Consider the following 72,089-nt stretch of genomic DNA (forward strand, 5'->3'; position numbering starts at 1 on the left):
GACAGCGTAATGAGGGACCACAGGCAGGATGGGATCAGGCAGAGGCTAACCAGCATAAGAGACCGTTCGGTACTTTTAGGGGTACTTGCTATACTTGTGGGGAGATTGGCCACACTTTCAAACAGTGTCCTAAACGTAGGAATACCGGGCTGTGATCGGTTGAGTCGATTACAATTATAAATCAACCTTCGCAATAGCATGAATCATTGTAAAATAGGGCTATTGGTCGGGTAAGTCGAACCACTAGGACTGCGCTAATCTATAGCAACCTAAATGTCTAGAGTCTTTTTAGAATTATAGAGGTGTTCATAGAGGATTTGTTAGTTGTTACTTAAGCTATAAAATTAAAGTGCATCAAATAAAAGCTTGCAAGAATTTAAAGGAGATGAAATACAAGTAAAGAGGACTAGGGAAGTGAATCCGCTTCCATCCCTATACACATGCTAGATTAGAGCTAAATTGGGGGGGAAAAAAACAATATATACTATGGTCATGATACATAGCAACACTTGGTTGCTATAATATCCTCAAGAAGTTCATTAAATCTGAAGCAAGCATAATCCATCAAAGGTTAACATGTTTAAACTACCTAACTAAGGTGTAGCTTAACCACATTTACTTGAATGAAAGACTATCAAGCCCTAGATAAAATGATGAAGCACATGAAGGTAAGAAATAAACATAAATCATCAAAGGTTTCACCTAAGCAATGACCTATCAAAGTCCTTATCAACATGCCATTAAACCATTTCATGATCTCACTACCATTGTCACCATGAGAGTGCAAGCAACATGATTAAAAGAATAAACCATCAAAGATAGATAATTGACTCAACATTAATCATTTAAATACATGAAGATCCATTACAAGAGGCAAGATGCTCTAGACCATGAAAAGACAAAAGATTATACATTGCAATCCCCAAAATAGAACTATACTAGGACATGCTTACAAGGGAGGGGCTTCATCACCTCCCTAGAAGGAGGTTTAGTTACCCATGGGAGCCTTAGAAGAAGGAAGAAGCTTGGTTGGAACCTCCATTTTCGAGCTCCCTTTCCTTGGCTTCAAGAACTCTATCTTCTCCTCCTCTTTCTCTCTCCAAAAATCTTGCAAATATGAGATATGATCTTGTTTGTGTGGTTCCCCTCCTTTGTAGACATCCTCTCCCACCAAACAAGGCTCAACTCTCCACCAAAAGACATCTCCAACCAACCCATAAAGATAGAAATCAGAAATGAGGGAAACAAGGTACAACTGGGCTGAAGTGATGGTTCCCGGAGAGTATTCTGCCCATAGTTCGAGCGCTCGAACTAAGCACTTCGAGCGCTCGAAGTCAACTTACTCAGCTTTGAGATGCTTTGGTAAAATGGCCATAACTTTCTGCTCCAAACTTCAAATGACAAACCGTTTAAAGATTTGGAAAGCTAATTCAAAGCTTTAAGTATGCCATGTTTTAATGGAAGTCCAGTTCTCAAGTTTGGTGGGTCTAAAATGAAGAGCAAAGTCGAACTTCACTGCTGCCAGGCTGTTCTGCGCACCTTTGGTAAAAATGACATAACTCTTTGCTCCAAACTCCAAATGAGGCAAACTTTATGTCTATGGAAATCTGACTCATAGCCCTTCATATTTTATGTTTTACTAAAGACCAAATTTTCATATACAAAGGGTCATAATTGGAGGCCAAAGTCTGATGGAAAATAAACCGGCGCCCGCGCTGTTACAGCCTTGCACCAATTTGCTACTTGCAACCTGAAATGATTTGGCTCGGCCCGAAGACGTAGCAATTCTTCCTAGAACTTTTTGTATAGAGCGTCATGAGTCCCATGGATCATTAATCTTGGCCAAAATGAAGGTCCCTGGCAACGGCGTGCTTTAATTCTTTAAGAACTCGTCAAAGCATCTCTTTTAACTCTATTTGGGGAACCAACCTGAAAATAAACAAAAGCATGCAAATGAAGCTAATCTATATAAAATAATCAAATAATGGACTTAACTAATGTAAATAAGGGCGCTTGAATATGCAATATTCGGCGCTTATCACACCTCCAAACTTACATTTTGCTAGTCCCTTAGCAAAACTAGAATGAAAACACTTAATGAAATGACAACAAATCTCCTATTTCGTGGGAGTGACGGTTGCATTTAGCATATGCAACAAGCCTTTTAAACCCCTAGGCATCCCTAGAGGACGAGTGAAGTCTCGTGAGGGTTTAACAGAAATGTTACCCACAATCATCAAACATGGTGCATAAAGTTGCACAAAGTTCATCTTCAAACTTGGAACATAGAGAACATTGGAGATGGAATCATTATGAAGACTACCGTGTGTATATGAGGCCTTGATATATAAAATGGAAAAACATCTTTCAATTCTCATGCATCAACATCATGGTCCATATAAATACTTCGATTGTCATATCTATAATAGAAATCAACTCTAACTTCAGTGAAAGTGAACCGGATTCCCAACATGTGGCTTTTACCTTCTTTTTCCAATTTCATAACACAAGTCTTCAAATCATTGAATTTCCCTTTTGAATGAAGTCTCTAAGGCATGAATTTATTCACCATATAACTTTTTGTTGCTTTTTTTTTTTTTTTTTATAGATGATACATATTATGGTCGTGCAATACCGAAGTCCCTTAAGCTTTCTAACCGACCCATGTAGCAAGTGTTAGGCCAGCAACTCCCAAATCTAATGGCTTTAGGGTGCTAAGTGTAAGGACACTCCAAGGGCTTAATAACTCGAGTTGGAAAGGCTACAGACTCCAACGAACCATATTTAATCATTTTTATTTTGTGAATGACCGTACAATGCCTAAGTCCTTTAAGCTTTCTAACTAACCCATGTAGCAAGTGTTAGGCCAACAACTCCCAAACTAGATGGCTTTAGGGTGCTAAGTGTAAAAACACTCCTAAGGCTTAATAACTCGAGTTAGCAAGGCTACAAACTTAAACTGGCCATTATCCTTATCTAACTATATATATATATATATATATATATTTCAATGCCAAAGATATCCATTCATTAGGGTCATCAATTCAAATCAACAAAGTCATGGTCATGGTAAATCGGGTTGTATGCCTCACAATTAAGTTTCCGGTATGCATATGTGAAGTGTGAAGCATAGAAGAGAGTGATACTCGAAGATAATCTAATTGAAGTATTTATACAAACCATTTTGAATCCACATGTTCATTTCAAATTTTCGTCATTTCATAACTATCATTTACCCCTATACACAAAGTATTCAACACATGCTTCAATCGCCAACAATTTCCAAGACTACAAAATCATTTCTTCCATTTTTTTTTAAAAATTTTCAGTTTTATACCAATCTATTTGAACAAAATAGCAAATGCAAACACTATACAATACACAATACCCTACACTATACCCCCAAACTTGAATGACACATTGTCCTCAATGTGTGAAGACAAAGATGTATAAATAAAGAGCATAGGGGGTGAGAGGAACAATAATACCAAGTGGAGTGACGAACGCAAAGGTTTCCATCTATGTGAATGCGCAACTGTTTCCCCCAAACTTGGACATGAAGACCTGTCAAAACACAACTAATATACACTTGTAAAAGCATAGGTCTTTTAAGAAAAACCAAAACAGAAATAATAACATTAACATGAATTCTATTGAAAGATAAAAATCCAAACAAAACACAAATATGCACACATTAGCCACAAGTTTAAAACGGATAACAAAATAATGCCCAAAAACAGTGCCATTTAGAGAGATAAAGTTGGTTCAAGAATTTTGTCGAGCAGTTGGTGTGCACTTTGCAAAAATTAGAGGCAAAGACATTGAATGGTTCTTGCAAACCCAAAAAATTTTACCTGCAATTGACAATATACAAGCCCTAAACACATACTACACCTCTACACAATCAATTCCATCCTCCATTTATACCAAAAAGGGGAAAGAGAAAGAGAAAGAAGAAACTCACCCAAAAATGGAGAACCAAAGGCCCCTTGTGCTTGGTGGTAAGTGGTGGTGATGTAGATGAGAGAGTGATGGAGATGGGAGAAGGTTGGAGATGAAGAAATGAGGAAAAGGAAGAGGTGATGGGTATTTATAGAGGTTTAGTGCATGAATGGGGTAGTGGGAAAGGTAGGGAAGTTATGGAGGGATATGATGGAGGGAGTTCGTGGGCTGATGGAGGGAGTGGTTGAAAGGACTGAAGCAAATGGGAGAGGGAAAGTCGAATTTAAATGGAAGGGGTTGAGTTTGAGCGCTCGAAGAAGGCTCTTCGAGAGCTCGAAGAATAGGCAGTAGGTTTCGAGCGCTCGAAAGTGACACTTCGAGCGCTCGAAGTTTGGACAGTGGGCATGGATGGGATTTCAAGCACTTGAAGGTTGTCTTCGAGCACTCAAACTTGAGGCAGTAGCTGGTTGAACGAAAAATAAAAGTTTCGAGCGCTCGAAGCTTGGACTTCGAGTGCTCGAAATTAGACCAGTGAGCAAAAGCCTGGGTGAAAATGATTGAAAGTGCAAAATTTATTTATTTATTTATTATTATTATTTTTTTAACATCTCTTCAATGCATGGATGGAAATTGAGGAATTATGATCCAACAATGCATTAAAAATGAGAGGTTACACACATGTGAAGCATTCCAAAGATCCGATAAAATTGCTGGAAAGAGATGGAAACATCCGGTAAAGAAAATGAGAGTTGAGATAGTCTAAGAACCCCGTCAAAAATTGTGGAATACAACCGAGAAGATTTCCAGAAAAATTAAACTTTTGGCTTTTCTAAACCGTTTTCCAAAACATTTCAAGGCATGAGCAATTTGAAAAGTAGAGAAGCCTGGAAATAGAAAGAATTGCTTCCCTTGCTTTGCTAAATTTAAAGTCGATAGCTAGACATACCAAGATCAGGTTAGTCCTCATTACCCTATACCATGTCTCTCAAGAGATTCATACTTTCCCAAAAAAGAAAGTTCCTTTAAAAGCAGAGGAAAAAGAGCTTGAAGAAAGAAATTGAAAAGGGGTAAAGGAAAGACCTCAACCCACTCTTTTTCCTCAATGAAGAACTTTGGATTATTTTGGGGCTGTTTTGGATGATGGAAAGGTGGATTAATTGAGGGCATATCAAGCAAAGACTTGTGAAGGATCATATTTAGTGCGGGAATGCTTGACAAATTATCCTTCAGACTTTCAACATTCTCCTCACACTTATCCGGCGGTTCGGGCTCAACAGCTTGAGATAACTCAAGTGAAGGAATGAGAGGAGGTGCAAGCTCCCAAGAGAGGGATACATTTGATGTTGCCCAAGGAAGAGAGTGAATGGGTGGAGGAATATCACGCAAAGAATTTACCTCCCAAATAGAATTGTCAACATCAAAATCCTCACAATTAAAATGAGCCAAGCAAGCTTTTAGAGGATCCTCCATTGAGGGAGGTGCATCAACTGAAGGATTCTTTAGGGGCTGTTGTGGAATTTCAAGGGAAACAATCTCTTTATCATTATTCTCCTCATTTTGAACCACAAATTCTTTAATTTTTTGTATGGCAACAATTTGTTCCTCAACCACAATTTCTTCTTTTTCACATATGGTAACCATTTGATCATTCTCATGATGAAGGTCACTAGGAGTAAGCTCATCATTCATAGAATTTTCTTTTGGATTGGCTATAAGTTTAATTGGAACTTCTTCTTCCTTTTCATGATTTAGAGCATTAACCATTTGTTAAATTTGGGCAATTTGGTCATCTAACTCAACTCTAGATTGGGAATGAGAATAGGTGGTGGATTGCATACTAACAATGTCATCCAACATTTGCTTGTTGGAATCCATCATTTGCTTGTTGATAGACTCCATCATTTGTTTGTTTGCAACAATGAACTCATCCAATTGAGATGGTGGAAAAAGAGAAGAGGGTTGGAAATAATGATCATTGGGTTGAAAGTTGGAGTGAAAATGTTGCCCATGAGATTGTGGGGCTGAATTTCCCATGTCATGCCATAAGAGGTTTTGATGATCTCCCCAACCCGAGTCATAACCATTAAAGTATGGATTATTACCCGGTTCAAAGAAATTTGCATTGGGTTGCTCTAGATAAAAATCTGAAAATTGTCCCGGTGGAGGACAATCTCTTGTATGATGTGTATGACTAGAGCAAAATGCACAAAACTCATGTGGTGTGTAGAATTGAGTTGGAAGATAATGACCCTCCATCTAGGACTAATTCAGCCACTTGTTTAGATACATTAAGATAAATTCACACAAAATATATGCAACACAAACAAGATACACAACAACCCTTCACCAAAACATCCACATACAATGATCCCTTTCTCCTCAATTGTCAAGACAGAATTTAAATGGCCACGACAAGGACCGATGCTTGTACCCGAAATTTAAACAAGAAAAAAGCCTCAACAAGGGCTTTAAAACTAAATTATCACTAAGGTTAACACATGCACAATATATTACAAATTCGAAACTAGAAGGTCAAGAAACTAACCTGGAGTCCCCTAGACTTATAAATTTGCTAGCATTCCTTCAGTGAGCCCCGAGTTCCTAGAATCTCACAAACACTCAAAACACAAAGATGGTCAAACTACACAAGAAATATTCACAATTCATGATATTAACAATCACACTCAAATTAACCCTAAAACTTCGGTTGCTAAACCATTTGCAGTCCCCGGCAACGGCGCCAAAAATTGATCGGTTGAGTCGATTACAATTATAAATCAACCTTCGCAATAGCACGAATCATTGTAAAATAGGGCTATTGGTCGGGTAAGTCGAACAACTGGGACTGCGCTAATCTATAGCAACCTAAATGTCTAGAGTCTTTTTAGAATGATAGAGGTGTTCATAGAGGATTTGGTAGTTGTCACTTAAGCTATTAAATTAAAGTGCATCAAATAAAAGCTTGCAAGAATTTAAAGGAGATGAAATACAAGTAAAGTGGACTAGGGAAGTGAATCCGCCTCCATCCCTATACACATGCTAGATTAGAGCTAAATTGGGGGAAAAAAAACAATATATACTATGGTCATGATACATAGCAACACTTGGTTGCTATAATATCCTCAAGAAGTTCATTAAATCTGAAGCAAGCATAATCTATCAAAGGTTAACATGTTTAGACTACCTAACTAAGGTGTAGCTTAACCACATTTACTTGAATGAAAGACTATCAAGCCCTAGATAAAATGATGAAGCACATGAAGGTAAGAAATAAGCATAAATCATCAAAGGTTTCACCTAAGCAATGATCTATCAATGTCCTTATCAACATGCCATTAAACCATTTCATGATCTCACTACCATTGTCACCATGAGAGTGCAAGCAACATGATTAAAAGAATAAACCATCAAAGATAGATAATTGACTCAACATTAATCATTTAAATACATGAAGATCCATTACAAGAGGCAAGATGCTCTAGACCATGAAAAGACCAAAGATTATACATTGCAATCCCCAAAATAGAACTATACTAGGACATGCTTACAAGGGAGGGGCTTCATCACCTCCCTAGAAGAAGGTTTAGTTACCCATGGGAGCCTTAGAAGAAGGAAGAAGCTTGGTTGGAACCTCCATTTTTGAGCTCCCTTTCCTTGGCTTCAAGAACTCTATCTTCTCCTCCTCTTTCTCTCTCCAAAAATCTTGCAAAGATGAGATATGATCTTGTTTGTGTGGTTCCCCTCCTTTGTAGACATCCTCTCCCACCAAACAAGGCTCAACTCTCTACCAAAAGACATCTCCAACCAACCCATAAAGATAGAAATCAGAAATGAGGGAAACAAGGTGCAAGTGGGCTGAAGTAATGGTTCCCGGAGAGTATTCTGCCCATAGTTCGAGCGCTCGAACTAAGCACTTCGAGCGCTCGAAGTCAACTTACTCAGCTTTGAGATGCTTTGGTAAAATGGCCATAACTTTCTGCTCCAAACTCTAAATGACAAACCGTTTAAAGATTTGGAAAGTTAATTCAAAGCTTTAAGTACGCCATGTTTTAATGGAAGTTTAGTTCTTAAGTTTGGTGGGTCTAAAATGAAGAGCAAAGTCGAACTTCACTGCTGCCAGGCTGTTCTGCGCACCTTTGGTAAAAATGACATAACTCTTTGCTCCAAACTCCAAATGAGGTAAACTTTATGTCTATGGAAAGCTGACTCATAGCCCTTCATATTTCATGTTTTACTAAAGACCAAATTTGCATATACAAAGGGTCATAATTGGAGGCCAAAGACTGATGGAAAATGAACCGGCGCCCGCGCTGTTACAGCCTTGCACCAATTTGCTACTTGCAACCTGAAATGATTTGGCTCGGCCCGAAGACGCAGCAATTCTTCCTAGAACTTTTTGTATAGAGCGTCATGAGTCCAATGGATCATTAATCTTGGCCAAAATGAAGGTCCCTGGCAACGGCGTGCTTTAATTCTTTAAGAACTCGTCAAAGCATCTCTTTTAACTCTCTTTGGGGAACCAACCTGAAAATAAACAAAAGCATGCAAATGAAGCTAATCTATATAAAATAATCAAATAATGGACTTAACTAATGTAAATAAGGGCGCTTGAATATGCAATATTTGGCGCTTATCAGGCTGTCCAAGGAGGAGAGTACCGAATCACAGGGAGGATGGTACTTTTAAGAGTAATATTAATTACTAGTAGCATTGGAGGGAGTAGTTAAAGTGTAGTACGAATTTAATCGCGTACATTAGTAGTTTTTAAAGAATATTTTAAGATTTTTCTTTTGGAAGTTTACGATTTATAGAAGTTTTTAATAAAGTAAATTATCAGTTTTGGCCATCTCTTTTGTGGTTTATGATGGTATTATTGGATTTATACACATATGTTTTTAAACTATAATGGAATGTATATTTTACAATAATAGATGACTATCACAGTGAAGTGTTTAGTTTGGATAAGAACTTGTGTACATTAATACAATAAGTTTGATAGTAACGAAAGAATTCTCAGGATAGAGTAATGTTTTAACTATGAGTTGACTTCGGAGTACTTTGTGTACCTTCTGTGTTTTGCTCTACAAAGTATTTAGTATTTTGGTTTGGATAGTTTAGTCGGGACACTAGATATTTGCAGGCTCAGATTCCTAGCCAATTTAGTAGTTCAGGACAGGTACACTTATACGGTGTTACTTGGGATGGATTGGTTATCATACTACCATACTCAAGTTAATGGTTGTGATCGGTTTGTTGCTTTCACCATACCTGGTCAGGTTATGTATGTTGTCGCTATGCCACGGTCTAACGTGGTCATTAGCACTTATTTGTTCCATGTGGAGGAGGAAACGGAGGAGGAGGTTACTGTATCTTTGGATCGTATACCAATTGTACAAGAATTTTTTTTTCGGATGTTTTTTAGGAGATTCCAGGGTTGCCGCCTAGTCGCGAGATTGACTTCGTGATTGACTTAGATCTAAGCACTACGCCTATTGCTAGAGCACTGTATAGGATGGCACCAGTTGAGATGCGAGGGCTGAGGGATCAGATTTAGCAATTACTTAGGCAGGGTTTTATTGGTAGGAGTACTTCACCCTTGGGAGCATCAGTTCTATTTGTGAAGAAGAAGGATGGTTTACTTGGGCTGTGTATAGATTTCAGGAAATTGAACAAGGTTTCTATTTGTAACAAGTATCCGTTACCCAGGATTGATGATCTTTTTGATCAGTTGAAGGGAACTACGTACTTCTCTAAGATTGATCTGCGGTCTGGGTATCATCAACTTCGGGTTCGGGAGCCGGATGTTCCGAGAACAACGTTTCTCACTAGAGATGGATCTTATGAGTTTCGTCTGATGTCGTTCGGTTTAACAAACGCACCAGCAGTGTTCATGGACTTAATGAACAGAGTTTTAAGGGCTTATTGGGATCAGTTTGTTATTATCTTTATTGATGATATCTTGATCGATTCTCGGTCGGAGGACGATCATGCGAGACATCTTCGTATATTATTGCAGACGCTATGTGAACATTAGTTATTTGTCAAGTTCGAGAAGTGTGAATTTTGGAAGCGGGAAGTGAAGTTTCTGGGTCACGTGGTGTCCGAAAGGGGGATAGCAGTAGTTCCAGCCAAAGTTTTAGCCGTGGTTGAGTGGGGACATCCTACTTTACCTACCGAGATTCAGAGTTTCCTCGGGTTGGCGGGATATTAACAGAGGTTCATCCAGGGGTTCTCTAAGATAGGTGGACCATTCATGTACCTAACTAAAAAGGGTGTACAGTTCGTGTAGGATGAACACTGTCAGCGAGCTTTTGATAAGCTGAAGACTACGTTGACTTCTGCACCGGTTTTGGCTACTCCACAAAGTGGGATAGAGTATCTAGTCTATATAGATGCTTCTTTGCATGGTCTTGGATGTGTTTTGATGCAGAAGGAGCGTTCGATTTTATATGGATCTCGAAAGCTTAAGCCTCATAAGCTTAATTATCCAACACATGATTTGGAATTGGCAGCTGTGGTCTTCGCCTTATGCATAGGTAGGCATTATCTGTTGGGTGAGTCCTTCAGATTATTCAATAATCACAAGAGTCTGCAGTATTTATTCATTCAGTGGGAGTTGAATGTGAGACAGTAGAGATGGTGGGAGTTTGTAAAAGACTATCACTTTTCTATACAGTATTATCTAGGAAAAGCGAATGTGGTGGCAGATGCGCTCAGTCGCCGACCTATTGGTAGCCTTTCTACTTTATTCACCACTAAGTGGAACGCTTTGAGGATTGTGGATGAGTTATCGGATGCTTTTATGGCTTGCTTAGTGGTTACACATTCTACCATTCGCAAGGTTTTACAAGCACAACTCACGGATCAGCAGTGTATTGACAAAATTGTAGGGATAACTTCTGGGGAGGTTCCAATTTACTATATTGGGGCTGACGGAGGCTTACGGTACAAAGGACGTTGGGTGTACCTTCTGCTGATACTTTGAGGAAGGATGTGATGACTGAGACTCACCACTCTAAGTTCTCTGTTCATCCAGGAGGCGATAAGATGTATTAAGATATGAAGTGGCAGTTTTGGTGGGCAGGTATGAAGAGGGACATTGCTCTTTTTGTTTCTCAGTGTAGTACTTGTCAGATGGTTAAGATTGATCATCAGAGGCCGCCAGGAGCTCTACAGCCACTACCAATTCCGGAGTGGAAATGGGAGAGCATTTCTATTGATTTTGTGGAAGGATTGCCAAATTCCTTCAAGGATGACAATTCCATTGGGTTATCATGGACAGACTGACGAAATCCGCTCATTTCTTACCTTTTTGCACTGACTTCACTTCGGAGCAGTGGCGAGACTTTGCATTTTAGAGGTTGTGAAGTTGCATGGCATTCCATTGTCTATTATATCGGACAGGGATTCGAGTTTTGTATCCGGATTCTGGAAGAGTTTTCAGCAGGCTTTGGGTTTTGAATTACACCTTGGTACTGCTTATCATCCTCAGACTGATGGACAGACTGAGAGGGTGAATCAGATAATGGAGGATACGCTTTGGTCATGTGTTCTTGATTTCAAGGGCCACTGGGAGGGTTACTTACCGCTGGTGGAGTTTGCTTATAACAATAGTTTTTAAAAGACTATTAGGGTGGCACCATTTAAGGCGTTATACGACCACCCGTGTTGATCGCCTGTTTGTTGGATGGAGGTTGGTGAGAGCAGATTCTTGGGTCCTGAGTCTATTAAGGATACTTCTGAGAAGATTGCTCTTATTCGAGACCGCATGCGTACTGCTCAAAGTAGGCAAAAGAGTTATGCCAATCGTCGTACTCGTGTTTTGGAGTTTAGGGTTGGAGATTAGGTTCTACTCAAAGTGTCATCTATGAAAGGTGTTATGCGCTTTGGGAAGAAAGAGAAGTTGTCACCGCGATTTGTCGGTCCATTCATGATTACGGATCGAGTTGGAGCTGTTGCTTATTGGTTGGCACTTCCGAATACTTTGGATCGTGTACACAATGTTTTCATGTTTCCATGTTGCAGAAATTTCTGCGCGACGAGGATAGGTATCAGCATATCGTTGTTGGAGAGATTGAGTTGCAGTCGGATGCAACTTATTTGGAGTCACCGTGTCGTTTTATCGCCCGTTGGGATCAAATCCTTCGTAACAAGGTTATCCCTTTGGTTCGTGTTCAGTGGAGTCATCACAATGAGGCTAAGTCTACTTGGGAACGGGAGGATGTCATTCGCTCGCAGTTTCCTAAATTTTGGGAAGAAGGTAAGAACGAATTCCGAGGACGGAATTCCTGTTGTTAGGGGGGAAGAATGTAATACCCCTAATTTAACAAGGATAGTTCTGGAATTTATTTAATTATTTAAATTGTGTTTTTATTTATTTAGTTGTGAATTTGTTGATTTCGTGTGACTTTATTTGTTTTTATTTGTTTCGTGGTGGTTTGTGAATTAATTAATTAGTTTTTATTTATTTAGTGGTGGTTTGTGAATTAATTAATTAGTTATTAAATTTTATTTTATTTTTTTTCTATTTTTCGTTAATTGAACTTAGGGTTTTGTTTTATTTTTCTTTAGCCGACTTAGTTGCCTGTCTAGTATTAGAACTAGAATTAGGGTAACCTTAATCCTATAAATATATACATTAAGGTTTACCTAGGGTTTTAGAACTTAAACACGTCGGTGGAGGCAGAGAGAGAGAACAGAGGAAGGCTTACAGTAGTCGTAATTCGCCGGAGAATTTAGGAAGCAACGGTGCAAGGTTTCAAACTGAGACCTAAAGGCAAGTTCTAATCCTCACTCCTTCCCATTGCCTCGTGTTCTTTGCATGTCTAACACAACTCCAGGGAACTGTTAAGGATTAAAATTAAACTGGATTTCTTGTACCTCTGTTGTTTTAAAACTGATTGTAATTGAAACGTGTGTATTGTTTGTTTTAATTTCTTCCCTGTGCAACCTCTGTTTAATTTGTGTAAACTGATGAGTAATGATTTTAATTAGTTCTATAACATGTTGGGAAGCACTAGAATTAATTTAGGTTGCAAGTTTGATTTGCTACAACAGTCGATGCTCCGGAATGCTTAAACTGCTCGTATTAAACTCTTGATGCAAAATTCATGTTTTAATTAATTTTAGTAACTGAACAATGAATTTAGTGGATTATGGTATAAGTTGGAACCTGATTTAAACACTTAGGAACCTTAGGTATGAAGGTCAGTTCATCAGAAACTCACCGGAATTGAAAACGATGAAGAACAGAGAGAGAGACGGCTTACTGTTTTAAAGAGCAGGCTCTACTTTTAAGTAGAGCCGGCTCCAAGATGGGAAGAGTAGGCTCTTCTTCTGGTGGAGCAGGCTCTTCCCTCGGGTGTGCGTTTTTTAATTTTTCTGCGACTGTGTGGGCTACAGAACTTAGATTTTGGGATTTTCAGTTTCTGTTGGAAGCTATACTGAGGTGTTTAGAGGTGGTCTAAGCTTGATTAAAATCCTTGAGAGAAGATTTATGCAAAATAAAACAACTTTGTTTTAATGCGACAGTGGACAGTGCTTAATTAATCAGTTTACTGGGTTTTTGTTATGAAAGGATGCAGAATTGCTTAACACTTAGAATAACAATTCTTAGCAATAAAATTCTCAATTAAACCTATCTCAATGTTATAAAATAAATGGGTGGATTTAAATGGTTTAGTATGCTTATTTGGGCCTAAGTTGGTTTACAGTTTAGATGGGAGGAACTGCAAGATGTTTAAGCTTTGGTATTAAAATTCTTAGTGATGATTTGCAGTTAGTCATGCTCCAGAATTACTAAAAATAAACCTGTGAACATTTATATTCTATTATGGTTGATTAGAATTAATTGGTTTACATGTATAAACTATAATATCAATTAGTGGACCTTGCAGAGTAGTATGGATTAAGCTTGTTAATTGACAATTATTTTATCATGCTTAATATGGAACAATTGATATTTGTACTTAGTGTTTTATTGTCAATTGTGGAATGTATGGATTGGTTGATAGTTATATTTTTATTTATTCTATTAACTACCGGATGGATTGGATTGTATGCACCGGTATGGGACGGTGACATACTAGGTTTGGATTTGGCTCAAAATTGCTATATCCTACGTATACGGAATAAGGGAATGGATTAAAAATAAATCCTACTTATATTTAGACTAAGTCAAAGAAGCTGCACAAGCTGAATGACTAGCTGGATTACTAGTTATCTATGTTAAGTCTGTGTAGTTGAATAAGCTGAACGACTTACTAGATTTATTATGGATTGTTATGAACGGATTTTAAATATATGTTTATGGTACCACGAGAGGAGCTTGAGTCTCAAACTCGTTGGTTAGGGTGCGTATATGCAGTGGATGCGTAGCTGGCTATAGTAGATTGAGGTGTACCCTGTCAGGTCTAGGTACTCATGCCCACCTTTGGGTGCGTTATCGTATGTTGCCTTCTATTCAGGTTGAGACCCCTACTGTAGTCCAGTGAATGTCCCTTAGTATGGATATATATATATATATATATATATATATATATATATATATATATATATACACGACTTATATAGTTATTATTGAGTTGGTTAGAGTGTATATGCGTATCGAGTCTCTGCTTAGATTGTAGTAGGTTAGAACTTGTTCGTGGGTCTGACCCACTCTTACTTTTTCCAGGTGTACGTCAGTTCCAGGCTTGAGCTTGTTCGTGCTGGGCAGAGAAGATCTTCCATTCTACCGACGATGTAGGACTTCTTTCCAGATTTTTGATTTGGATTTTATCTTCAGTTTACTTTCATTCAGTTTGGTTTTTAGGGGTCCACTGGAGATGGATTCCCGAGTTGTTAACTTATGGAGATTTTGGATTATTAGGATTTAAGTATATTTAATATTAAAGGTTTTTATATTTAGTTTTCTTCCAGCTTAAACTTTATTTATCAAATTCATTTTGTCATCTGTGTTCGTATTACATATTAATTGTTTGATATTTCCCTCGGGTTTGGGCTTGGGCCTGATCAACCCGTGTCTCGGATCTGAGGGGTATCACACATAGACATGCATAAACTTCACTAAATCTAGAGAAAAGTACATGAATCATCCATTCTATCATACATAGACATATGGTTAGAAGTAGATAATCAATTAAAAGCATTAATCCATACACATCAAGTAAAAACTACAAGATATATTACAAGCAAATCTCCAAAAATATACAAAACACTAGGTCTATGAAGCAAACTTAGGGGCTATTCTAGCCCCAAGTAGATGTCTAGCCACTCATTGAAGTAGTAATCTAACCCTCAAGGGCTATCTCCATTGTAGGCATTACCTCCTTATTGATGAAAACCCTAGAAGAATGGAAGAACTCCCAAAGATGTGTAAAAGCTCTCTGGTCTTTAGCTTCCTATCCAAGATATGAGATATGAAATGTGTATTGAAGATATGTTCAATCTTCCAAAACTATGTGTAAAAATGGCTCAAAATCCTATATAGGAGGCTCAAGTGTCACACCCAATGGTCTGGATTCATGCAGTAGGGTCCTTGTAATGATTGCACTATGAGCCAACTTTTAATGAGCTGGAATTTATTTTTTTCGGACTTGAGGAGGTTCTGTGTTGAGATCGATCGAACATTGGTGAGATTCATTAAATGCTGTAGAGATCGATCCATCCTTGGCGGTGCCTTTTTGAATAAAGACAAATCTCTGAGATATTTTGGGAAAGAGACAAGAGTGGTAGATAGGGTGGTAGGTGTGGATAAGATCAAATATTTTCGATTGATCGAAGAAAAGTTGGATCGATCGAGCATGGTGGAATCTTTTGAATAAGGATAAAGGTTTGGATCCATCTTGAAGTGTCCAGATCGATGTTGCTCTGATCGATCGAAGGAATGTTGAGATCGATCGAAGTTACTCTTTTTCCACACTTTGCTTCATTTTGCTTCCACTTTGCTCCTTTCTTCCATTCAGCTTGGGATTGCTTCTTTTAAGCTCTTATTTGGCTGAATTAACTTATTTTTGGGATAAGTAACTAAAAAGGGCAATAACATGAAATTAGTCTAAAACGGGAAAGTAAGATAGATAAAGGTCCTAGAATACCTAAGCTTAAGGGGTTTAATTGCGCACTTTTCAGCGCTCATCACATCATTCACAATGTCATTGAACGTCGTTTTAGAGTACTAAAGGATCGTTTTCCCATTTTAAAGCTTATGCCTTACTATAAGTTCGTTAGACAACGACTCATAATAACTGCTTATTGCACGATTCACAATTTCATTCGTCAAAATATATTAATGATCGTTTTTTTATGGAGTATGGGGAAAAAGATGTTAATATCACTGATGAGGGGAATGGTAACAGTAGTAATGTTAGTGTACTGAATGCACTTAATTTGTCTGATAATGGTGCAGCACAAATAGGAGCCCTTAGAACTCATCTGACAAATCAAATGTGGGCATCATTCAGAGGCAATGGTAGATGAAGTTATTTTTATAATTCTCCAATGTTTTGCTTTGATTACCTATTTGTGTAATTCTCTAATATTTTGTTTTGGTTATGTATAACTAAAACTAATGTTTGTACAACTAAAAGTGCATATGACACTTGAAGTAATTAATGTAACTCTTTTATTGTATTTCAATTTAGTCAAATTTTAATTAAACTTGATATATTATATTTGTGCAACTTTTATTAAGTATACTTGTTAAAATGAATTCACCTCCAACACTTATTTAAATATATATATATATATATATATATATATATATATATATATATACATTAATAGTTAATATCATAAATTAAAGAATAAAAGAGTGATGTACAATAATATTTTTATTTATTTTCTTAGTTCAGAAAACTATTTTAAAAAACTTTACAACCAAGTAGTTTTATGAGTTTTTGTTTTCCGGAAACTGTTTTGTAAATTCTCTTAACCAAGCAGGCTTGAAATCTGAAAAAAACTGTTCTCTGAAAATTGTTCTTGAGAACTGTTTTTGAGAACTGTTCTTTGAAATGCAATCCAAGCATGGCCTTAGTTTCCAAGCAAGCCTCTAAAATTGAACGGGGTTAGTTGAGTCTGTCCATCTTTTTTAGAATAGTCTCCATACTTTTCACTAGTACAATTGCTTAACCGGGATTTTTATTTTTTTACTTTTTTTTTTTTCTAAATTATAGATTGTCCAATGACATCTCTTCTACCTCTCGAAGTGAATAATGAAGGTTCGAGTTTCTAAAGGAGTGAAACGAATGTGTGAATGTGGTGTGTGTTAATTTCTTGCCCATAACAGAAAAAAAATATAAATAAATAAATAATTAGTGGTATACTCGTATAATTGATTGACATTTGGGCCTGGTTTTAGGTTGGGTTTGTTTTTGTTATTGAATGTGTATCATGATTTGATTTCCTTGAATTATATATGATTCACAAACACCATTTGAATCCTTCACCGGAGGCAATGAAGCTCTACAAAACAACCTCTACAAAACTACATCTTTTGATAAAAATTATTATTTCGCTATCCTTTCAAAACAAAACCACCATTTCATAATAAAACACTTCAATTCAACAAATTTAAAATATTTTTATATTTTCAAAGTTATAGGGATAATAAAATTGTGGCGTAACAACGAAAAAATAAAAAAATTCTTGAAATAAAAACTATGAATAAACAATTAAAATATAAAGTCACTCTACTTATAAGAGAAATCAATAATCAAGAATGTGGTGGAGGTAGAAGTCCTTCTCCGCAGAAGGAATAGGAATGTTTGTGTGTATATTTTTTTGTTTCTCTCCCTACCGTGTTTGACTTTTGAAAATGTTTTTTAAGGGTAATATAAATCTTTTTGTTTCAATATGAAGAAAACAAATATAAAAGCCTCTCTATTCAGAACCTTAATTTGATCCATCATATGATAAAGCCTCTCTACCCTGTGTCAAATAGAACACAAAGCCCTTCAATTCAACACATTAATATAAACAAAAATTAATTTAGGATATCAAATTTGAGAAAAATATATATATATATAATATTAAAAAATCTAATCAGTGAAAAAAACACATTAATATAAACAAAACTTTTCAATTTCACAAGTCTAAATCTTTTAACATTTCAAGGTGAAAGCAAAATTGAATTGTGAGAAGATGTTTCTTCAATTGAAACTCGGGCCTATTTTGAGCCTTAAGCCTTTCATTTGTTGTTTTGCTTCTATTGGGTTCCAAGTGGGCCTTTAAAACTGATCAGGGCTAGTTGGGCGTGTCCATATTTTCTATAATAGTGTCTATTTTTTCACTTGTACAATTGTTTAATGGGGATTTTTATTTTTTTAGATCGCCAATTGTTTTAAATTTATCCTGAGTGTAATTAGTAGTCAAGGATCTTGTGGCTCAATGTTTGTTTGTTTGTTTTTTTTTTTTTTTTTTTCCTCCTTAATTGGTACTCACACACACATACTTTCACCAAAACTCAAACCCTGACCTCTTTTTGAAAAGTAGGAGCCTGATACCACTAAATCACTGGCATGCTGCTGCTCAATGGTATATCCTCTATCTCCCAAAGTGGATGGTAAGGGTTCGAGTTTCTAAAAAAATAAAGTGAATATGTGAGTGTGGTGCATGTGAATTTCTTATCAATAAAAAAACAGTAATTAGTGCTCGCATATAAGTGTATAATTGATTGACTATTGGGCCTGGTTTTAGGTTCGATTTGTTTTTGTTATTGAATGTGAATCATGATTTGATTTCCTTGAATTATGTATGATTCATAAACACCAATTTTTTGTGTTCTTTTTTGCCAGGACTCTACTTTTATGGACAAATGATAAATTTTCAATAAATGGGTAGCAAAGAAAAAAAAAAAAAAATCAACGTCAAATCAATGACTCATTCCTTCTAATTAAGATGTATATATAAATATAGTCTAAACGTAGTTTTATTAATAGCATAATTATATTAGTAAGATTTTAAGATATATAGATTGATTTGCGAGTGTTATATGTGGGGCTTCAAATTATAATATTAAAGGGGGTATACATTTAAATTAATTTATACTAACAAGTATTCTTGTAAATTAAGTTGAAAACAAACTAAATTTACACCTTCGAGAAGAGCAAAAGATTAATTGGCACCAACCTAATGCCTCGAACAACCACAAGCTCTCACGAGAACAATACTGATTGATCTAATTAGATTTTTTTTCTTCTTCAAAATAAAAAACTTAGTTAACTTCTTAATTAATTTAAAAGTAAAATTGTCATGAGTGAATGTTGACGAAATAATTTGTGCGATTCACAAATAAAATATTTCTATTGATCACGTCTCATTTCTACGTTCTCGAGTATTTAAGTAGCATTACTCATGCTCTTAAGTCGGCAACATCTCAACAACAAGCTCTCTTCTGGTTATCATCTGGAAGCTAGCTCATCACTATATAAAATTAATTCACCAAACAATTTGAGACAGTAATTAACAACAACATGACTAGCACTGTAAACAATTTATTAAAGATGATATTTAGACTTAAATATATTACCTAGTTTCATAAATCCAAAAGGAATTGCGCCCTTTGGTAATTTGTACATTAGAAGTTTGAACATTTTATAATAAAATACTGAAAAAAAAGGCAAATATAACTTTAAATAAGAAACAGTACTCTAGGTTGATAATACAAACATACATATATATATATATATATATATATATATATATATATATATATATGGTAAGAGTTTGGACCAACTCAAAAGCCCTAAAGGGTAACTTAAAAGCTATATATACATATATATATATGGTAAGACTTTGGACCAACTCAAAAATCCTAAAGGGTTAACTTAAAAGCTATATATATATATATGGTAAGAGTTTGGACCAACTCAAAAATCCTAAAGGGTAACTTAAAAGCTATATTAGTAAAAAGACTAGGGTTCATACTATATAATTTAAACCATGTCCCATGTGGAAGCAGGAGAGAGAGCATCAATTGGCCAGAGTTAGGTCATTCATCTATCTGGTAATAGCTGAAATGCAGCTTGAGCTCCTTGCTATCCCACCTTTTTTCATAGAGTACTTAACCCTAATCCCTTTACCTTCCAACCTTGTGCTTTTCTTCAGGATCTCTCTCATGGCCTCAGCTTGGCAAAGAACAGGATAAGCCCTAAAAAGCTTATTAAACCTAACACATGCACTCAAATGAACACTCAAAGCTTCTTCGCTTTTCCCTCCATTCTTCTTCATCTCTTCCTTCACTGCCTCACCACACAACCCGCATATCCACTTCCCGGAGAACATGCCACGAACACGGTCAATGTACTCGGGAGTGCACTCTTCACTCATGCCACAGCACTCACACTTTGCATCTTCCACCTCTGATATTGGTGGAAGTTCAATAATATTTTCCATCATCTCTTTGCTCAGCTCTGATGAGATGTCAGACACTGTTCGGTGGAGGCCAGTACCGGTGGAGAGACGTGGTGGCTGCTTGTTGAAGCTGCTGGTCTGAGTGTAGGAGCTAGCAATAGACTCTCCATTTGGCGGTGCCATGGTGATAATATATGGGAAAAAAGAAGAAAAAAAAAGAAAGATGAATAAAAACTTAATTTGAAGCTAGGTGATTGAAACTTGGGATTTTCTCATTATGGGAAGAAGGCAAGTCCTAGACTCTTACTTATAATGGTTTTCATCCCTATCTTTGGATACCAAATTGTAGATTTTGTGGACCATTAGAGTTCTCATGTCACTATTAATGAGTGCAAATTGGCATATATAGTAATCAAAGTGTGATGGATTTTCAATGAACGGTTGAAAAGAAAAGTAATTTCTCTTTTAGGTGTGTAGGACAAGTACCATCTATCCAATTATGAGAGGGAGGAAATACATGGTTTGTAATGCATATCATACTATCAAAAAAATGTCCTTATCGATCAACATGCATGCAAATGAATGCAACGCAAAGAAGGAAAGCATGATTACCACTTCAGGCCAGATTGCTATATATTAGTATGCATGAAGTTTTTAGCATACATATATATATATATATAATGGGACTCGAACCTTCACTATCCGTCTTTGAAAAATAGAGAAAATACTACTATGCTACATAACCTTTGGTAGGTCATGCGATAGCATTTTAATTTATATTTTCTTTTAACATCTAGTATGTCAAGAATGAACATGTAACTCCTTAGAAAACTAACTACACATTTTCCTTACTTTCATGTGTACAAGCTAATTTACAGATGCAAATCATGAATCTCCATCAAATCAGAAATCAAATTATTAGTATTATTTTTCCTATCAGAAATCAAATTCAAAACCTCAAAATTGAGAGAGAGAGAGAGAGGTCGGTAGAAAAGGCATCAGAAGTAAATAACTATAAAGAAGGAACATATGTTTTCATGGAAAATCACAGAGATCTTCGGAACAAAGATAAAAAGGTGGCTTTAAATGTGACCTTTTGTGAACAGTTACCTAAAACCCTAACAACTACTGTCTTTAACAATGCCAATATAGTTGATAGGCTTGATCTTTATAATGTCATTGTCATTGGCTGTAATTGTACTCAGCTCTAAAGAATCATGTGACTGATGGCTACTCGAGGTTAAACTATCCTTAACATCCATCATCCAACTATCCAGGTGGAGGTTGGTCGGCTCGTTTTGAGAAATTGGGCTCCTCATAGACACATTTTATAACAGTGTGGGCTGAAATGGATTTGTTGAAATGTGTATTTGGTGGGCTATTTTTCATGACCAGCTCATTCAAATTTGGTGACAAATAAATACTTCTCTGAACTGTTCTTCACTTTTTAATTCAAGAGATGGGAATACATTTTGTACTTCAACTGCATTTTGCAAACCTTGGGCATTTCCTCACAAACACACACAGTACAAATGCATCATTTTGATGAGTCTATCCTTCTATAAGTGGAGGAGCAGAAAGTGGACCAGGCCATATTTGGGTCGGTCCACTGAGTCCAGAAGATTACTGGGCTGTTGATCCACTTTCAGAACAACCCGCCAGCGTTGCAGAAGGGATTTCCATTGACTACGGCCCAAAGGAGAGACCCACTAAAGATTGGCCCTGGTTTGAGAGTTTTGGGATAGGATTTAGGGCAAATGTACAATATAAATAGAAGTTAAAGAAATGGAAAGAGGCAGATTGTGTGAAGTGTAAGAGAATACTTTCTAAATACAGAGAACAATTCCTTGCATCTTCAATAAGCCTTGTTACAAATTTACAATACAATTTTCGAAACTGTGATTCAGTCTTCAAGTTTGTAATTTTTCAGTAAGATATGAACTACAACTTATTCTTATCCTGCCTAACATATCAAGTTCTTCACCAGATGGATTGAAGCAGAGCTCAATTCTGCAACTAGAATTTCAAAGCTGTGTTACCCATCACTTCTTTCACTGCCCTGAGAAGAATTTGCAAACTCTGCACTAAATATTTACCACTTGGATCATATGGTTTAGGCTGTCCAAAGTGTATCATAAGAAGTTGGATTTACAAGATTTAGGGCATCAGGTGGAACCCCGTTCTCATCATGAAAACCATAAAATCCTCTTTCATTGTCACTTTCTTCCCTGCCAGTGTCATGTTCTTCTTCCACTCTGTCTCCATTGCTCGGTGACTCTTCTTCTACCTCACCGCGCGTTAATTCCTCGTGTTTGTCTTCAAACTCCACTCCAGCGTCCTCCTTGGAGTCCCTATCTAAGTCCCTGCCGCCATATTCTCTGCCTTCACCGTCTTCCCATCCAATTCGATCTGAATCTGTCATAGCTCCATCTTGGAACCCCACGTTCTGTTTTGGTCCCATAACTGTGGTTGCATGTTCATTGCGCAGTTTTCTATGGGTATTCACACCATAACTGTGAGGATCATCGTGTGGATGATGATTGATCTGGTATACCAGCCAAAGGCAAACCACCAAAAGGAAAGCAACTTGAAGTGACTTACTAATCTTGGACCCTTTGGTTCTAAAATTTCGATAGATTGTTTGGTAAATCATCAAAATTTGTTCCATTAAATCCCTACAAACAAGACACTCAGAAATTAAGCCAATACCATGTAAATATTATATACAAACATATTAACAAGAACATATTTTTAGAGAACACACAATAAAAAGCACTTCCATACCAGATAATTACAAGAGAACTATATATGAAATTCAAGAGAAAAAATTATTGAATTTCTCATGCAACTTGTATTAAAGTGAGTAAAAGGAAACTAAAATCAGCTAAGCATGAATGGTTACAACAATTGATCAATCTAATGAAATGAAGAAAACAGCCAATGAAAACATTAAAATCGAAAAACATAACTTGATTAAGATAAGAGCTAGAATGGATTACCGTTAACGATGATCGGAAGAAAATTGAAGAAAGCTAGTGATATAGATCATGTGGAAGAAACCCCAATTTTATGTCAAATTCCAAATAGAGAACACTCAAAGATAAGGGAGTTGAAATGTGTAACAGAGTATGTAGTGTGGACCTGCCAAAAGTTGCAAAAGTTCAGTTTGCCTTTCTCTGTGGACTACGAAAAGTCGTTGGGGTTGAAGCGGTTAATTTATGTTATCTTGTTTCCGGAAAAATCCCTTGTTTTTTTCGAAATATACAATACTGTCCAGTGTAATTGAGAACACTTATTGAATGGTCTGTGGGGGGTATTTATGTGACAAAAAAATCATTTATTGAATGGCCGCCTTTGACCCGTTAAAATCGTTTTTTTGTTTTTTCAATCGCAACTTGTTTCCGGAAAAATCCCTTGTTTTTTTCGAAATATACAATACTGTCCAGTGTAATTGAGAACACTTATTGAATGGTCTGTGGGGGGTATTTATGTGACAAAAAAATCATTTATTGAATGGCCGCCTTTGACCCGTTAAAATCGTTTTTTTGTTTTTTCAATCGCAAAGTCTATGGTTCTTTATAGACGGCAATTTTGCAAATAAGGTCAAAAGACTCGAAAGTCTAAAATAATAATAATATTTTTCGTACGTTTTATTAATATTATGCAACATTCAATCCCATCCACCTAGCTTATACATTGTATTAAACCCATGTATTAATCTACTAGACCACAGATCAATTCCAAATATATAATACAAATTCAATGTCAATTCTTCTATAAACCATCATGATTATTAAAATAAAAATTAAATGATAAAATTACGTACATTTAATTCTCTTCAAATTTCCTAATGATAGAAATATTTTTTTTTTTTTTTTCCTTCCTGTTTAGATAGACCGAAATCGAAAAAGAGAGAATACCCAAAATCAAAACGAATTGTGCAGCTTCATCACTGCCCAAAAACTTACAACTGATATGGGTGATATATATAAATGAACGGAACAGAGAGTACGTACTGAATCGAGAGAAACATAAATAGAAATAAATAAACCGAAGAAGAAATACTGAGAGAGAATTGGGAGAGCTATATATTTATATATATATATATATATAGAGAGAGAGAGAGAGAGAGAGAATACTGCTTTACAGAGAGAGTATACTGTTTTTAGGATTTTTTTTAGGTATTGAAATTATTTCAGTTTTGAGCAGGTATTGGGTAATGGGTACTGAGTGCCCCGAACCAATGGGGAATTGTCATTTTCTATCACAAAGGGAAATATAGTAATTAGTTTGGGATAGTATATATATTCAAGGTGTTCCGGGGTTTTGAAAATTTTACGGTTTAATAAAAAGTTGACGTGGCTTCACCGCATGCCCATGGTAATGTTGAGTCTTTACCAATAATCATACCGAAAAAATTTCTGAAACAAATATAAGTAATAATATGAGACGATAAACTCATTTAATCCAAATTAAATAAGAATATCATTTGGTCAAATAGACAATCTAGAAAATGTTAAAATCACGAGATATAATAGTTTTTTAAAAAATTATTGTAAATCAAATATATGAAATTAATGAAAGAAGAAAAAGAGGTGTGTAGAAATTTAGGTAAGAAGAGATTTTAAGAGAAATAAATGATTCAATGATTTGATCAAAATTTGAGAGAAAGTAACTGTATCTACTCAGGTATTATAGTGAAAGTGTATTGAATCAGCAAGTATCTTTATTATGAGCACCTTATTATGTCTTTACTTATAAAGGACCAACGGACATGATTGTCATTGCAATAAAAAGAGTTTGCTCACTAGTAATTTATCATTTTTGAAGTAAAATGATAAGTGATCGACTGAAACTCTGAAATGACTCAATTATTATTTTTTAATCGAAATACCTAAGTAATAAGAAATAATTTAACTAATAAGAAATTCACTCTTGATATAAGTTTCTATAAAAATGAGAAATGCCCAGTCTATAATTGATCAATCTAAATGAATTGAGATATCTTAAAGCAGTCAATGGCACATTGCAAAGATTTAATCAGAAAACATAATGTGTTCAAGAGGATTAAATTATGCCCTTATTTTATACACACACACACACACACACATATATATATATATATTTGTTTTTCAGTAGTTTGAAGGACAGTTAGAATGTGACGAAGTAGTAGCTTATTTTCTTTTAAAAAGTGAAAGGGAAAAGAGTTGGAATTGAATTTTAGAAACGGCCCAAATTGGCAGAATATGTGCCTTATATTATCCCGACCTAGATCAGTAAGACTACTACAAAGAGAGGCCCAATAACCTGCAATCTTTAGCAGGCATAGGAAAGGCCCAACCTGCTGACAATGAAAAGATGATGATTTGAGGATCTGGTTTACAAACACAGCCCATTAGGTGGAAGGAGCCCAGTTAATGCAATCCTCTCTTTTATATATCTTCAGGTTGAGAAAGTTTAGGCCCGGAAACGTAGCAGAGAGTCTTCGCGGGCAAAAGAGGAAAGCAAAATTGTATTTTTATTTCTTCCCCAATTCCCAGTTCTAACAAGTTCGTCATCTCTTTTTGCATCCTCCAAGCTCAAGCTTTTCTCACTTTTTCTAAAGTTGAACCTTTTTTAGTTTTGACTAGTATTTTTCTTTGACTAGTGGTTCATAACGTGTCTCATGAGCCAATTATAAAAAATAAAAATTAAATGTACAAAACATAAATGACATATATATTTTTTAATTAACTCACTTAAAAATCTTTTTAAGCGATCAATTTACTTTGACAAGATGACATTACATATATTTTAGTATTAATTTAATAGAAATCACTTAGGAATCCTTATTTACTATAATGTAAACACTAAAAAATAAATTCATCAAAAAATATTTTTAGGCAAAAATAATTACAAATTTGTCAATTTTTATTATTCATGAATGCATGGAGACCAAATTATCCTTAACTACTTTTTAAAATTTATTAAACTAACCTTGCGTCTCTTTCCATCTCATCTCTCTGATTTACTCCTCTTTCTCAGAACTAGGATACACTTCAACTTTGCCCCTCTTTTGCTTGATAGCTCGGTTTTCTTTGAAGATGGAAAACCCAGATTTCAATTACTCTGCCAACGTCCTATACTGATAATGATCCATTTTTTGGCAACTAAAGTCTTCTTTCCACTAAAGAATGGAATAAGGGTGTTACAATGAACATCATCAGATGATTCCAAACCCAACCTTGAATCCTTTATCTTCTGCTCTGGCTCCGGAGGGCTTGCAGGAGGCAGTCATAGCTATTGAGTGGTGCCGGCGAAAACCAATGATCGTTGGCGTCCATGGTGCTTGTGTTGGCGGTGGTGTTGACAACTCATCATTACAGCCTATATATATATATATATATAATTGCAGAGTTCCGACGTGGGCGAGATGGAGGAAGAGGTAGCAATGGCGGCGGTCGTGATGGTGAATGAGGTAGTGTGGCTGCAGCTGCGACAAGTTCAGAAAAAAATCGGAACAATCAGATCTGAACAATTTAAACCCAAACCTAAAAAACTTGCTTGAAACTTCAAATTTCCGTAAATAGATTATGATTTACTTCTATTCTTGGAATTTCCTTACCTGTAATGATAACCATGGCTGAATAGAGACCTACAGTTTTTGCTAATGCGTTTCTTTTGGCAAATCCCACGTGATGAAACTCAATTCAAGAAGCATGTTCATGCAATACTTAAGTGCATTGAAGTTTTACTTTGTTTAAGTGTTAGTTTTACATTCTTAAGCGTAAGTCTTACATTGTTCAGCAAAGTTTTTAAATTACTGTAGTTATCGTTTTATTTTGCTTAAGTACAAGTTCTACAATATTCAGTAAAGATTTCACATTATTTAGTAAATGTTTTACGTTGCGGTTCTTAAAGGTAATTTAGTCTCCATATATTTTATGAACAGTGAAAAGTGACGTTTTGTAATTATTTTTGCCTAAACTGATTTTTGATGGGTTTATTTTTAAGTGTTTACACTATAGTAATTAAGGTTAAGGCTTCCAATGGGTGTTTTTTTATTTATTAAATTAACCCTATATTTTATTTTCTTTCAACAGGTACGATGAACTTTATTTGCAAGAAAAAAAAAAAAAAATATATATATATATATATATATATATAGAAATAAACAATAAAATCATGAATATTGTCACGGGCTTAAAGTTTCAGCAACACTCTAGTTACTCCTGTGCGGCACCAAGACATTACTTCTACTTTCACAAGTACTTGGTCAGCCTAACTCTAGTGCCCACCTTAGCCAACACACTCCCCTCGTGCACTTACTAGTGTTGTAGTGGCCCTCGCCTTCTCCTCACTTGGCTTGCATACTCACACACACTAAGGCACTTAAGTTGATAAAGAAATAACACTACTATTACTTCAAAGAATGTTTTATACAAGGCTAGCTCTCAAACTCTCTACAAGGCTTTCAAGACTCACTTTAGGACTTCTTGGCTACAAAATGAAGTCTTACTCCTATTTATAGGTATCTCCATCCCTAATGGATGGCTATGATGCATTCTCACCAACGGTAGAGATCGATTTTCTAAAATCTTCTCCCACCTTCTTCACACTTCCATACTTATCCACAAGTATCTACAATATCTAAAACTCTCCATACTGCTCCACACAATTCTGGAGAACTTTAGAATATACTACACATATCTAGAATCTTCCACACAACTCTAGACAACTCCGGAAGACTCAAGAAACTCCACTCACCATGCAGTTGCCATGCAGCGTCCTCCTCAGCGTCTGCGTGTCGCCTGCGTAGCACAACCTCCATAGGCGAGAAGTGACAATATGCTCTCTTAGAGCCTATTGTTATATAATTCTAGATATTTTTCTTGTAAAATAATTTTAAATTAAACAATACCAATAAAAATTGTTATATAATTCTAGATATTTTTCTTGCAAATATCATTTTACAAGAATGTATGACAAAAAATGCTTGAAACTTTTTTATTAAACATAAGTGAATAAATTAATATTATAGATATTATACATGTTTATATGTAAATAAATTAACAATGTATTCAATAACAATTATAATAATAATGAGCTTTTTCACAATATTTAAGTTTTTAGAAGTATAGATAAAATGGGTTTAAGCTAAACTTTTTAAAAATTTCAATTAGACACATACTAAATTTATATTCATTTCGCTTTCAATCTGAATCCAATATGAGACAAGTACTTCTTTATAAATTAGAAAAGAACAACAAACATAAATTAACCTTGCTATTCGGATTGTAATTGAACGAAATGATCACTGAATATGAAAATTTTCTTCTGAATGGCTCCCACTGTTGCAATTAGTACTAGTATTATTATTATTTTTTCCCCAGATTCTATGTGTTGTTTGTGTTTTGGGTTATTACTCTCCATGATGGTTCTCTTTGGGTCCTTTCTCTAGACCCAAACGGGAAAGTTGATTAAAAATAAATAAATAAATAAATAAAAAACCCAGTATAAAAGACTTTTGTTTGCTATACGTTGAACATCAAAATGGGGTAGCCTGTTTTCTTAAGGAGTAAGTAATTCACCAATTAGGCAACACGAGAAACGAGGAGGGTTCATGATTTTTTCATGACAAATGTTACAGCGGGGACACGTGCATGTCTTTTTCCCAACCAAATACTTAACCTTTTTCAAGGGAAGAAGTAACCTCTTCTTCGCCTCTTTCTGCCCGTCATTGTGCTATGGAACTTTCCGGACCACCTGGTGACAAATAAACGTGGATCTGCTTGAATTATTTTCTCAAAATTTAATTTTGCAATTCAATAAATAATAAACTTTTTGAATGTGAGATGTTTTGCTCTTCGATTTTAAATTTATGAGTTTGTTTTGATTATTGTAATATATATGTATATGTAGCATACATGAAAATGCTACTAATTTTTTTATCCTTATCTTTTTTCCCTTTCTTTTAATATTGTTTTATTGATATTTTTGTTACATCCATGCACATTCATATATCCATTTCTATCAACAACGCCTTTTAATGTTAATTTTTTAATAATATTTCAAAGAAGAAAAAATATCATTTGAAATATACTTGAGCACATTTTGAGAACTTTAATACTCTGTTTTCAACTTATTATTATTTTTTTTAAATAACTGTAGTGTTGGATTTCTTTTTAAAATGTGAATGTAAAAATGTACCATTACATTATAATCCTGTGTATAATAGAATATTAATTGCCTTCAGAGGCATAGTGGTACTGACAATGATTTAAAAGGTAAGTTTTTGAGGTCATACTTTTGAATCGCACTCCTGACTTAAATGGTGCGTATATTGTGGAACTAATACAGATAAGGAATAATAATACTAATAGAATATTAATCAGGTATAATCAAATCAATTGCATGGAACACGTTGTCGGCAATCATTTAATTTAATTAAATAATAAAAAATCAAATTAAAGTCACAATTGACAATTCCTTAATTTGAGCCAAAGTAGGTTGCTTCGAGCTCTTTCTAATGACACTTGACCATTAATAATTGAGCCAATAAAATATAGAGTAAAGTAACATGAAATATCTATGCACCAATTCCCACTTTACTTTTGAAGTACAAACTTGTGTGTCATCTTCCTCCTCCCCAGCTGCCTATATATATGCCGCGCTTTCTCTTGCTTCCAGTCGTCGAATCAAAAACCCTTCTCTTCTCTCTCTCATACTTTCTCTCTCTAAATCTCACTCCCTCTCCCCTTTTTCTCTAAACAGAAATTCTCTCTCTCTCTCTCTCTCAATACATATATTGTAGAAATGGAACCAAATGTACCAGTGGTAAGTAAAAGAGTATGGAACATAGTACGTGCCTTGTTCTTCATGCTGAGGAAGGGCATATCAAAGCGAAAGCTGATGGTCGATCTCAACATGATGATGAAACGTGGCAAGATCGCAGGGAAGGCCATTGTACACAACCTCATGTTCCACCACCACACCGGATCCACCTCCAACACCCGCTCACACGAACGACACGTGTCCTCCTCCGACCCCCGCGAGTACGAGTTCAGTTGCAGTAACAGCCCAGCATTATTCCCCTTCCAGGTCAGCAAGCTCAAGCACCACATCCTCCACCACTCTAGCTTCTTCGCCTGCGCTCACGCGCCGCAAACCGACGACAACGACGCCACCACCGTCAACGCCGTGATCAAGGCTTTGGAGGTGCTCAACAGCGAGGCGGCCTCGCCGGCGCTGCCGGGTTTCGGGAGGACCCCACTGGTGAGGCAACTGAGGATAACCGACTCGCCGTATCCGTTGCGTGACGGGGACGAGGATAGCCACGTGGACCAAGCTGCTGAGGAGTTCATAATGAAATTCTATAATAATTTGAGGAGACAGAATTTAATGGGTACTCCGATGACACGTTGAGAAGTTCCGGCATGTGTGTCAGATTCCGACTATCCTGAGTTTAATTATGTTTTTGCATGGGTAATATAAGTCTTATTATTGTTCATCAAGATAAGAATAAAGGTTGCATTGCTTTTGGTATCTTCAGAATGTACGTGTTGTGAAGATTAATTGAAATTTCAGTTTCAAGATTGTAAAAGGCTTTGTAAACAGATATTTTAAGGGAATAATTATTAGTTAGAAAAATGTAACATTGGTATACTTATAATTAAATGAGAGCTTATCTTTTATTTTGAGATTTTATAAATGTCAAAAATGCAATATTATTGGATATTATGAAATTTTCCATATACAAGTTATCTGTTGTGTATATGAGTGTCCTTATGGCTGCGGACAATCTATTAATTTATGAATATCTATTACTATTAAATTTTGTGAAGATATATGTATATATACATATAGAACACGTTTAAAGGAATTTATCTGCGAATTAAAATCTTGACGTTAAAATACTTCGGATCATTTTTTGTGTGGAGATTCTTCATCTAAAATGGTTTCATTTCAATACCGTGCAATCTAATACTGGATGGACAAAACTCAACATTTCAATGTGTGAGATCAGCATAGAATCCCCTTCCGCACACAAGGGATTCTGATTCCTTGAGTTTGTAGCATAATTTCTTTAATTTAGGCAGATTTCATAGAGTTGTGACCGCTTACTTTTAAAATTTGTAGTAAAGTTCTTGCATTTTGTTTTTATTATTTTATGGTAATTTGTACTAATTCTTAGTTGGAATTAAAATCTAGATGTGTGAAAAAACCTACTCGATATATACTAATTTAAAAGAAAAAAATTGTTCAAATAGCACATATTCTATTTACCATATTACCCCTGCTATTCATCAGTAGGACCAAACTAGGTTAATATTACTACCACTGATTGGACAAGAGCGACTTTTGATTCCACTAAGCTATGTTAAAAGTAAAATCTACCTTTTGCTTTTCTTTTTTCAATTGTTTCAAAACCACTTTACTTACTTTTACGTTGGTGAATTGGAAGCTGGCATTTGTGATTTGCCCAACACAACAACCAACACACTATACGTACAACTACTAATAAGCCAACCTATATATATATATATAACATACAACATTATATTTCGTGGTGCACCATTTCGCCACATTTTATTTTAAAATTTTATCATTTAAAATTGTGAAATTCACCACCAATTATAAATTTGAATTATAAAATTTCTTTTTGATAATGAGTAACCTTCACCTGACAGTGTTGCATACTATTAAATTTGCATAGCAAGATCAACACTGGTGCAGAGAGAATTTTGATCCATGGTGATTAGGCATATATATAATGGGATAAGTGCAAAAAAACTTTAAAAGTATACACTGTGTAGTATTTTTACTTTAAAAAAAAAAAAAGTGTGCAAAAAATATTTCTAATCTTTTCACATTGTGCAAAAATACTCCCTCTGACTTAAATTAGTATTGTAATACTCTTTTCGCCCTTTTACTCTTCTAAAAATACCTAAGGAGATATATATGCTACTAATATCATAGTATAAGGGTGTTATGTACACATTACCTTATATATGTATATTTTGAAACTTTTTTCTCCATATATATATATCTCTAAAAAATAAAAAAATTAAAAAAAATAAAAAAAATAAAAAACTTTTAAAATTTGTAGAACAAGGATTTGAATTTTTTGAGATTCTAGTTTACTCTTTTCTACTAATTTTTTTTTTCGTACCAACAATCTTAAATTAAAAAAAAAAAATCCCAATATCAGTGTGCACTGATTTTCAGAGTTTGAAAAAGTTTTGTTTTCTTTAATTTGCACTTTATTATTTTTTTTTTTCTATTTTTATCTTTACTTTTCTTTTATACTTTTATTTTTATCTCTTACTTGTCCATTACCGGCGTCCTCCAATAGTGTCATTTTTTGTCATTTTATAAAATTATTTATTTTTATATATTTTATAAAATGGTTCAGTAAAGGTAATTTAGTCAATTTAGAATTTAAATTTGTCAGAGGGACCTATTTGTATTAGATTGAAACTTTAAGGATATGTTTTTGCACGAGAGGGGCATCCTCCAATAATGTCATTTTCGGTCATTTTACAAAATTATTTATTTTTATATATTTTATAAAATTATTCAGGAAGGGTAATTTAGACAACTTAGAGTTAAAAATTGTCAAAAAGACATATTTGTACCAAATTAAAACTTTAAAAGTATTTTATACAAATGAGGAGCATGACATTGAAAGCATATTTTATGAGTGTTTTCTGCCTAAACCCTTATATATAATACATGACTAAATATGAAAATGTGTGGATATATATATAAACTACAATTAAGTATATCTTTTAAGAATCGACTACCAAGTTCAAACTAGTCTGCAAATTTGATATGACAAATATATTTAATTATATACCTTCTGTTAAAAAGTCAGTTTCTTTTGGAAGCACTACCTGCGATATAAAAATAAGAATTACAAAATTAAAAAAATAAGAAGGACAAAATTAAAAAGCATTTCAACTACTATTAATTACTACTAAAGATTTAGCACTAGAAATGTGACAAATAGGTCAAAAGCTGCATGGTATGATATCTACGTTTCCTAATTAAAAGGAAGGAGGAGTAAAAATTTTAAAAAATAAAAATAAACCCTACACGATACCACACCACCCTATTAGTAATAAATTCAGTGACAATTATACACACACACACAGTAAACTTGCTTAAATAGTCCCTCTCTTTCAATTTAATTATCCTACTTCGAAATTTTAATATATGTTTAATTTAATACATTGGGAAAAAAATAAAATAAAATTATAAATAAACCTAAAGTAATTCATGAGAAAATATGCAATATGTTTAGTTTGACTTATAGCTGGATATTGTTTCTTGTGGGCAAATCTTGGTAGTGTTAATTAAGCTTTTTATTTGGTACAAGTAATGGTGGTGGGAAGCAAAGAGACCCATTAAAGCCAAAAGTTTAGGTAATATATTCGGTGAAAGTATGAAAACGAGGTTATTGTGGGACACGTGTCAACTTTTTAACTTACCTTTGCCATGCTTGCCCTGTCATTTCCTAAAAGCTCCATATATAATAATTGCTCTCACTTTTGTGAAAGCAACCATTTCTTTTAATTTTAATCATACATTAAAGAAATATAATATGTAATATTAGCCATAATTTTGAACTCATGCAGTTAAGATAGCAGAACAATTCTCATTCAAAAATAGAGAAGGTGTAGAAGTATCTAAGGGTGGGCACGAATTGGATCAAATTAGTCGTGAAATTTATAAAACAAATATCTAGTTCCATCGTGACGTATGTGTATTAAAAGGCAAAAAGAAAAGGAGGGAATTAGTAAAGAAGTCCAATTCGATGGAGTTTGTGGGTAGATGCATGATTGCTTACAAGTTCAAAAACCATGAGCTTGGAATGGGAAGTTGTAGAAAGTGGGAAAAAGGAGGCTTCGATCGCTAAAAAGTTCCATTTCTTTCATGCCAAGTTTTCTCCAATGCTCACCAATTATATATACACATATGTATATATTTATATATATAATGCTGTCTTAATAGAAGAAACAAACAAAAGGTTCGACCTAACAAAGTAAATGGGCTCCATAATTTAAATTTATATGCTTTTACTTTGGAAAAGGAGGCGTGTGAGTTGTGATGTGCCTGCAATCATGCATGTGTTCAATGTTCATTGTTCATGGTCTTCACTTTCAATTTCAAGACAACAGATTTTATGTTGTCAAAAGCTTTTAGCAGTCAATTTGCACTGCTCAAAACTTGGCTTATTTTTGGAATTAAATTTGAACTTTGCCCATTTAGAGTTGTTAGGAATTATGTCTCAAATTTTCATTATTATTAGTTTATATTTTAGAATGTATTTTTATGATAATTTCTTATAGAAACGTGAATTGGGCTCTAAGAAATTGTAATCTTGTCTACAAAAGAATTGGGTATGTGATTCTATAAATAGATACTTAGGGTATTGTTGAGGGTTATGAGTTGAGAGAAATGTAATCTCATGAGGGAGTAAGTTGTTGGTAGGGGAGAGTTACGGGTTTAGTAAAGTGAATACTGATCGCGAGAGGGAGTCTCGTGGAATACACGGAGAACTTGGTCAAGAGTTTATGTGCATGGTCCGGTGTTAAAATTCTCTATTATTGTAATATCTTTACATATATAATGAATCTCTTCTCATCTGTGGATGTAACCCTGATTTTGGGTGAACCACATATATATCTTGTGTCGTGGGTTGAATTGTTGTTTTCTTTTTTTCTTTTGCTTCCGCTGTACCCCAACAACTGGTATCAGAGTCAAAGGTGAAGGAGATCCAAAAAAACACAAGAAGCCTCAACATGTGCTACAACGGGCTTCAGTTGTAGGTGGAATCAATCGGCTTGGTTACATAGCATGGAGCTTGAGTAATCAAAGTGGAGCCTTGGGGTTTTGACTGATTGAGCAATGTATAGTGGGGATAATCCGAGTTCTGCAATAAGATCGAGAAGATTGAAGGGGCAAAGAATTGTTCAGATTCAATTGCCATGAGAAGCGATGATTGACGTAATGGAATTTGAGTCAAGGTGGAGATTGTTAGAAATTATGTTTCAAATTCCCATTATTTTTAGTTTCTATTTTAGATTGTATTTTTTATGATAATTTCTTATAGAGACGTGAATTGGGCTCTAAAAAATTGTAATCTTTGTCCACAAAGGAATTGGGTATGTGACTCTATAAATAGACACTTAGACTATTGTTGAGAGTTATGAGTTGAAAGAGATGTAGACTCATGAGGGAGTACGTTGATGGTAGGGGTGAGTTATGGGTTTAAAAGAATAAACACTGATCGCGAGAAGGAATCTTGTAGAGTACACGGAGAACTCGGTCAAGAGTAACCCTGATTTTGGGTGAACCACATATATATATCTTGTGTTGTGTTTGAATTGTTGTTTTCTTTTTTTCTTTTGCTTCCACTGTGCCCCAACAAGAGCATCTCCAGCGGTCTGTTAAAAAATTCTTTTGTATAATCTCCAACGGTCTGTTAAGATACACTGCCACATCAGCAATGTGTAAAAAGATTGTGTATTTTACACAGCCTTTTTACACATCCATGTAAGCATATTTTCTCTCTCCTCTCATTTTCTTACTCGCGGTTCTCTTTCTTCTCTCTCATTCCTTTACGCCTCTTTGTTTTTCACTTTTAGAGCGCCATGGAGAAGAATCTACAACTAGCTGTTCGACCATCTTTTATTTTTCTTTTTTCTTTTTTAATAAAAATAGTTTGATTCATCACTTTCATTTTATCTTTTCTTCTGTAATCATCGATGTAGATTCTAGGGTTTTTTAAAATTTTTTATCTTTTTATATTCTATTCTAATGAGATAAATATGTACTGGCCAAATATTATATATATATATATATATATTAATCACGATTTTATATAATTGTTGTTTGATACAGTTATACAAATTATTATTATTTTTTCCTTTTTTGTGATTAATCAATTCAATAGCAATTGTTGTTGCATATTTTTTGTTTCTATAGAAAGTGAAATATAGAGGGAAATTATTATTTTTTTTTCTAATTGAGGAGAATTGAGACTTGAGACTTGAGGTTTAATCGCGAAAAAATAAATGAATTAAGTAAGTTTGTAAAAGTTATATAAGGTCTTTGGTATGACACATGCTTGGTTGTTATTGAGGAATATTTTTTTACACAAAAGATATAAAACAACCGTTGGACCTAAAAATAGGTAGTACAAAATTTTTGTGTAAATCTACTCTGACACATCAGATTTACACAAAAATATATACACAGCAGTTGGAGAGACTCTTAGGTTGGAAGGAATTTTATATTTTTTTGTTAAATAGCATACCAACTTAAACGTTTTTCAGATCTACCCCCAATAATAAATCATTATCACTAAGTTAGAGGGCGAAAATATTGAATATATACATGAACAACTAAATTAGAGTAACTTTTCATACAAGCGATTCTAATATCAAAAAATTATTGTGGTCTAGTAGTATCTTTTCCCTTCTTAAATTGAAAATTGAAGGATCGTCTTGTTAAGAGTATTATGAGAGATTAAAAATTCTGGCTTAATAACTCAATGTGTGGAGATTTATTTCAAAATATTGTAAGAAATAGATGATTCAAATAGTTTTTATGATCAGCAACTTACAAAGATAGATATGCATCATGCGTTTAGATTAAATTCTTTAATCTGCTTAAATTCTTTAAAATTAAAGATAAAATATAGAAAAAATTATTAAATGATCCTAAACCATAAATCACTTGATAATCTAAATCAATCAAAACTCATGTTTAGATTTATTTATAATATTTTATTAAACTTTCTTAACTAACTTTTCTTAATCAAAAAGCTTTGGCTGGAGTTTGAATTTGATGGTTCCTTTCATTGTACATGTTACTTCCACACATTGCCATTTTGGCATTCTTGTCATTCTCTATTTGGAAAGCAGCTCAAAATCATAAAATATCAGAAGTGTGATTGTTGAGCATTGACTATGAAATGATATTTGATAGAGTTAAACATTACTTTTAAATTCTGGACTCCACTTAAATTTTTTTAATAAAGAAAATAACTCAGTTTGTCTTTCAAAATTGACGGCTCAAGAGTTACTTTTAGGATATTTGTATAGTGTGTGACAGTAGTACATCTTTAAAAGACAATTATTTCATCTATTTTTCTTTATAATGAGCTGCTTAATTGTTTCTACTTATTAATCTTTTTCACTTTGGTACAATCTATTATGTGTTGATTGATTAACACAATAACATGTTCTTTGTAACATTGAGAGGACCAGTGTTGGGATATGTATATTTTTTTGTCATTAAAATAGAAAATTTGTTTCTTATATTTTCTATAAAGTTAGTTTATACTTTTGGTAGCACCGGCCCATCCCTCCCTTTTTTTTTTTTTTTTTACTATACTCAATTTTAAAACAGTCCAAAAAATATATATATATTACTAATATAAGTCCACTCAAAAAAATATTAGCTAACCCTATTAACAATTCTTGAATTCTTCCTGTTAGAAGTAAGTTGTAATTCTTTATTTGAACAAAAGGATTTGAGAAAACAAAATAAATTTAACATTTAGTACTTTATATAAGTTAAAATCAAATTAAGTTGTTATTCTTTATTTGAACAAAAGGATTTGAGAAAACAAAATAAGTTTAACATATAGTACTTTATATAAGTTAAAATTAAATTAAATTAAATGCAGTGTTTGGTTGCAAGATGCTGGACCTCTTTTTCTTTCTTCTCAAAGCTTTGAAGCCAAAAAAAACCATATACGAAAAGTGACAGAGGTTGAACATTGCCTTTTTGCTTTGTAAACATTTGAGCTTTAGTAACACAACCCTTTAGCTTAAGTGATGCATCTTTCATGAATTTTTTTTTTCTTTTTTTCTTCCTTTGAAAGATTTGAGTTTTCAAATGAATGTAGATTTGTGTGAGTTGTCGTTTTAAAAGAGTTTCTTGATACCTAGGTTAAAGTTTCTTGTTCAACATTGGATTCTAATAAAAAAAAAAATCTTGGACCCGTAAACGGATATTATTGGATTCAAAAACTTAAGTTATTAAATGATGTTGCCTTTATGAGCCCAATATACTCATGGTTTGCAGTATCAGTTAAGGTCACGGTGTAACGAACTCGGACAAAGTTAGCGTAAAGTGACTGATACGGACCGCGTATTAGACAATCATGCTGTCACCCTCTCCATTCAGATTCAAGACGGACCAAGAACTTCTAACATGTGGCATTTATTATTCTATAAAAAATTGATATACAGTGACCAATGACTATTGTTAGGTCATCTCAAAAGCAATAAAAGTGTCCAATGTTATATCATGTTAAAATTGCTATATATATATATACATATATATACATATCATGTTAAATGGACTTCAGTATCATGCTTCTTGGCCGTTCAGTCTGAGTGTTTTCTAATCCAAAGCTAAGCCCAAAAGTAGAATCTCTTTAGCCCTTGTACGAATAATAATATTGGGGGGGTCCTCTCTTATCACTATTGGGGATTCATGTGGATATCCACTTGAGTCTATATATTTAATAAATTACTTAAAAATCTATTGCTTTTCTTTTTAATATTTTCAGGAAATTTATGGACTGTGTTGTCATCCAATAATGTTAGTGAGCTGTAAGTCAACAACGCCATAAAAGCTAAACATAATTAATCTTTGTATTTCCTGATACATTTACCCTATTCTTCGTAGTTGTCTTCCACCTTTTCTGATCTTCTCAAACTTTTTTATGCTACCATGTTATATAGAATACACGATCCATGTAATACAAATATATATAACACAAAATGAAAATAACAAAGATTTAATGCAAACACACTACAAATTCCTAACAAACGAAGTTAAGTACAAATGAAAATATAGCAAGTTACTTCCCATTCACAGAATTTAGCATTTTCTGGAACTGAAATTCCTCCAAACACCATCTAATATCTACAATTGTTTGACATTTAGATTAGATTAGAACATCCACTACTAACAGTTTCATAGGTCTGACAGTTACTAAAGTACCCTTTAACTACTGTCTCTACCATTGTTAGACATTAGATTAGAACATCCACTCTATTAACAGCTTCATTAGTGTTCTCCACCTCTTCCAGAACTGCCTTTTTCACCATCGTCTGACATTAAAGCATCCATTTTCTTCACCATTTTGACATATTTCTCCGCCACATCATCGACAGACTCTCGGGTGCTCTTACCATCTCTTTTGTCGTCCCCACAAATCTCCTTGACAAAAGCCTCATCGGACAACTTGACACCGAGTTGTTCCTCTAACTTCTTCTTCATCTTGTCGAAATCCTTCGGATTGCAGAACACTTTTGCTTTTCCTGGCAACACTTCTTTACCTTCAACTATCTCCACTTTCATCTTCTGCAATTTCGTGTTGCCCAACCGGTCCCGTACCAAAGACGCAAGGGAAGACAGAGACTGCTCCCTCTGGATACAACAGTAATAGAAAGATATTGGTCTACTACAAATTAAGCGATTATAATAATTCTCTTCTCAAAATGATAGCACATACCTGCAACTTCAACCCCAATAACAAACGACCGAAATATGCAGCAGCAGTAGCACCATATCCCATCTGCTAGTATAGATTGGGATTTAACCAAATTAATGAAAAGAATATCATCAAATCACATATAAGCAAACATAAATTCATTAGTTATCTTCAGTATCGAAGAGGTGAATAGGGAATGCTTAATAGTATGCTAATAAACGTGTCCAATGCAATTTTAGTCCAGACTATTGCTTTTTCGCTTATTCTGGTAATAAGTTAGTTTTTCACTTCAAAAGGTATAAGGTAAAAGCTCTCTCCAGTATGCAAAAACAAAAGGCCTGAGTAGTAAAATTTTAGGGACATCAGGTAAAATTGACACAACTGAAAATGAACCCACTTACTACTACTCAATAACAAAAAAGAAATGCAATACCATTGTACTTGAGAAAAGAAAGAAAAGTTCAAAAATCAAAATTCTACTGGAAAAAGGCGAACATATATCATAACATACTACAATTTCAGTACCGCTATATCAAACCATAACACATTCCCATCACCAGCTATCAAACAACTCCAATTGAATTACATAAATAGAACTTCTTTTACTGGAACCAAAACAAAAAACTTGCATTAACCCACATAAGAAACCAGGAAACATAAAGAAGCACAAGATCAGATCAATACAAAAGCCAAGCAAAAAGAAGGCAGAGGCCTTAACACTGCAATGATACCGAAACAAAACGTCCAGAAATACTCTGATCATCTATTTTTGCAAATTGAAGCTTATGAACAGTGGTCTAATTTACTTTTAGTTCACTTAAGTTTTCAGTTTGTGTTTGAAAATTGTGAGGGTTTTTATATAAATTATGATATTCCAGAGCCATGTGCCTATTTTACATTTATCTTTTAGAAGTCACAGAAATGAGTAGGGAGATGAAAAAATCAAAATCAGGCCATCTTCTTTTACAAGACAGAAAGAAATTAACAAATCCAATGATGCTCCAAAAGGTTAACCTCCTTTATAAGTCATAAAATCAATTCTTCTGTACCAAAAAAGAGAAGAAAAAAAGAAATAGAAATGTGTGATAAATTCTTAACAAATATTGATATTATGTAGTTAATTGGATAAATTTGACAAAATTCTCATCATGTTCTGGTTGCAACAAGCCAAACAAACCCGCATAGTATATAGCAAACAGGAAAGCTATTCAACAGATAACAAGCAAACACTTGTTTACGAAGACTTAATTGTATTTACATAATGGACTGCAAACATAGTATGCATTAATTGAATAAAATAACAACTAAATCACAGCTGCGAAAAAGAATATGACCTCCCAAGACTCTCCACCTTTGAACCAACAGACAACTCCCGTACTAATTTTTAGCAGATTGCCACCCTGATTCCCTGGACTATCAAAAGTGTTCCATCAAGTTAACGTTAAAAAATAAACAGTTGAAGCATTTTGACTTTTTGAAAATCCCAAATTACCCTTTTATTGCATAACCCGCGAACTATAAGCAATTTGCATATTATCCATGTTTCAGGGGGTATTGTGTAATTGTATAGTTCTGGGGATCTTTGTGCAAAATAATCTTAAGGCCAATTTTGTAGTTTTCAGCACATATAATGTCCAACCTTAAGGCAGTTGGACAGTTGGCCCTTTTCCATAGTCCCAAGCTGGGGGTGGGGGTGGGGGGGCAGCCATTAGCCGAATGATATGGACAAGTGGGGAGAAGGCTGAAACGATTTGATGCCGTTGAAACAATAGGTCTGAAACTTTAAAACATCCATTTTATAGATTGAAGCTTAAGAACATTTGTCCAACTACTTTTTATTATTCAGTTTAGTTTCAGTTTGTGATTGAGAATTGAGAGGTACACGCAGAAGTGCCAATTTCGTCATGCTTTTAATGGATAAATCAATCAAAACGAGTAATTTAAATTACTCTTATGTCCATAGAATTTTAGCCCAAGGAGATGATCTGTAAGTTACATAAGTGCCCCGGCTTTTTCCTGAACCTAACTTCGTAAGCGTGGCTAATAGGATCTGAACTCTTCATGTCTCCCTATCAAAACAAATGAGTAGTTCCGCAACCTTTGGTTATCTTTACCATCAATCCTTATTATCTCACATACGTAAAGTTGCAACATTTTATAACAAGACAAGCCACATATCACATCAAACATAATGCAGTCATTCCTTAATAGAACATAAAGATGGATCAATATTTAACCATTTTCAATGGTGGAAATTAATAAGTTGGATCACCTCTCTCTCATCTTTTTATTTTATTTTTCGGAACACGTGAAGGAATTTTTATAAGCTAAAAAATATTTTGCAAACAGCATTCCTCACAAGAGGTTAAGATTACATTTAAAAACATTTTACAAACAATAGTTCTCACATGAGTTTAAGATACTATGATCTGGAGTTCTGGAGTTTAATTAGTTGGATATGCATTGACATTTAGTATCCTCTGACAGGTTCTCTAACACTAATGGCTACCTTACTGTCAATGCAAAAGAATGTTACTATGATAAAACTGTTCTTCACAAATATGAATCCATTCATCCATTTAATAGAAGAGAAATTTTTGAGAAAGTGATTGAAAGATGTGTTCCAGGTGACCAGCTAGCTGGTTTTCACCCAATAATTACCTGACTCTTTATTCAGCAATACTTTATTGTGTCTCAAATCCATTCAAAATCCCAGAATTTCATAGATAAAATATGAAACACATTGTTGTATGTTATTCAGTAAAACTGTTGGACCACATGCTGTAGACACAACAATTTAGTTTTAAATGGAAAATGTTCTAAAAAATTGTGTATTGTAAGGACGTGCATGACTCTAGCAAATGTATAAACACCTAGCTATATATTCCTGCAAATTACACTGCATACATGTTACATACAAACACCCAAATTTGAACAATCAGATTCAAGCACTTAACTAGATTCCAATAAAAGAACAGAGTAAAAGAAAGAGGTCATGCGCGAAATATAGCCAAAAAAGAGGTCAAGAGATAAATAATTGTAGTTAATTCAATCAACAAGTATTGCTGCAAAAAATAAAATTTTAACTCCAAAAAAAAATAAAAGAGAGAATGCAAATCCATTTCAACCCTTTTTCCATTATTTATGCTCTATCATATTAAAAATAAAAACACCAATAGGCACTAGCCTAGATGGTGGTGGGGACCAAATATGGGTGTGTGTGTGTGTTTGTGATTAACCATTGAAAAAAATAAAATAAAACACAGATTCAAAAAGAACTGTGTACAGAAAGCCAAAGATGATGAAACTCCTATGCTTTATCCATTCAACCGCACATTCACATCACATCATAACAATATATAAATATACATCGAAACAACAGAGAAAAGAAGGCTCTCGCTGCAACTATAAACTCTAATTCTGCAGAACAATCGACTATATCATACCAATATTCAAATAAAAAACCACAAAAAGTTGTGCTAAAGTACTTAAAATCCAAAATGTAAATCAATTTACTCAAACGTTGTCTATATATCCTGATAAAAGTCCTAATAAATGCTAAAAAATGATAAATCCCTAGAATCCAAATACATGCCTTCTCTGTAAAAAAGAAGCAGCAAGTAATGATTCAAAACACGAAATCAAGCAGGAAATGAATAAAGGAGAGAATCCATAAGAAACAAGCAGAATGCAAATCCCAGAAGAAGCAAAGGTATATAAATACATCTATATAGAAAATGTATATACATACATAGAGAGCAAGCATGAAGCTCACCTTGTTTTCGTTAGTGGAACCCTAGAAGGCACAGAGAAATGAGGGGGAGAGATTTTACAGTACCGTACTCAAAGCAAGGGTGACTGAAAATGCGGTGAGAAAAATTAGGGCTGCATGTTTTAAATCAAAACGTTGCGAAAAAAAAAAAAAAAAAAAGCCAATACGTCGTCGTTGTCCTAAACGATATAGACGATGTCGTATTGTTTTCAATTAGACACTTTAATTCTTTCACAATTATAATATGTACTTCCTCCGTTCCAATATTGGACGGAGGGAGCATTTAGCTTGTATGGGTTTTAAATGCACGAATAGTCGCATAGTGTATAATTAAAAAAAAAAAAATTTGTTCATTTAAGTATAAATGATATTAAATGCACAAAATACATCTTTAAACACCCCTCTTTAGTTGATCCCTCTCATGCCAAAATTAGTAAACGATTATATTACCCTTGTTATAAAAATAAATAAATATTAAACATATACAATTAGAATAAAGTCTCTGTACATTGTACAAACAATTCTAATATTCTTCGGAAAACAATTTTAATATCAAAAGATTATTGTGGTCTGCAGTCTCTCAAATTGAAAATTGAAAAATCAAGTCATGTTAAGAGTATTATGAGAGTTATTTGCTTATATTTATTAGAAACAAATTTTAGGAGATGGATTAGAAATTTTGGCTTAATAACTCAATCTGTAGAGATTTATTTCAAAAGATTGTAATAAAGAGATGATTCAAATGGTTCCTATCCACTTACAAAGATAGATATGTATGTCGGGTTTATAAGCACATGCGCAAGAGGAATAATCCAATCTACTTAAATATTTTTAAAATTGAAAATAAAGTGTATTAAATGATATTAATCCACAAGTCAAAAAACTTCTAACATTTAGCATATATTATTCTATAAATACATACATACATATAAATATATATATATATATATGAGTCTTGATTTCTTGCTCTCCGTAGAACAAGAAAATTAATCTACACTTTCTATATGAACCGTTGGATTAAATCTAACGATCATTTTTCAAACCCACCCATATCCTTTCCTTTTAATACAAAACAAATCTCACCCTATTTTTAGTTTTCGTATTTAATTTTACGATTACCACCTATGTAGCAATAAAAGGTAATTACCAGAATAAAAATAGAAAGCTTTGAAAGAAAGATAATACCCGTGTATATATTACTAAAATTTATTTTTCTTTAAATGTTTCTTTGAAAGAAAAATAATACCGGTAATCTATGTAGCAATAAAAGGTAATTACCAAAATAAAAATAGAAAGCTTTGAAAGAAAGAAAATAACCGTGTATATATTACTAAAATTTGTTTTTCTTTAAACGTTTCTTTGAAAAAAAAATAATACCTATTTATTACCTGTATCTTTTAATTTTGCAATCAAACTTAAGCAAAATGCAGTAGTATAATATTAGAGTGTTTTCCTAAGAAACATCTTGTAGCCATGCTTAATGTATATCTCAGTTTTTAATAGTATGGGGTCTTTTTTGCATGTGCACATACTAAAATTCAAATAAATATACTTGTCCGGTATAAGTAAATTTACGAACAAATATACTATAATGTTACATTTTGGAATATCGAATTGATACATTAAAATTGTAATTGGAGAAACTTTCATTTAAAGTTTAAACAAAATTTCTTTCTATTTCAATTTTAAGATGGCTCGGTGTTCTCAAACTAGGTCAACTAGATTTTGAGGAGTTGTGTTTGGCACAAATTCTCTTGTTGAATTTGCCGGCACATGTGTTCAAAGATATAAAATTTGGATAATGCAGTAGCAAAGATTTTTTTATTTTTATTTTGGTAATTACCTTTTATAGCTACAGTAGGCCGTAATGATAAAATTAAATATGCAAACTAAAAATAGTGATTTTGTGTTAAAAGGAAAGTGCATAGGTAGATTTGAAAAATAACTGTTAAACTAAAAATAGTGATTTTGTGTTAAAAGGAAAGTGCATAGGTAGATTTGAAAAATAACTGTTAAATTTAATATAACGGTCCATATAAAAAGTGTGGATTAATTTTTTTACTCCTGTAACCGATGTTAGTATCATATTAAAAGGACTTTAGTATCATGCTTGTGGACCGCTCAGTCCGAAAAGTTGTCTACTATTCCAAAGCTAAGCCCAACCGTAGAATCTCTTTAACCTTATACGAATAATAATATCTGGTGTCTCTCCCATCTTGGGGATTCATCATTCACGTGGATATCCTACGAGTCTATATATTTAATAAATTAGTTAAAAATCTGTTCCTTTTTTCTTTTTAATATTTTCGGGACATTTATGGACTGTGTAAATGTCCACCCATTAAAAATTTAAACTGTGTTGGCTATAGTTCAAAGGTTAACCCATTGTACAAACAAGGGCAATCCCATTATCCGACTCCTTTTGTTAAATGGGAAGCCCGTCCTATTAATTCTCAACTACAATTTTTTTTTTTTTTTTAATCTTTTTTTTTTCATTCACTTTTTACTATCATGAAATGAAGGATGCAATACAATTACATTAAAAATGCAACTTCGATATAAAGAGCATTGAGGAATTTCAGTTCCAGAAAATGCTCAATTCTGTGAATGGGAAGCAACTATATTCACTATTAACGTTTTCATACATTGTCACACATTAAAGAGCATTGTCTGACACTAAAGCTCCCTTTAAGTACTATCCCTACCATTGTTAGACATTATATTACAACATTCAGTCTATAAACAGATTCACCTGTCATCAACTCATCCTGAACTGCTTTTTTTCACCATTGTCCGACGTTGAAAGCATCCATTTTCTACACCATTTTGAAATAGGTGCTCTTACCATCTCTTTTGTCGTCCCTGTAAAGTTCCTTGATAAAAACCCTCACCGGACAACTTCACACCAACTTCATCTTCTAACTTCTTATTCAAATCCTCCAGATTGAAGAGTAGTGTTGCTCATCCTGCAAACATTGCATTACTTCCAAGTATCTTCACTTTCATCTTCAGTTCCGCCTTGCCCTAGCAAAGACCCAAGGGAAGACATAGAAGACTGCTTCCTCTTTTCAGGGCTTATACTAATTCTCTTTTCAAAATGATAGCACATACCACAACCTCAGCCCCCTTAACCATCAATCGAAAAATGCAGCACCATCACCATATCCCATCTGCTAGTAATCGGGATTTTAACCAAATTAAAGAAAAGAACTTAATCAACCCACATGAAAGCAACATAAATTCATTAAAAATATTTTTTTTTTGGAAAAAAAAATAATAAAAAACCCTTATTTTAATTTCTTTATTTACCAAAAGAAATCATAAAAGAAAAAGTAATGACAAGTATATATTGCACATTATCACAAAATCAGTATCTTGACCAGGGAAAAAAAGAAGAAGAAAACAAAACATAAAATTCCTCATAAGAGGAATAACAGCCACCCAACACCACAAAAACTTGACCCAAGTATTTGGGATGGCTGTAAAAATGGAACATTCTTCTCTGTCAAAGGAACTAACTAGGTTAAGCCACAAGATTAACATGTGATTGTTCAAATTGTCAAACTTGAATAAACAACATTTCAGTTGCAACTTAGTACTTGCAACGATATAAAACTCCAAGGCAATTATCTTCGGTATACCAATAAACGTGTCCTATGCAATTTCAGTCCAAACTATTGCTTTTTCGCTTATTCTGGTCACAAGTCAATTGTTTAGTCCAAAAATTAATTAAACTGACCTAATAAAAGCTATCAGTAAAAGGGATCCAGTCACAAAACAAGAGGCCCGAGTAGTAAAATTTTAGGACATCAGGTGAAAAATATATAGCTACAGAATAGTTGAGAATATAGGGATTTATGTGCACTCACCAAAGACGCTTGAGCGCTGTAGAGATATACTTCTTATGAAATTTTTAATTCTGGTTTTTTATAGTGCATATAAGATTTAGCTCTCTTTGAAATACAATTTGCGCCAAACAAAAAAAATCCACAAGACTAAATAAATGTCACATGCAACTACTAGTTAAATTAAAGCAGTTGCAAAAGTGTAATTAAATGATCAAGCTGTTAATAAGATCATAAAGACTACAAGCATAGGCATGTAGCATGTAACTGCTTTGATTCAAACACATAGACGTAGTAAACATCGGTGTGTTTTTCAAAGGAAACTTTTAATTCAAAGGACTGTTAATTAAATGACAAAGAATACGAATATAGGGCAAAAGATCAAGTTGGTATCACCATTTGAGATATATACAGCCAAGAAAGAATAATTCTAAAATAAAAGCAGTTGGCAAAAGACCAATAAAATGCAGACTACCAATAACAAAAAAGAAATGTGATACCAATGCACTTGAGAAAAGAGAGAAAAATTCAAAATTCGACTGGAAAAAGGTGAGCATATATCATAACATACTACAATTTCATTACCAATAAATCGAACCACACCGCATTCCCATCACCATCCATCAAACAAATCCAAATGAATTACATACATAGAGCTTCTTTTACTCAAAGGCATTAACCCACATCAAAAATCAGGAAACATAAAGAACCACAAGATCAGACCAATGCGAAAGCAGAAAGGAGAGGCCTAAACACTCTGATGATACCAAAACAAAATGTCCAGAAAAACTCTGATCATCTATATTTGCAAATTGAAGCTTAAGAATAGTGGTCTAATTGACTTTCAGTTCACTTAAGTTTTCAGTTTGTGTTAGGGAATTGTGAAGGTTTTTATATAAATTATGCTATTCCAGAGCCATGTGCCAATTTTACATTTATCTTTTATAAGTCACATAAATAAGTAAGCACATCAGAAAATTCAAATCAGGATATCTTTTTTTACAAACTAGGATATTATATAAAACATAAATGAGAAAAAGAGTAACAGGGAGTTAGTGGCACTGAGTTTTGCAATTGCAGATACCAACAAAAGTAAAATATTAATCTCAAATCTTGAAAGTCCACTTATATTCCATGCCCTTTGTTAGATGAAGAAGACAGAAAGAAATTAGCTATTCCAATGATACTCCAAAAAGTTTACCTCCTTTATGAGTCATAACATCAGTTCTTCCGTACCAGAAAAGAGAAAAAAGATTGAAATAGAAATTTGTGATTAACAGATATTGACATTATGTAGTTAATTGGAGAAAATTCTCATTGTGTTCTGTTTGCAACAAGCCAGACGAACCCCGCATGGTATAGCAAATAGGAAAGTCATTCAATAGATAACAAGCAAACACTTATATATGAAGAGTTAATTGCATTTACATAATGAACTACATACATAATCTGCAAGAATTGAATAAAATATCAACCAAATCGCAGCTGCCAAAAAGAATATGATCTCACAAAGTATCTTTAGCTTTCTCCACCTTTGAACCAATACACACCTTACAGGCCTAACCCTCACCATCAAGCAAGTTTATTAGAGAAAACAGATAACGTAGAGAGCGCATTGATAAATGTGTCAAACACATCCATGGACCAAAATTTTAGATAATTTTTAAAATCAGAACAACTATAAAGAAAAAAAAAAAAAAAAAAAGAATTAAAGGAAGTTAGAACTTGACAAAAAGAAATCAGAAAGGGGAGATATAGGCCAATACAGGAAATAAAAAATAAATAAATAGAGTATGACAGAAGATAAAGCTGAGCTTGACAAGAAAACAGAAAGTGAAGTGGACTTTAAAAGGCTGATTGCAAAAACCTCCAAACTATAACATAGTAGCATTTCACCCCATACTAAATTTTTAGCAGATTGCCACCCTGAACTATCAAAAGTTTTCCATCAAGTTAGCGTTCAGAAATAAACAGTTGGAAGCATTGCGATTTTTTGAAAATCCCAAAGTACCCTTATAGATTAATTGCTCAAAACCCAAGAACTATAAAATTTACAAAATACCCATGTTTCAGGGGGTAGTGTGTAAATTTCTTATAGTTCAACACATATAATGGCCACCTCAAGCCATTTAGATATAGGGGAGCTGGGATTAGAAACTGCTTCCAAACCCCTGTAACTATATTGTAGGGGACAATCCCGATCTTTACACATGAAGTAAATAGTGCCATCAATGGACATCGCATGCGACCAAAAATTTAGTGACAAAGGTAGCTTAATAGTTAAGGGCATGCTTCTTGGGTGAATTCAAGAGTTTAAAGTTATAAACTTCATACTTCACATAACAAACAATATCTTATAGCCCTCACAGTTTTCGATTTCCCATTCAATGTCATTCCCACGGTAACTCAGGCGTGGGAATCCTGGACTAGACCTTTACTGATGACCAAGTAAAAGGGTTACGTAAGAGGGTTGTAAACATGGAAGCTTGTACGGACAGTATCAGGAAAGCAGACAAGACTGTCAGTCGAAGCAACTAGCAAGACAATTAATTTCGTTGCAAAATGACACTTAATTGTCATTTGTCTTTGTTGCAAAATGACTAACAAATGCACTAATCTGTTAATCATTTTGCAACAAAGTCAATGGTCTTGCTAGTTGCTTCGGCTTGGAGGTCTTATCTGCTTTCTTGATACTGACATTCAAGCATCTATATTTGCAACCTCTCACTCAATCTTTCAGAGAGTTGACAGCTCGTCTTGTCACGAGTTGCCGTGGGAATGGACATTGAATGGGAAATCGGCAAGTGAGGGCTATAAAATCCTCTGGGTTGGTTGTGATGGAAAGTATGAACTTTATAATTTATTAAGTCAATCTTGGATTCGCCCAGGAAGCATGCCCTTAACCATTAAGCTACCCTTGTCACTAAATTTTGGGTGGCAAGTGAAGTCTATTGATGGCATAATTGTGTTCGGATCCAGATAGTATTGCGTCCTATAATATGGTTACTGGGGTTTGGATGCAGTTTCTAATACCAGTTCCCCTACATCCAAGTGACCATGCTTGCGGGGTTGCTGACAAATAATGCTGCCACATGGGTGTGCATTTGGGAGCTATAGATGATGACTCTCTTGTGAGATGAGGTTGCCAGAATGCCCAACATCTGGTGCTTGAAGTTTTAAGGAAGAAAAGTTAGGATGACTTGCTTGGGTAACAAGGTTTTACTAATGAAATAAAAGAAAGGTAGAGCTTGACAAAAAGAAATCAGAAAAGGGATATAGATGAATACAGAAAATAAAAATAAATAAATAGAGTATGATAAAAGAGAAAATTGAGCTTGACAAGAAAACAAAAAGTGAAGTGGACTTTAAAAGGTTAATTGCAAAAAAATAAAAATAAAAAAAATAAAAAACATCCGAACTATAACTATAGTTACATAGTTACCCCATACTAAATTTTTAGCAGATAGCCACCCCGAACTATCAAGTCTTCCATCAAGTTAACATTAAGAAATAAACAGTTGAAGCATTGCAACTTTTTGAAAATCCCAAATCCTTTTAGATTAATTGCACAAAACCCATGAACTATAAACCATTGACATATTACCCATGTTCAAGGGGGTAGTGTGTAAATTTCTTATAGTTCAGGGGATCTTTGTGCAAATAACCTTAACACTAATTTAGTGATTTTCAACACAAATAATGGCCACCTTAAGGCAGTTGGACAGTTGGACATCTTCCATAGTCTCGCGCTGCGGGGGTGCAATTAACCCTTCGTGTGTTTATAATCCAAGAACAAACTGAGATGAACCCAAATGACATGAAAGACAAGGAGGGAGAAGGCTGAAACACATTGCCAACATTGAAACAGAAGGTCTGAAACTTTAAAACATCTATTTTACAGATTGAAGTTTAAGAAAATTAGTCCAATTACTTTTAATTCAGTTTAGTTTTCCGTTTGTGACTGAGAATTGAGAGGTAAGCGCAGAAGTGCCAATTTTCACCATGTTTTTAAATTATAAATCAATCCAAATTCAAGCAATTTAAGATACTATTATGTCCATAGAATTTGAGCCCAAGGAGATGATCTGAAGTTACAGAAATGCCCAGGCCTTTCCTGAACCTAACTTCTTAAGCAAGGATAATAGGATTTGAACACTTACATCCCTTTCATAATAAATGAGTAGTTCCGCAACCTTCAGTTATCTTTACCATCAATTCTCATTATCTCACAAGCGTAAAGTTGCAAAATTTTAAACAAGACAAGTCACAAATCATGTCAAATATAACTGGTGAGATGCCAAATTTGAATAGAACTGGACTAATGCGTCTGAGAGTCTGAAGCCAAATATTTTACAACGCTCCTGTAGTTAAAGGTCAAAATGTAGTCATTCCTTAATTGAGAACATAAAGGTGGCTCAATATATAACCTTTTTCAATGGTGGCAATATGCATTAAAATGAGCGGATCTCTCTCTCTCTCAACATTTTTTTTTTCTTTCTCAGAACACCTGAAGGAATTTTCACCAGCTAAAAAATCTTTTGCAAACAACATTTCTCACATGAGGTTAAGATTACAGTTAAAAACATTTCACAAACAAGAGTTCTGACATGAGTTTAAGATTACAAATAACTATGATATGGAGTTCAGGAGTTTAGTTAGTTGGATATGCACTGGCATTTAACATCCTCTGACAGGTTCTCTAACACTAATGGCTACCTTACAGTCGATGCGACAATCCATTTAATACTAGAGAAATTTTTGAGAAAGTGATTGAAGGACACGTGCCAGGTAGCTGGTTTCCACCCGATAATTGCCTGTTCTTTATTCTATAAAATTCATTCACATTTTCCTAAATATCCTAGTTGAACTGGGGCTTAAAACAAATAGTCAGTAATACTTTGGTGTGTTTCAAATCCATTCAAAATCCCAGGATTTCATAGATAAAATATGAATCACGTGGTTGTATGATGTTCAGCAAAACTGCATGGGTACATGTAGACACTAACAAATTAATTTCAAACATAAGATATTCTAAAAAATTCAGTGTATAGTAAGGATATACAAGACGCTAACAAATTCAAACACCTAGCTATTCCTGCAAATTACATTGCAAACACATATTACATACAAACACCCAAATTTGAACTTTCAAATTCAAGCACTTTAACAGATTCCACCGAAAGGAGGAGTAAGAGAGGCCATACACGAAATATAGCCATAAAGAGGCCAAGAGATAAATAATTGCAGCTAATTCCATCAATAAGTATTGCTGCAAAAAATAAAATTTAAACTCCAAAAAAAGAGAAATAATGCAAATCCATTTCAACGCTTCTTCGGTATTTATGTACAAAATAAAGCCATTGTTCTCCATCAAACATATGAAAAAAAAGAAAGAAAGACACTCGAGTTCAAAGGCTTTCTCGTTGAGAGCAATGTTTCATAACATAATTCCACTAATGGCAAACAAAATATCACGAAACTCCGATGGTTTAACCATTCACGCAAACATTCATATCATAACTATATATAAATATACATGGAAACAACAGAGAAAAAGAAGGCTCTCAGTCCAGCTGCAACTATAAACTCTAATTCTGTAGAACAATCGACCATACCCTAGCAATATTTAAAATAAAAACTACAAAAAGTTGTGCTAAAGTACTTCAAATCCAAAATGTAAATCAATTTAATTACTCAAACATTGTTTATATGCTAAAATGATGAATTCCTAGAATCCAAATACATGCCTTCTCTGAAGGAAAGAAGCAGCAAGCACTGAATCAAAACAAGAAATCAACCAGGAAATAGAGAATCCATAAGAAAAAAACAGAACGCAATCCCAGAAGAAGCATATATATAAACAGTACATATAGTGGTATACATATACATCTATACAAAATGTGTATATATACACAGTTACACATAATATATAGAGTAAGAGAATGGAGCTCACCTTGTCGTCGGTAGTGCGCCATAGAAGGCACAGAGAAAGGATGGTGAGAGAGATTTTTCTTTTCCTTTTTCTTTTTTTCTTTGCGCCGTAATTTCAGTGAAAAACGGAAGCAGTGATTTTTTGTGTTGTCATTTCTGTCAAAAGAAGAACTCGTTTGGTAACATACATCAGTTGTTGAATTTTTTAAAGCAGAAAAGAGAACATGTTTGGTAACCAAAAATAATAAATAATAGTATGATCATTGACTAAAACATAAGAGACAAGAACCCATATACAGAATAGGATAACGCTAACATTACATGTTTGATCGTATACAAAACATGAAGATGTTCTAGTAAGTACCAAAATAATTAGATTATTTCATTGATGATACTTGTTCCTAAGTTGATTTTTGTCGTAAACCGTATCATTCCCGCCACTAGGTTTTCCAACCAGTGTTGGTAAATGTAATCGTATTTCTATTCCCATACATTATTTCATCCACAAGCAATAGGATGAAACTCTCTTCTTTAGAGGCATCCCATATTTTTTGGCCATCAACCCCAACCTCCACCACATCATTTTCTTCATCATTTGTATTTGTGGTCATTTGAGTCAATGATTAAACTTCTGTATCCATCTACCAATCAAACATGGCCTTAAAGATTTAAGAAAAATTAACTTGCTCAAAGAAAAGAATGAGAATGAACATTTATATCAAAATCGGAATGAACATTTATATAAAAGAATGAGGAACAACAATACAGTATACTCTACTATGTAATTAAGGACTCTTGGAATACAGCACATTTATAATAATTACAGTATCCACATCATGCTTACACCTGAAATTCCATCCATGCACCTGTGCCATTACATATACAAAAACCACAGAGCAATTTAGCTTCAAATAGCATGAATGACCAACTATTTTCTTTAGGAAACCAACGGGCAAAACAAAGTTGAATTTGAGATAAAGTTCAAAGCCCAACAAGAAAAGGAGAGTCTGGACTAAACTAGTTGGGGTTTGGACAGATTAACAAGAATAGGAGGGTCATGTTTCAACAAATTTTCTTCTACTTTTTTTGTCCTTTCCCCCACCCCCTCTGTGCAGTGAAAGAGAATATTAATACTCTGTTTTGTTATTATACTTTCTGACCAGCTTGGGTTTTAAAATAGTTTATTTGTTTTCACTTTGAGACATGAGAAGGATTATTGCAGCAAGATATACCATATGGTTATTAGCATGCATTTTAATTATTCATCTTTTCAAAATATTCTCGGTATATATATCAACTTCATCTTATCTTGACCATCATCATTATTATCAACTTTATTACATGAAGCACTAGAATCTCCTAAAAATCATTCATATTCAACATTTCAATCTTTGTTGTTTAATGAGTACTTAATATTTGCACTAAAATCAGGAAAATATTTTGTTTTTGTGAAAATTTTGATATCCATACAGTCGTGCCATATTGTGAGCCATGATGTGGTACCACTATAATCACAAATAAAATCATGCTCTCTTTGTTGTTACCATATGATGGAAAAAGGCAAAGAAAAGATGTCACACTCTTTCTTTATGGAAGTAAAGTAAATAAAGCACTGAGAACTATTTTACTTAGGCATGATCAGTGAATGTTTCTGTTAACTATTATTAAAGCACAATTTTTCTTTAAGAACATTGCACATCATGTATACATATTACCTTCCTAGTTGGTGACATGATTGACATAAAGGCAAGTTGATGGGTATTAATCAAATTTTTGGGCAATCCATCTTACTTAGGCATGGGGCTTCCACATAAACTGCCAATTTTCTTAATTCATAATCTAATGTGTATCTTGACATGGTTATGCATAAAAATAAATAAATAGTAAGACCACTTTCAGAAGCAAAAATAGATGAGTTCAAGAGATCTCCCATTAAAATAGTTTTTTTTTTTTTTTCCTCACATTAAAATATAGTTGAATTAACTCATGAAAACAAATACAAAATCAGAAATAAGCAGAAACAGGGAACACAGCTGAACAGGGGGAATCACCAGCGACGACAACCAGCCAAAATTTGCAAGAGTATTAAAAAAAAAAAAAAAAATGATTTGGAACTAGAAAAGCATGCTTAGATATGGCAAAACAGTAAGATCAAATTTTTCTTTTCTTTTTTTAAAAAAAAAAAACATTCGATCATAAAAAAATTAAAACACACAACCACCCAATTTTAGTGACACAGAATAATACTGAAATACTAAAACAGCAAACCCTATAAAACAATTGGTTTATACAGAAAATTAAAATCACCTGTAAATACAGGAAATTGGTTGCAACTGTAATGTTTCTTTGATCACCGAAAAAGCTAAAGAAAAGACGAACGAAATATAGATGTCATTAGTTTTCTGTTGTTCAGTCAAGAAAAGGCCAACGAAATAGAGATCCCAAGCATATATACACATATGTATGGAGAGGCTCAGATCTGAAACGAAGTTACCTTCAATGATGAAAAAAAAAACACACAACTAAGCCTTTAATCGGTTAAACAGATGAGTGAGAGTTGGGGAGAGATGAGTGAGATGAGAGCGAGTGTGAGAAAAATGCGGAAATAACACTTACTACTATACACACCACCATTTTCGAAGCTTTACGGCACGTGACCACGGTATGGGCATGCAATGAACCTGAACCCTCCAATTCTTAATTTGGCCAATCATGTCACTCTCAACTATACAATGATATATTTATCAAGGGACCAATTTCGTGTTTACATCAAAAGTTGTGCCACATCAGATTCGTTCCATGCCCTAACATTTGTCGTGTTATGACATGAGGCTTACAAGTCTACAACATGAATCGTCTGATCTTGATCGAACGGTCATTGTCACTTCTTTTATATATACAGGGTGAATGAGAATAAACATAAAATAATAATGCATTCATACATTGCAGTGGTAATACTATAAAACTATATGTGAACTTTCAAAAGTAAACAAATTAATTTAATATGGAGTACTAAAAATAATATACGAATGGTTTATTTTATTCAATAGCCTTCTAAATAAGTTTTTGTGTGTCCCATTTACAGGTTTTTCTGTAGGGTTATGGGCACCCCAATTGACATCATTATTTTTTTTCTTTTTTTGGAAATTAATGTAATCTTCAAAATGTTGAACTACAACAAGTCTAGATTGCTATAAATTAATAAATAAACTATAATATGTCTAGTTGAATCAATGTTATAATTGATTGTACAATATGATTATATGACAAAGAAAATGATGTAATTGTCTATGGCGCAAAAAAAAAAAAAAAAAAAAAAAACTGATGCGTCAATTATTTAGATAAATACTTAATAGGAGAGAATTTATAGATTTTTGTATCATTACTCATATGATAATGGCCATTCACCTAATGCAATCTATTTTTTCAATTTATGAAGAAAGACAATTTTATTTGTGCGTTACAATCCACTATTGTGAAAATGATTTTTTATTATTATTATGGAGTATTATTCTACAACAATAATTTACAGTAACCTGAGTTTTTCATAATCCCAAGAGTGAAATTACTAAAACAGAGTGAGAAAACCAAAAAGACAATTAAAATGATTAGAGAGAGTGAGATAAGAAAGAGCTGCAACTTGTATAACAATAATTTATAGTAACCTGAATCCCCATAGTGAAATAGTGAAGTTACTAACACAGGGTGAGACAACCACAAATACAAATAAAATCTACTGAATCCCCATACTAATACAGGGTGAGACAACCACAAATACAAATAAAATCTACTAGAAGAATTAATGGATGGGAGAGCATACAAATTAATTTGTTGGTTGCAGTATACTCGAATAGATATTTTAGATCGATCTAACAGAATTCTCAAAACTTTTTTATGCTATCATGTGATATATATATATATAACACAATATGAAAATAACAAAGATTTCATGCAAACAAACGACAAAATTAGAACATGCACAATTAACAGTTTCATAGGTCTGACAGTTTTACATGACAAATGAAAATTGTCAGACATTGTAGAGCATTGTCTGGTACTAAATTAAGTTCCGTTTAACTACTATCTCTACCACTGTTAAAGACATTCGACTAGAACACATACAACAGATTTTTTCACCATTGTCAGACATTAAAGCATCCATTTTCTTCACCAATTTGACATACTTCTCCGCCACATCATTGACAGACTCTTGGGTGTTCTTACCATCTCTTTTGTCGTCCCCGTAAAGTTTCCCTGGTAAAACTACCCTCATCCGACAACTCAACACCAAGTTCATCTTTTAACTTCTTCTTCTTCTTCTTGTCGAAATCCTCCGGATTGCATATCAACATTGCATCAGAATGAACTATCTCCACTTTCCATCTTTAGTTCTGTCATGCCCAACCTGTCCCGTAGCAAAAGACCCAAGGTTGCTCCCTCTCGATACAACAGTAATAAAAAGATATTGATCTACTACTACAAATTAAGCAATTCTAATGATTCTCTTCTATAAATGATAGCACATACCTCAAACCTGGAACCTCAGCCCCCTTAACCATCCACCGAAAAAAGCATATCATCAACTCACATATAAGCAACATAAATTCATTAAAAATAGTAACAATAGAACTGTCTTAATTTAACTCCTTTATTTACCCAAAGAAATCATAAAAGGAAAAGTAAAGACGAGTATATATTCCACAGTAGCACTAAATCAGCATCTTGACAGGGAAAAAAAAGATGAAACAAAACACAAAATTCCTCATAAGAGGAATAACAATCACCCAACACCAAAAAAACCTTGGCCCAAGTATTTATGATGGCTATACAAATGGAACATTCTTCACTGTCTAAAGACCTGACTAGGTTAAGCCACAACATGCCAGACTAACAAGTGAATATTCAAATTGTCCAACTTGAATAAACAACATTTCAGTTGCAACTTAGTACTTGCAATGATATAAAACTCCAAGGCCATTATCTTCCGTATCGAAGAGGTCAATAAGGAATGCTTAATAGTATACTAATAAACATGTTTAGTACAGATACTTTTTCGCTTATTCTGGTAATTAGTTACTTGTTTACTCCAAAAATAAATTAAACTGACCTAATAAAAACTATCAGTAAAAGAGATCCGCAGTATGCAAAAGAAGAAGCCCCAGTAGTAAAATTTTAGGGACATAAAATATATAGCTAGAGAAGAGTTGAGAATATAATTATAGAACATCTAGGGATTTATGTGCACTCACCAAAGACCCTTGAGCACCGTAGAGAAATACTTTTTATGAATTTTTTGCTTCTAGTTTTATAGAGTGCATATAAGATTTAGATTTCTATGAATTGCTATTTGCGCAAAAATATTCAGCAATGCTATAGAAATGTCACATTTCCAAATGCAAACTCAACTACTAGTTAAATCAAAACAGTTGCGGAAAGAGTAGTTAAATGATCAAGCTGTTAATCAGATCATAAAGAATACAATCATAGGCATGTAGTATGCAACTGCTTTGATTCAAATACATAGATGTGGTAATCATAGCCATATTTTTCAAAGGAAACTTTCAATTTAAGGAACTGTTAATTAAATCCTATAGAATAGGAACATATATAGGGCAAGAGATCAAGTTAGTATCACCATTTGAGATATATATGGCCAAGAAATAACAATTCTAAAATAAAAGCAGTTGCCAAAAGACTAATAAAATTAGGACTACCAATAAAGGCAAATTTGACACAACTGAAAATGAACCACTAACTACAACTCAACAACAAAAAAAAGAAATGCAATACCATTGTACTTCAGAAAAATATCCTACCAATATTAAAAAATAAAAAATAAAATACCACAAAAACTTGTGCAAAAGTACTTAAAACCCAAAATGTTAATCAATTTACTCAAACATTGTATATATGGCCAGAAAAAGTCATAACAAATGCTAAAAAATAATAAATCCCTAGAATTCAAATGCATGCCTTCTCTGTATAAAAGAAGCAGCCAAGCAATGATTCAATTTCAAAACACAAAATCAACCAGAAAATGAATAAAGAGAGAATCCATAAGAAACAAGCAGAATGCAAATCCTAGAAAAAGCAAATGTATGCGTGTATAAATACATCATCTATACAGAAAATGTATATACATACACATTATACATGCATAGAGAGAGAATGGAGCTCACCATGTCGTCGTTAGTAGAACCCTAAAAGGCACAGACAAAGGATGGAGAGAGAATTGTTAGTGGTAGTGATATTATTAGGGCTTCATGTACGTGCGCAGGAAAAAAAATACGTCGTCATTGTTTCCTAAACAGTATAGATGATGTCGTATTGTTTTCACTGTAAACAGCAATTACCGCAGATGTCTGCGTTGACTGTGTGTAAAAATACTCAGGAAGCTCCCAACAGCCCAAATCTCCAGACTGAAAAGACAAATGTATGTTGGCAAGGGTAAATTCATATATATCTTTTTTCAATTTTGATAGTAATATAGTATTTCATGTCACAAAAATTGTTCAATATAGAAACTTTACCCATTTATAGATTGCGAACAAAGTTATATGAAAGCGAACATATTTGTAGTCTACCGGTTGGGCTGCTTTCCGTTATTTTTGGGGTCCTGCTTCGAGTCTTCGCACCTCTAATTTTTAATCTAACACTCTTATCATGAAAAAAAAAAAAAGAAAAAAAAAGAAGGGTTATATGAAACAAAAATTCATGCACAATTATTGTAGGAGCATTTAGCTATATGCATGTTAAGCGTACGCAAGCTCAATCAGTTGCGTTTCCGTACTTAATTATATTTATTGTCAAGGGCGAATCCAGGATTTCTCAAAGGGGTGGGCTAAATCAAAATATATCAACCAAAATCTACTGTTGTTTAATTCAATTTTAGTTAATTAACAATATTTTCTTAAACAATTGACTGATTAAAGCATAGAAAATCCTACTTGGGTAATTAACAAAAAAAAAAAAAATTAACAATTTATTTGTGAACAATTCACCACTCAGTACCCTATCTCTTCTTTTGACCAATTTACTAATCCTATTTGAGAATCTACTAGTGGAAGCAGAGTGTGAGGTAGTTCATGGCAAGCCCTTTCCAACGCTATGGAATTCACTCAAAAGCATGCTTTTTGTAAGTATTTTAATTTTCAAGAAGTAACTTTAGAGCTTTACCCTATATTAACTACTTTTGCTTGTCAAAGTTCTTGTTATGATTATTTTTTTTAGTTCTGAAAAGATTTCCATCTTCAAAAAGCTTGATATGTTGATAAAAATTGTCTCAGATTCAATCTCTGCAGATTTATAATTCAATTCAGATTCTTTTTTTTTCTTTTTTCATGCCCAGATTCAAATTTTCTTGTAAACATGATTGACAACATAAAAAAAATTATAATAAAAAATTATAGAAATAAAGAAAAAATATTTGTTTTGCTGAAATAAAATGTAGATTACGGTGATTACCTCAAAATGCAATACATATTTTGTTACTTTATATTGTAAAAAAAAAAATAATAATTATATAAAAAAGATCATAAAAAATTTCACCAAATAGGATTTAGTTTGCAAAACAAGAATTACAGAGCTTGATTAGTTGATTTAGAAAAAAATTAAAACAAAACCCATACATACAAGTTAGCAGTTGCAGAGAGAGGGGGGCAAGCTTGAGAGTTGAGAGACAGCGGGCCAGCAGCTGAAGCTTGCAAACGGCGAACCCGAACTGTAACAGCGGGCGATGGAAACTGAAAGATATGGGTTTTGATTTTTTGAACAATCTGAAAGATATGGGTTTTGATAAGGTAATAGGTTTTGAAATTTTGATTCTTGCAGACAGATAGATAAAGTGAAATATATGGGTTTTGAACTTCTGATTCTTGTAGATTTTGTAGTTTGCAGTTGCAAAGGGATAGAGAGAGGGCAAGTTCAGAGTTGAGAACGAGAATAGAGATGGAGGGGATTGGGGAGGTTGAAATTATTTGTCCTAAAAATATTTTTTTTCTGGTGGCCCATCATACATGGGCCTATAAATTTTGAGGCCCAAGGAGACCGCCTTTGTCGCCTTGGGTCAGGGCCGGCCCCGGGCCTATTTGGTTTGAGCCTTTATTTTAGTATAGTGGCTGAGTTGACTTGGGCTTGATTGAGTGGGCTAATACTATTAAATTTTTTTTTTTATTGGGCTAAAAAATTGAAACCCACCCTTATTTCCGCCCTTGCTCGTAGTGTATAACTAAAAAGATATTATATTTAATTTTAAGTAACTGAAATATAAGAATGATAATTCCGTGAGCAATTAGGCCAAGTACAACTCATAACTGGGACAACAAAATAGTCATAAAGCTGGCCCAACACGGGAGAAGCCGAGGTTCACTGTCTGAACTAATAACTACAATTAACCACTTGATTAATTATTGATGGAGGTTGTTAGTACTCAATACGGTGCGTGCAAACCTTAGCACCACACCATTTTGGTACACAAAAAAGATGATCGGCGCGAACCTTGTCGAGAGACATACGTAGTGTATTTTGATAAGAACTTGGATCTTTCTGTGTAGCAAAATGGTGCTAATTTAAGTAAGACTGTCGACTAGTTTAATAAACAATTTCAAATGCCTAATTTATAAATAAAATAATTTAAAAGATAATTTAGGAAAACTGATTTTGTTAGTCTGATTTTTGTTTTGAGAATTGAATCACGTGGCATTGCTCCATCAGGCATGCAAAAAAAAATTCACTGATGTCTTAGTCCTAGTGTGGCCTTTGCAAGTGTGGCAAAAATTCCCAATCCGGTGGGGAACCGCCCCGCCCCCATCCTATTTAAAATAGGTTTGGAGAACCGTTTACTTAAATGGGATAGGGATGGGGGTTTAAAAAAAAAAACCAGCTGGTTTTGGGGCGAGGCGGGGGCGGGGAACTCAAATCCCCGCCCCGAAACCGACCCCGATTAATATGTTAAATTACTAATTTACCTGCCATGTTAAAATATTTATCAAATTAACCTTCACTATATATATATTGTAAATCCTAGACTTCACTTTTAGACTTTTCTTTCAAACTCTATATTCTGATAGTGAGGCGGCAGCCGCGACAATTTGACGAAAACAACAACCAGATAGATAAACTGAAATATATGGGTTTTGACTTTCTAATTCTTGTAGATTTTGTAGTTTGCAGTTGTAGAGAGAGAGAGAGAGAGAGGGCAAGTTCAGAGTTGAGAACGAGAATAGAGATGGAGGCGATTGGAGAAGCTGAAATATATGGGTTTTGACCTTCTGATTCTTGTAGATTTTATAGTTTGCAGTTGCAAAGAGAGAAAGGGGGCAAGTTCAGAGTTGAGAACGAGAATAGAGATGGAGGCGATTGGAGAGGCTAAAATATATGGGTTTTGACCTTTTGATTTTTGTAGTTTGCAGTTGGAGAGAGAGGAAGAGAGAGAGAGAGAGAGGGCAAGTTCAGAGTTGAGAACGAGAATAGAGATGGAGGCGATTGGGGAGGCTGAAATATATGGGTTTTGACCTTTTGATTCTTGTTGATTTTGTAATTTGCAGTTGTAGAGAAAAAGAGAGGGGGCAAGTTTAGAGTTGAGAACAAGAATAGAGATGGAGGCGATTGGGGAAGGCAAAAATGATTTGCCCTAATCGGTTATGGGGCGGGGGCAGTTATGGGGATTAGAGAAAAAAAAAAAATTAACCGGTTATGGGGCAATTTTGGGGATACCAAAATTAAACAGGGGTGGGGATGGGGAATGGAAAACCCGGCCCAAACCACCCCATTGCATTCCCTAGGCCTTTACTAGCTAGAATTGCCTAGAAACAAGTACTTATGAATCATTAATTTTTAAATTAAAAATGCAATACTCTTGCAATCAATTAAGTTAATTTTATATTTGGAAAATTAATTAATTTTTTTAATTAGTTTTTTTTCAAATTCAAATTTAAAACATCAATTCTCTCAAACATAATACACTACGAAATTTAACAACCAAAAAATACAACAATAATTTAGAAACTTTTCATTTCTAATTCAATGATTTTTCAGTATTGTAATTTGATATGTTGCACGGATATTACATTATATTATTATTATTATTATTTATTTTTTTCACCGCATGGATGTTATATTGCCTTTGCTAATATAATGTGTTGTATTACGGGACTAAAGCAGTGACTTCTCTTACTCGATGACAGTGTTGGACAGCATCAAACAAGGTCTTGCGTTGGATAACCATCAAGTTAAAATGTATCGAGTGTTTTGTTTTAAATGCAAGAGAGGCCTCAGATAATCATCCCACCAACCATAGCACGAAAGATAGGGTACAGTACAGCTGGTTCACAATTAAGACGGAGAGGGTTCCTCACCTGAAGGCACGTGATAAACCCCACGTGACTTTGCACGCGGGAATTGTTGTGTTCGCAGCAATAGTGCGTGTGGTCGACAATGGCCGGCGCCCACCATCATAGTTTATTTTTTTATTTTTATTACTGGAGGCAGCGAATCGACGCCGTTTCTCTTCACCTCTTCAAAGTTTCAATTCCATAAGTTTATGCAGATTTTTCAAAGAAATAAGGTTTTTTTAATTTTTATTTTTATTTTAGGTTAAAAATCATAGACATAAATTGAAACATGTGAACAGCATAAGAATGAAAATATTAGGGATTATTTGGTTTATCAATTTAAAAACAAGTCTTAAGAAATCAGAAAATATAAAATAATTTCGGGAGTTGACAATTAAATAGATTTTTGTACAGTTTTTAATTTTCTATTCTTAAAAATTAAAAAATTATTCTTAAAAAACCATCCAGCGTTCTTATTTTTTGGTACACATAAGGAGAAGGATACGGAAGAAGAAAAGAAGTCCTTAAAAATGTTTTATGGTATGATGATGGTCTTTGGTTTTTCAACTTTCTGTAGATGGTTGGTCAAATTTTATTAGTGGGACTTAATAAAAAATAATAATAATAATAATAAATGAACCTACTGTTAGATGATGTCAAAAAATTTCAATAAAAAGGTGAGACGGTACAAAAATCTGTTCAAATTAGTTTACCTTAGCCTTGGTTGTTAAATTTTTTTTTATTTGCTTGAGGTCAGTGGTTTGGGTCTAATGTCATATTCAGATACCCAAGAGATTGTCATGTCCACAACAAGCAACAAATGAGCCTCCCCCGAATGAGAATAAATGGGCATGTTCGTTTACCAATATTTGTATATCTGTTTAAATATATCTGTACACGTATCCATGCGATACACAAGTCACAAAAAATAATGTTGGTCCATGCCAAACATCATCCAAATTGGGTACCAATAATATCCATGTTCATGAATCATGACTTATTGACTTTCTATCTCATTGTTCAAAAACCATGGGCATAATGCCTATGTCTTCACTAACCTTTTTTTTCCCTGAATTATTTATTCACTAAATTTTTAAAATGGATATTACACTTACTTTTTTTTATAAATTGTCTAAATAATTGGAACATTCCCTATAATTTTAAAAGTAATATTGACTTCCTTTGTTAGTGTTAATTTTGACCCGAATTTGTTAAATGACTATTATATTCATTGTACTTTTATTAATTCAACATATAAACAAAAAAATATTTTTAAGTTTTCTAAGAACATTCTTAAATTTTAAGTAAATTTTAAAACATGTCAACGCATAAGGGTGTTGGATTTTATAAGTGAGGGGAGGTCAGCATTATATTTGAAGCTATATAAAAGATCCTATTAGTAATAAAAAATTTTAAAGAAAGAAAAGTGTAATTATCTATTTTTAAAACAACAACAATGACATGTTAAGTACATAGTATGACTCAATAATTTGTTACTCGTTATTACACCTTTTTACGTCCCCCCTTATTTTTATAAATTGGCATCATCCACTAGTCATCCCCTTAATTGTTATGATATTATTAACCCAAGTAAGCCAACTTCTCCTGGACAGTTCCACGCCTCGTTAGGAATGCCGTGGGTCATAGACACGGGCGGAGTTCACTATCTTTTTGAAAGAAAAGCAAAATTCCATCTTTTAATATGTATGTACATGGAGAATCTTGATGGTTATGAAAAATTAATCTCTCTCACAAAGATTTTACATATATTTTTAACTTCGAAAAGTCTTTAAATTACGGTTATTGTGTAATTCTTATTGGCGGGTCGTGTTTTTTTTTTTTATAACCCAGAACTTCCCGAGACACGATCCTTACGGACTCCACCCTGAAGCACCAAACTGGGGATACGGCAGCCTGCCCCACAACTGCAATACCGAGTAAGTCGACGAAACTAGAAGGTTTGGTAGAGGACTCGAACCCTGGCATCCTGTGTGGCAATCCCAAGCCCCACCATCAATGCTAGCCCGCGGGGGGCCGAACACATGTTCCTGTCATGTCAAAATATGAATATTTCGTTATATTGGTCTATACGTACAAACATGACACGATTATTATTTATGTTAAGAACACGTAACATCACATGACATGACACGACACGACACGAATTTAATAAATTGATCAAGACTTGACACAACATGAAACGGTACAATAAAACACGTTTAAGTCATTTCTAACACAAATACGATATGTACTAGCTAAATAAATTATTTTTATCACAAATACGACATGTTTAGTTAAACGGATTAATTGGATTATAAACGAGTTGGCAGATCAAATATGAACACGATACGTTTAATTACCGTGTCAATTCAGACACTATTTGTCTCATATCGTATTTGTGTCGCGTCAAATACTATTAGCCGACATGAATTTACCATTACAGTATCAAATAATTTATCTATTGCGACATATAACTAGGCGCACACATATATATATCTATATATATTTCTTTCCACCTTACGATATTCCATTTTTATTTTATTTTTAATGCTGTCAATTCAAAGAAAACATTTAAAACCGAAATGATATACAACTAATACAGGTTCAATATTCATGTATTTATTATATCAGCGTCCACATAACCAGAAAGGGCGGCTTCCTAGAATTATAAATGCTTGGTTTTGAGTTTCTTTATCTCATTGCCACTTCTTGTTGTTGCAGAATGCTAATCAAAGTAATTAAAGAGTCTCTCTTAAATTTAGGATCTCCCTCTTTTTCACTTATTTTGTGAAAAGTGGGAGATGAATTCAAAGATCCATACATCACTATGCGTTTATTGCCCTAAAGCTTGATGGAAACAATGGTTATTAAACATGGCATCCTATTTCTTAAAACAAATTAAGGGATAGACATTGATATTGATTTTCTTCAATAATTTGAATTATGATGTTTTTATTTATTTATTTTAGACAATTTTAAAATAAGAAGAAGTGTGATTTACTCCTTCCAAAACAGGCCTTCCTTTTTGGAATCTAACCTTTCAAGAGAATGATTTTTATTACTTTTTTATTATACTTAGTAGTAAATGAAGTACTAAATTAATCTCTAGTAGGTCTACAGTAAAAAATTATTTACTTTATATAGATTTAATGTAAGAAAGTTAAATTAATAATATTAAAATATATTTATATACAGAGTTGTCAAATAAAAATTTATTTTGAGACAGATAAATAAATATATATATTAAAGGAAGAGAGTACGTGGTACCTTTTTTTAGCACCTCAGTGTTATGGTCCGGGTCCCAAAAATGAATGGGCAAGCCATACAAGTTGACAAGGGCACTAGATTTGGAGCTTGTTAAACCACAAATGACCAACTTTCAACAACCACTTTTATTAGCAACAATGGTAGTGGCATCCCCCACCTACTGCGAAAAGGCAACTACTTTCTCAATTACTATACTTGTTTGGCAAATCTAATACCCCGTAACAAGTTAAGTGCATACATGAACGAACCTACCGTATCATTATAAGATCGTGGTCCAACCTAAAAAGGTTTTAGATCACCATGATGATTGATGACCATTATAGGCAAAAGAGAAATATATATATTACTAGGTACACTCATGCTCCTGATTTTCGTTTTTCACATGTCGTATGGTGAATATATTATTATATCTCAACGTCATACACATATAATTTAACCATTAAAAATTTACGTGACAATCGTCTTTAAACAAGACTATTACTTCATTTCAACGTGAGTACTGTAATTAGCCCTCATTTAACTTATTGTCCAAGAAAAACATATACTCCGCGTGACGTATGAATTAGTAATATTCTCTTTCGTCCATTAAATAGTTTTATGCACTTTATATAGGGAATGCAACGTCAATGTAATGCATTTATTTTGAGATTATAATTAGAGGTGTCGTAATCGTGTAATGTCAACTTAAGAGTATTCTACTAAATAGTTCAATTCAAACACGATCTGTTTAATAATTATATCAGGAACCTTCAACGCTAACCCAACTTGTTTATTAAACGAGTTACACGCGTAATCCGTTTAATGATTTATTTAATAAAAAAAAACATTATATTATTTAAATGATTAACAATACTTAATCAAACAATAAATACTAAAAAAATTATAAGTTTCAATCTAACCAAATTACTAAATAATCTCTAATTTACAATAGAATAAATTATTAGATACAAATGATAGTTATTTTGGAACTTAAATAGAAATTTGTTTATGACACGTATAGTACTTAATCGGGTATAAATGACACGATTAACTAAACGGGTTAATCGTGTCAACCCGTTTATGACCCAAACCCATTTAAAGTCAACACAAACCCACTTAACTTGTTTTAGTCGTGTTAGCGGGTCGTGTCAAACTTTGCCACCTCTAATTACAATACTCTTGCATATTACATTTTTTTGAACCTTAGTTATATACTATTACTCATTCTATCTTAAAATAAGTGTAGTGCTTTCATTTTTTGTCTGTCCCAAAATAATAGTCCACTTTTTTTTTTTTTAATAATATATTTCACATTTATCCATATACGTTCTTTGATTTTAAAATTTCAAATTTGAATATTCAAAACTTAAAAAGATAATTTAATAATTTCTTAGGGAGACAATGCATGTCCTACATGTCCCTTAAAAATTACTATTATACTTAAATTGGGACAAAAAAATATTACATTTCTATTGTTCCGATTTGCTATTTTATTGCATTGTTTATCAAGCTCAATGTGCAACTAAAATAAATTGAGAATGCTGACACCTGCTGACACCTTGCATAATTGTTGCATCCTCACTTTAATATTATTGTAATCACGATTTCATAATATTATATTTTTGGTTTATTTTTGTAAAAACACACAATACACGCATATTTGCGAGAAAGAGTTCCATGGCAAACAAAGGAGCAATTCAATTATGTCACGATCGTCAAACCACAGATGAAAAGAATTGACGGTTCTTACTATACATGCATCATCTATCATGTCGCTGTGTCGCTGTACCTGAAGTTGGCTTCTTCTGTGATTGCATTGCATTGTCCATTTCCCAACTGTGGAGGATCATTTTATTAGGTCTACCCCATTAACCCACAAAGTGACAGCTGTATCATTTTCACATCCCCATTTGTAAAATTATTACCTTAATATAATATACTCCGTTTTTTATTTGCAACATTTAACAAATATTGCCTTTAATTTCACTTTCATGCATGAGGAAGACAGGTGTATTAGGGGAGTGATCACGACTTGGGAGATATCCATGGTCCACATACCTCGATGTTGGAGGAAAAAATGTGAAAGTTTACCAAAATGACAATTTCAGATGGAAATTTCTGGACAGAAAAATCATCACAGATCTACACGTATCTTATTGTGAAGATTATCACATCTTAACTTGACTACTTCGGTTCGGTTTGATTTTAGAATAAATTGAAATTAAATTGATTTTAATATTCAATATTATTGAAATAATTAACAAAACTGAACATAATTCAACCATATATAATTTGTTTGGTTTTATGATTTTGAACCCTTTTTTTTTTAATCTATGCATTCATATATATATTCATATTAATATTTGACATCACATCACAATTGCATGAGATTGCAAGGATGAGTTGGATTGGTTAGAGCTTCACTTTTTTTCTTACAAGGGTATTCTCTCTATATATATATTGTAATTTGTATAATGTAATGAAAAAATGCTTTAATATTTGATTCTCTTATTTATGAGTCAACAAAATTAATAGTAGTATTATTTTATAATACCTGTGGACTGCATGCATTCATTCAAAAAAAGAAGAGTGTACGTATTGTCTTTCTTTAACTATATAACAGTCAAATATATATTTTGTGAGAAAATGAGTATGCCCTTCAATAATAATATGATTAAAATTAAAATAAAGAATGGAACCAAATTGATAGATACAAAAATTTGAATAATGATTTTTAATATTTTTGCCCACTGAATTTACTGTGGTGTAGAAACAAAAATTATTATTTGGAAAAGTCTTCGTTTATCTACTTAAATTTCCTTTACGCACTTCTTTCATAGATAGTCAAAAATAGATATAAATGGTTGACCGTTGATGGGAGAAGACTTTTTCAGGTTGACAGAAAATTCGTCCAGATAGAGGCTTAAAGAAGGATTGAATACATTAAGAAGTAAAAGTAAAATGGGTTAATGACAGCTTTTAGGACCCAATTTTACAATTGCTAAAAAATGCGTATACAAAATAAAATAAAAATTTATTTTATTATTATTATTATTATTTTTTTGATTAAAAAATTTTGAGTGTTAATTTTATACTGTTAAATTAAATTGAGATTTTTAATTCACAATTTTCTTTATTAATATATACGCATTCTGTCCCATACAAAATATCCCATTTTCGGATGGAAATGCTTGAGCTTCCTGATCACAATAGAAACATCTCTATTGCTTTAAAGGTGTTCACACCTTCTTAAGGTAATGCCTTTTCAATATTTTTTTTAAAATTAATGATGAATGAATTATTAATTTATTTATTGCAGATCACAATGATATAATAATTTATTTTTTATAAATCTGTTAAAAACTAAATAAATTAGTAATATTATAAAAAAAATATTGAATTTTGAATTAAGACATTTAATTTTGGACAGCTAAAAAGAAAAAATTGAATTTTTGTTAAGAACAGAAGGAGTTTAAATTATATTGGGTCACTTGTTACTATAAATGAAAATTTCGGTTGACATGTGTTAAACACAAGACACAGGTTCAATATTAGATGTGGTCAGTCACTTTATACGGATGACTAGGCCATATGAGGTAGTTACTCGCTTTATATATGATGTGTAATAATATATGATGGGTAATAAGGTAATAATATATGATGTGATCACTCACTTTATATGGATGACTAAGCCATCATTAAATTTTATTTTCTCCTCCTTTTATATGGATTATCGAGCCATATTTTTCTCTTTATTTTTAATTTTTTCATTTTTATGTCCAAAATGATTGAATTTGAATTAATCAAAACAAGTTCAGGCTAATTTAGTAATATCGGACAAATTCTGTTCCACAGTGCACACGTTTAAGAGAGAGAAAGTCCCAACATCTGATCCTTCCCTGGCTCTTTCCGGTCTATGTCCTGATAAAAGCTTATTAGCTCAAAGACAGGTACGAGAGAGAGAGAGAGAGAGAGATAGAGGAGATATAAGGAGACCTGCACTAAAGAATCCCTTTCTCTTTCTTCTCATTTCTCTCTCTACTCGCCCCATCCTTTCTACAGCTTCTTAGCAGGAACGAAGCGAAAGACTTTGTCTTTCCCATTATTTCTTCGCCATGATCTCGTTGAACGGAAGCACTTTTCTGGTAAGAAATCAAACCCTTTTCCCCAAATCTCAATTTAAACATACCCAATTCAACATATTTGTTCGAAACATATCTGTTCGAATTAGTTTCCCATTTTTTTGTTCTCCCTGTGTTGCTTTGACATTGAATACATTTTATTTTAAAAAAAAATTCGTTTTCTTCTTGTGAAAGTTATTGAATCAGATTGGTATGAGTTAAAACCAATGACCCATTTTGTTGATCTGATTTTTAAACACCACCCATTTCAATTCTTTCTTCAAAATCGTTGAATCAGCTTTGCATTTCAAAACCCTTTGATGTAATTTGTGTAATTTTAATTGATAAGAATTGAAGCTATTGTTTGTTGACTGTACACAGAACAACTCTCTTTATGGGGTTTCCAGAAGCTTAGCTCAGCCGCAGAGAAGAGTCTCAGCTCCATTGGTGGTGGCTGTGAGCTCAAATGGCCGACCAGCGGATCGAAACGTCACCGTATTGATGGAGAGTACTCTGAAGGAGATGAGAGATGGTGCTTCTGTGCTGGACGTGGACCCCAAATCTACCGTCGGTGGTGGGGTTGAGGACACGTACGGCGAGGACAAAGCCACCGAGGATCACCCTGTAACCCCTTGGACTGTCTCTGTTGCTAGGTCAGAGATCGATGAATTATTAGTTTCGATGATTTCTATGCTTTTTCTTTGTCCCATTATATTTTCCTTTGTTCGTCTAAACATGTCTATTTGTTTTTAGTTAATAAGATGAGAATTATATATGGTATTGTGTGATATTTATTTCGCAATTATCAGCTATAATTTCATTTTATAAGTTTTGTTTTATTTTATTTATATAAAACTATATGTTTGTGTGTGCGTGTTTTATATTTTTAATTTTTATTTTTAATGATACTATGATTTGTGGGATGTTCTCAGATATTATTTAAACCCCTTATGTTTCAACCATTTATTTTTTAATTTAATTTAATTAATTTAATTTAATTTATTTTTATTAATGCTTAGAGTCCTTTTGTATCATTAATGAATAATCCCC

At 33.6% G+C, this 72,089-nt stretch overlaps 5 protein-coding genes and 1 long non-coding RNA gene across 13 annotated transcripts in view; 2 read left to right on the plus strand and 4 right to left on the minus strand.

The window, feature by feature from the left end:
• Window positions 1-19,259: 19,259 nt before the first annotated feature.
• On the minus strand, window positions 19,260-20,596 carry LOC132284054 (uncharacterized). Its single transcript, XM_059786111.1, has one exon. It carries the CDS (start codon window positions 20,473-20,475, stop codon window positions 19,939-19,941), a length of 537 nt encoding a protein of 178 aa, XP_059642094.1. The 5' UTR covers window positions 20,476-20,596; the 3' UTR covers window positions 19,260-19,938.
• A 1,328-nt stretch (window positions 20,597-21,924) lies between these two features.
• LOC132283928 (uncharacterized) lies at window positions 21,925-23,463 on the minus strand. The gene is made up of 2 exons (XM_059785971.1): window positions 23,292-23,463; window positions 21,925-22,967 (listed from the first exon to the last, which is right to left on the minus strand). The coding sequence occupies exon 2, from the start codon at window positions 22,958-22,960 to the stop codon at window positions 22,406-22,408; it is 555 nt and encodes a 184-aa protein (XP_059641954.1). The 5' UTR covers window positions 22,961-22,967; window positions 23,292-23,463; the 3' UTR covers window positions 21,925-22,405.
• A 6,487-nt stretch (window positions 23,464-29,950) lies between these two features.
• LOC132283449 (uncharacterized) lies at window positions 29,951-30,973 on the plus strand. The gene has a single exon (XM_059785395.1). It carries the CDS (start codon window positions 30,088-30,090, stop codon window positions 30,694-30,696), a length of 609 nt encoding a protein of 202 aa, XP_059641378.1. The 5' UTR covers window positions 29,951-30,087; the 3' UTR covers window positions 30,697-30,973.
• An 8,175-nt stretch (window positions 30,974-39,148) lies between these two features.
• LOC132285443 (uncharacterized) lies at window positions 39,149-43,676 on the minus strand. Of its 3 annotated transcripts, none has more exons than XM_059787637.1 (3): window positions 43,569-43,676; window positions 39,815-39,877; window positions 39,149-39,729 (listed from the first exon to the last, which is right to left on the minus strand). In XM_059787637.1, exons 2-3 carry the CDS (start codon window positions 39,875-39,877, stop codon window positions 39,367-39,369), a joined length of 426 nt encoding a protein of 141 aa, XP_059643620.1. In that variant the 5' UTR covers window positions 43,569-43,676; the 3' UTR covers window positions 39,149-39,366. The 3 variants fall into 3 exon arrangements, with proteins under 3 accessions (XP_059643620.1, XP_059643621.1, XP_059643622.1); XM_059787638.1 differs by having other exon boundaries at window positions 39,815-39,880; XM_059787639.1 differs by lacking the exon at window positions 43,569-43,676 and adding an exon at window positions 41,128-41,224.
• A 2,471-nt stretch (window positions 43,677-46,147) lies between these two features.
• On the minus strand, window positions 46,148-61,289 carry LOC132286213 (uncharacterized). 6 transcript variants are annotated; one of them, XR_009472709.1, is made up of 8 exons: window positions 60,974-61,289; window positions 59,872-59,998; window positions 59,521-59,760; window positions 57,869-57,891; window positions 55,958-57,746; window positions 55,649-55,703; window positions 53,364-53,497; window positions 46,148-46,735 (listed from the first exon to the last, which is right to left on the minus strand). It is a non-coding gene; the product is annotated as an uncharacterized LOC132286213 (long non-coding RNA). The 6 variants fall into 6 exon arrangements; XR_009472707.1 differs by having other exon boundaries at window positions 55,958-57,891; window positions 59,926-59,998; XR_009472710.1 differs by lacking the exon at window positions 57,869-57,891 and having other exon boundaries at window positions 59,695-59,760.
• A 9,513-nt stretch (window positions 61,290-70,802) lies between these two features.
• The window catches only part of LOC132282371 (NADP-dependent malic enzyme-like), an 8,065-nt gene continuing 6,778 nt past the window's right edge, over window positions 70,803-72,089 (plus strand). The window contains exons 1-2 of the mRNA XM_059784026.1: window positions 70,803-71,063; window positions 71,421-71,692. Of these exons, the coding sequence (XP_059640009.1) occupies window positions 71,034-71,063; window positions 71,421-71,692 (302 nt within the window). The 5' untranslated portion in view covers window positions 70,803-71,033. The remainder of the gene's footprint in view (window positions 71,064-71,420; window positions 71,693-72,089) is intronic.

Source organism: Cornus florida, unplaced genomic scaffold, assembly GCF_030987335.1.
Source record: "Cornus florida cultivar Cherokee Brave unplaced genomic scaffold, ASM3098733v1 CherokeeBrave_3.0.0_Hap2_Chr11, whole genome shotgun sequence".
Classification (NCBI taxonomy): Eukaryota; Viridiplantae; Streptophyta; class Magnoliopsida; order Cornales; family Cornaceae; genus Cornus; species Cornus florida.

What these genes read in the sequence shown, in the direction of transcription:
- LOC132284054 (XM_059786111.1), bottom strand. Translation starts at nt 20,475, where the DNA reads ATGGCACCGCCAAATGGAGAGTCTATTGCTAGCTCCTACACTCAGACC.
- LOC132283928 (XM_059785971.1), bottom strand. Translation starts at nt 22,960, where the DNA reads ATGGAACAAATTTTGATGATTTACCAAACAATCTATCGAAATTTTAGA.
- LOC132283449 (XM_059785395.1), top strand. Translation starts at nt 30,088, where the DNA reads ATGGAACCAAATGTACCAGTGGTAAGTAAAAGAGTATGGAACATAGTA.
- LOC132285443 (XM_059787637.1), bottom strand. Translation starts at nt 39,877, where the DNA reads ATGGGATATGGTGCTACTGCTGCTGCATATTTCGGTCGTTTGTTATTG. An exon ending in TATTGGGGTTGAAGTTGCAG is followed by an intron (nt 39,730 to 39,814) that starts GTATGTGCTATC and finishes TGTTGTATCCAG; the next exon opens with AGGGAGCAGTCTCTGTCTTC.